The 72,089-nt window shown below is 42.1% G+C and overlaps 1 protein-coding gene across 2 annotated transcripts; it reads right to left on the reverse strand.

Annotated features, from left to right (window-relative positions):
* Nucleotides 1-4,500: 4,500 nt before the first annotated feature.
* On the reverse strand, nt 4,501-31,634 carry LOC3290921 (helix-loop-helix protein delilah). Of its 2 annotated transcripts, XM_061645522.1 has the most exons (3): nt 30,406-31,634; nt 16,032-16,075; nt 4,501-8,910 (listed from the first exon to the last, which is right to left on the reverse strand). In XM_061645522.1, exon 3 carries the CDS (start codon nt 8,862-8,864, stop codon nt 7,530-7,532), a length of 1,335 nt encoding a protein of 444 aa, XP_061501506.1. In that variant the 5' UTR covers nt 8,865-8,910; nt 16,032-16,075; nt 30,406-31,634; the 3' UTR covers nt 4,501-7,529. The 2 variants fall into 2 exon arrangements, with proteins under 2 accessions (XP_061501506.1, XP_061501505.1); XM_061645521.1 differs by lacking the exon at nt 16,032-16,075.
* Nucleotides 31,635-72,089: the final 40,455 nt, after the last annotated feature.

Raw genomic sequence — 72,089 nt, forward strand, 5'->3', positions numbered from 1 at the left:
TGTGTAAATTAGGTGATAAAATTGTCGTAAGCCACAATAAAACGTCAATGGTGTCAGCACCTTCTCACTTCGTGGTTGTGCGCTCTGTTGTGCATGTATTAAGTGTTTATTTTTATTTCACAACACGCCAGTTTGTTATAGCAATGAATGTTGATATTAAAGCTACAAATTTACTGTAGCATGATCGAGTTTCATGATAACCGAAGTTACAAAGATTATGAGAAAATAGTTACAATGTTATATTGTATCTCTTTAATTCTGATTATATGAATTGCTCTAAGAAGATGGACCGTTCGCCACTACGAAGAACTTTTAAAAATAGACTTGGAATTGTGCCTGTTACAAGAGGTTTTCAGTCTTAGTGAATCAATTTTGAATTTCTATGAAGTGTTAAATATTCAGTCCATTGAATGCTAAACGTTAAGAAAACAGTTTTTTATTAGGTGAACTTTTAATTCATAAATTCGCACTTGTTACACCACTAACATCATTTTTTTATTCTTGTCTAACATTTGCAACTGGCACGATGGCTCGTGTATCAAGTTCTGTAGGTGGCGCCTTCATTTGGACACTCCCCGACAACACCTTTAGTGTGTCCTTTTCGTGTGCGTCGAAATTTGCGACACGAGTTGCACTTCGAGATTCCCAGGGGTCAATCGTGCTTGTGCGAAGGCTCACGAATTTCTTGTCCAGCTGCCCATCATAACGACGCTACAACTGCGACAATGGTGCGGTATAAACGTTTTTGGGATGTTGAACGCCGAGTGCCTTACCATATCCCTTGGAGGTGTCTTCACTTCGTGCTAGACGTTCGTCTGCACCACCTACGTCGCTTGGGCACCATTAAACGGCTTTGGCACCAAGCGCGCTAACTGTCTGGCGGCTCCCGCTTCGACACGTCCACATATGGTAAATGGCCAATTCGGTTGGTAAAGCTAAAAACAAAATAAAACCAACCAACCAGTCACACCAAAACGAAAAAGCATAGTACTGGTCGCGGCTCTGGTTTATCTTTGGTGGCTCTCGGTTTCGTTCGTAGGAATTAATCATAGGCCGGGCGGTGTTGGTAATCGTTCTTTTATTTCACGTGAGTTCGCAGGCGGCACACAAAGGGGACACATAAAGTCGAGTAAGCTGTAGCTATGCACTTTGTCAAAGCCGCAAAGGGTGCTTCGAACGGCTCACGATCTCGCCGGCAAGCAAAAAGTGGGACCAAAAAGGAGCACACAAGTCTCAAAAAAGAGCAACCGCCCGCTGACCATTACTGGCAATCGTAATCGGTTTAATTGTAATATGAAATTCTATGCAAATATTCTTCGGCGACAGCTTTTTTGTACCGCTAGGGTCTGCTGTATTTTCGCTTTACTGCAAGGATACGATTTGTTGTATTTTTCTCTCTACAAAATAAAGACGGAACCATGTGGATAAGTTTGAATAGTTTTCTTTTTCTCATGTGTTTTGTGCACCCAATCACGAATTCGATTGATTATTCAATGCGAACAGCCTGGTGGGAGAATCGCCTAGCCCGGATCGCTTGCCAAGTACAAGGTGCAAACGAAAAATCTCGATCCATTTCCTTCCCTGAAGACATCGCGGTTAAAGTAAAATGCTCTTGCGGAATAGACAAATCGTGTTCAAACGATGGCGTTCTTACCTTTGCACCATGCCGAAGGTGTTTAATTCCCCTGGAACGACAATCGTACCGACACTTGGTCAGCTGGCTAGTTTCGATGGCTTATTAATTGAGTTGTTTTAGGTTTTGTCCGGGTGACATTTGAGTCCGAGGCCATGCTGTGGCAGATTGGCTACTGGCTCGTGAGAAGCGGTTCAAGTCGGGCGGGTGTCATGTGTCATTCGTTTGGCTGTATGTGGAGTTTGAAAACATTAATGCCTACCGCAAGTCTGTTCGGTCAGTGCGTAAAGCTGGTAGCTACCGATGAACTGTGAAATCTGGTATCCCGATCTTTGACGAGTGGGAGTTACTTACCACACTGTAATTAATTGATATTTGGCACCTTATTTCAGAAGCGCACAGTTTAAATAGTTTATTTCGTAAACATATTTCTTGAATGCTCCGCAGCATGGCGCACGGACGTCGAAAATCAGTTCGTAATGTGATTAGAAACTCATTTTCCCTCATCATAATAGGCAAGATGTTGATCAGGCGGGATTTTTGGATGATTTTTATGCTTGTTCGTTTTTCGTTTGTTCTCATTTCTATAATAGATCATCCGCGAGGTTTTGAGCTGCAGATTTATCGTTTAGTGTTTTAAGTAGTAAAAAATCTAAATATATTTTTTACCCCTTATAATGGGTTTTATCAATTTGTCAATTCAACTGCCACGACAATCCGACTCATTCATTTTCAGCATAATCCAGCGTCTGGTGAAAGATAAAATACATGATATTGGAAAGCTTATTGCATTACTAAAAGGTTTTGGTGCAGCAACTGTTCAACTTGCTTCGAAAATGGCCATGATTAAGTAAACTGGTTGAAAAATGTTTCTGAGGATATAGTGTAGAAAGAAAATGATCCATGATTTCGCATAAAGGAATATGTTACACAGTGTTTCTTGTAATTACGGCAACTATTACTGTGTTACTGTTAATTAGGAAAAAGTAATGCTGAAAAACATTTGAAATGTTTTGTGAAAAGCGTGTTTGAACTCAAACAATACTTTTGAACGAAATGAATGATCTCAAAAACAAAGATAAATTTTAACAATTGTCTCAACAGGACAATGTTCTTCATTTGCCAGACCAGAAAACGAAGCGTAAGCAAAACCAAGATTACGATCGTTTTGTAACCACGGAAGCGTTTTCTCTCTTTACGCATCCGTTGTTACATGCGTACCACATCGAAAACACAAGAAAAGAAGCAGTGAACCGTCTTAAGAGGAGCTACATAAATTGTTGCATTGTGTTCAACCATGTGAAACATCGCCAATGTTGATTGATCCTGAATCGTTTGATCGGTCGGCTTCGTCACTCTGGTAACCGCACGGAATCGGAGCTATTCTTCAGGGCACTCCCTTAATGTTGGGGCGCACAGGGCGCTCCATAATGCCGGTGCCCCAAACCATGATCGGGCTCGGCGGGCGGTGAACCGCATCCACAAGGGTGCGACCGGTGTGGCGAATTCTTGCCTCGACAATGGCACCGTCGTCATGATCGGCCAGCAGTAAGGTACGATTGGCTCTGCGTGCGGTTATTGAATTATTTATAACATTATGGGGAACGATGAACGCACTGGAATGGGTCGGAATTGGGTGAATCTCGACAATTGAGTGGCGGGGCAATGCGAGTGGTACGAGACGGGGAAACTGAATTATGCGCTGGGAAAATGCAACTTGAACGATCGAACAATAGGATAAGAAGCGATTCCATTCTAGCGTAAAGACATTTACCCAGAAGCAAGCAAACTATGCAGCCAGAACTGAACGAATTGTTGTTATCGAGGGTTTGTAAATCTTGAGAACATTTTAATTATCTTTCTTTGTAATGCACTCCAATATTGAGTAAAGTTAAGAAACTAAATTAAGTCCTTTGCGAAAACGCTACTATTCAAGGGTTGTTCATACAATTGTATAAAAAAATTCTTCAAATATGTCACATGACATACTTTGCAGGCCGGGAATAGTTCACACACGGCGATGGATCGGTGCCTTATTGGACAAAAATTCCTGCCTTTACCCATGGCAAGCACCGGGATCGGGTCGCCCGTTGAATGCCTTGCATTGGAATCGTTTCCTTCATCATCGCAGCAGCAGCCGACTCCAATTAGGGAAACCATGAAACAACATCGCACACCAAACATTCGCACGGTCAACTAGGCTGGGAAACGTTCCACGCGGAAAGGTGGACCAGGAGTGTTACTCACGGGAACGAGTTTTCCTGCGCAGAAACCTCATCAATATTCTGAGTGGGTCCGCCGTCGTTCGCTTACGGTTCACGCATATCTAGCTGCACCGGTTTCGGGATGGCTCGTGTGGTGATCGTTGATCGTTTTGAAGTATGTCCAAACAAAACAAACAAGCACGGGTGTGCGCTGCCGAGAGGTAGAGATTGAACCACCGTACGCGTGGAATGAGTATGTTTTCCCAACGACTGCTACCGGGTACCATCAAGCATTTGCCAGAATTCCAGTTTTTCCGCTCATGGGATGGTGTGAAGCTTTCTGTCGCATCAACAGAATTGTCTCGATCGTGTTCGTCTCGTGCAGAAATACGGCGGGAAGGCAAAGAGCCAATAGCAGGATGCTATTATCGATGACGACTCAAACAAGTTGCTGGGCTGCATTTGAACTGCATTGCCTAAAATATCATCAAGTTTTACCTTTGCTGCAATGCGTTGCGTTTGCTGCAGACAAGAAGCGTGAGAATCTTGCCATCGAGAAGAGAGTCTGAAATTTTTAAAACACCTAACAGTACTTACGTGTTTTTGGTTTTGCTTTTTGGTCAGTGTTTTCTTTCTATTGATCAGAACATGATTCGGTGTAAATGTTTTGTATAAAATTTGTGTCGTTTTTACTACTTTCAACATTTGTTTATGAGCTAGGTGTATTGGTACGACATAGATATACTTCATTATACAAACTAATTTTAGCTCATAGGCCACTCAATTTGAAATGTATCATTTGAAATCTGTATGAAACTGCTTTCTCAGCTTAGAGGCCAAAGCCGCTACAATAAGGATGTATGCTGGCCTACCTGTATTTTACTTACAAGCTAGTAAAACTAGACCTTTACACGCTCATTGTTATTATAAATACATATCATCGCACCGAAACAGATACAAAAGTGAGCGAAGGTAAGCGAGAAAATAGAGAGGCTATTGTTTAACCTACAGAAGAATGAATGATACATATTTTTAAGCACTAGCTTACATATTATAATATTTTTTACAATTTTTGTGTTATATTTTTGCCCTTTGTGGAATGTGTCTGTACGGAAATCTGTTAGATTACAAACAGTGGCGCTTATATTTGCTACTTACTGTTTAACATTACAATAATATTTTCAATAAGGAATAAAGATTTAGAGGATTTTTAAACAAGAAAGGACGCAAACATAATTCAAAATTGATTCCAGTAATTGATGAACCGAATCATGCGTGTTTATTTATTTTTGTAGTATTGGAAGATTTTATTATCATTTTAGATTTCAAACTGAATGCTTCTGGACTGTGTTTGTTCCTAGTGCCTTTAGTAAAGCACGAAGTTTAATACCCCGACACATAGGCAGGAAAGACGGGAAGACATAATATCTCCATTTTTAATGTAGAGATGCAGAGTGACCAGATAGTAAAAGTTTCCGCGACCACTTTCATTATTGCACAAAAAAGGGTCCCTTCTACAGTAATCGCTAGAATTTGAAATGCATGAGCAGACAATGTATGGCCCCACCGACAACGTCGATGACGATAAAATGAAGGAAAAAAAGAACCTCGAAAGAGACGGTTGGGTTGCGAAACGGATACCCCATGCTTATGAGGGAAGTCTGCTTGCGAAAGATGACCAAATCCGTGCAATCTTGGTGAAAGGTTGAAAATGGCAAATTTTGAGATTGGCTTTATGATAATGCAATTTTGCCGCCCGGTCGGCGCTACTTTGGCTACCGCGTTTGCCGCCTGGTGGATTGCGGATCGCGCGTTGGTTTGCCGCTGAAGTAGCTGACAAACTGCTAACCGTTCGTGGTAACAGGGTGCCCTCGTACTGGTGGAAAACAAATTCCACGGATCGGTTTGATTAAATGGATCACGATTGCTGTTTCATTAAATAAAAGGTACTCATATACACACACGCTGATACACATAAAAAATTATAATGGTAAACGAGATCAAAATCTCGCAAAAAAAAAAATACTCTGGCGTGGCAGGAGCTTGGTTTGTGCACAATGGCGGCTCTAATCGACACATCAAAGCAGAGCAGTGTGAAGGGTGGTGTGTTGCCCACTAGCACCATTTTATGCACCCCGAACCAGCCACCGCCAAGCAAACAGGTGCGCGTTTGGTCAGTGTTCCCCGGTTCCAGTTCGTTACGCTTCGGTAGAGACAGTTAGTAACGCCTACCCACGTGCTGCTACTACACCCGCAACGCAAACACACGCGTTGCAGCCCCGCGTGTGGATTTGGCATGTATTTTATGGCTTCTGTTATTAATCATCACAAAGCATTCGCACCGGAGGATTGTGTTCACTAACAAAAGCAACACCTACCGCAGAGCAAACTGCAATTGGCACGTTGCAGCTCCACATTCATTCGGCGATTCTGGGTGGGAGGCAGAAGTACGCCCGGTCGGCTGTGCTTAGAATTGTGGGGGTGGCTATCCCTCCCCCAGCTAGGGGAGCTGGAAGCGCTTGTGCAGGTGGGTACTGAACGAAAGGGCTCACTGTACGACTTCGTGCCTGGTCGATGCAGCACGTACCGTTGACGGCAAAACGCATGCGTCGTTTCACGTGTTATGCATTATGCAATAATACCTCGACAGCAATCGTCAAGGTGAATCTTGGGTAGTTGGTAGAGGGCTGCCGTGATCGGTTTAGGAGCTTTGCATAAACTTTAACGAAACAAATTGAAATGCTAGCTAGATCCAAAAATGGGGCGCTATAACGGGCTGGAAATGGAGTCATCGCGATAAACCATGACGTATCGTGTGTAACGTGTGGGATTAATGTGTGTGATTCATGGATTGTTGTTCTAGCTACGGTCTTGGTGCAATTGAACAATAAGAGAGCAGCTAAGGCATTAGGTGTGCGTGAAATTGTGATCCAATTACAATTGCAGTTTTGCAGTGACATTACTCAAAAAGGCCAATAGTTTGGTGGGAACAATGTAATCCATATTTCTTTTCAAGGGATATTTTTAGTTTTATAAGCAATCGGCTCAGCTTAGTAATTATGTGTATGTAGCCTATCAACCAGTCAACAAACAAATTTGTTTGTAGGTCTGAAAGTATTACGACTGATTTGAATCTTGAATTTGTAAATAAATATCCGCATAATTAAGCAGCTTAAAGGAGGAGAGGAGGCCGGAAGAGGGTCAAATAAAGGTTCTACAGGGAACGAAGAAGCCCCCTGCAGAGTCGTGCTAGTTTAAAAGCAGCTAAATAATATAAATGTCCCCTAAAGTGTTTAGGACGGTTTCTGGCACAAACGAAACGGGAGGTATTCAGGGAAAACAAATAATGGCAAAATTGTTTTTTTTTCTTTTGTTTTTACGGAAGTCACGGCAAACCTGCACCGGTTGTGACGGAAACGATTCGACTGGCGGCTAGTTATGATCGGTCTGTTCTCTTCGAAGCCGCCGATTGTTTTTAATCGTGCCATTGTCACTCGTTGGGTCCGGGCGACAGGCGGCTTTGCTTTGCTTAATTAATATGACACGGTGAGAATAAATTACTGGGACTTTCATTGACACTGGGCTGGCCTTAAAACTATTGCTCGCACGGTGCGAATAATCATATACACACACGGAAACATTGTCAAGCGTTTCCGTTTTGCCGGTCCGATCGTCTGACCTTTCAGCTCGGGTTATAGGTACAGCTCGAGGGCTGTCTGCTCGTTGAAGCCCGTGTGAAGTAGATCGTTGAAAGGGTTCAACGAGTCCAGATGACTTAGCGGGCTCAGGCAGGGTTCTGACAGCTGCAACGAGTCAGCGTCCGACTCTAGGAACAATCCAAACTCTAGCCCATCGTTCGGTACCACCGATTGGCTGTTGGTGCAGGCAAAGTTGTGCGATTTCAGTCCACCCGGTCCGGTAGCCGTGGTCAGCGGGCTAAGGCACGGCTCAGACAGGATGAGTGAGTCGTTGTCCGACTCCAGCACCGAGCACAGGTCAACATCCATACCAAGTGGGTCGGGTCGGGACGAGTCCGACAGTAAACTGGGCGCCGTAAGTTGAATGTTGTCATCGATCTTTTCAAGCGCCGATGAGTTTGCGATAGTTTTCCGCCCGTTAGTGCCTGCTGCAGCCCGTGACCTAGTGTTGTTGGGGGTGGAGGTGGTTTTCTTGGAGCGACTATTGCTGGACGTTGTCTTTTTGGCTGACGTCCGCTTCCGCGGGCTGCTAGTAGACGACGAAGAGGAGGTACCGGATTGTTGCGAGTGATTTTTGGAAGAAGCTGACAAAGGCTTTGCATCCACGGCCGGTCGCGCTGGCGATACGGCAGGAGACGACGACACGTAACCCCCTGGACCGCCCATCTGGTAGCCTCCTTCCAACAACAGCAAACCCTTCTGCATCACTTCCCGTTCGATCTCGTTGTGGTTCACCATATCCAGTTCGTTGTTGTTTTCGAGCGTACCTGGAGTACCGTGGATCATGTCACTCAATATCCGGATGTACTTCATCGCCAGCCGTAGCGTGGTGATCTTGGTAAGCTTTTCACTAGATGCCGCACTGCCGCTGCACTGGGGAGAACTGACGGGGGAACTGGTACCGCTTGTACCGGCCACGGCTACCGGCACGGCACGCCTGAGGTTTTCGAACGCGCTGTTGATTTCGCGCATACGACTACGTTCCCGTGCGTTCGCTGTTTTCCGGCGGTATTTGCTGAGGGGAGCTGCTTTGGGTTTCGGTTTTTCCTTTGGCGCTGCCTTCTCCTTGGTGGTGGTGGTGGTTTTCGTCGTCGTTTTGCTAATAGTTGCCGTCTCGAGCGTGGTGCGACGTGACTGTCGTTGACGGAGCGAATACTTTTCATCTTTCTTAATTTCGGACACGAGCGAACCGGTCCCGTCCCCCATCAGATGATGTCCGACGTAGCCGCTCTCGTTGTGGTTGTTGTTTGCATCGGCCATCGGCGCTTCCATCGATGGTTGCTGGTTGAAGGTGATCGCACTGATCGACTCTATATTGTTGTGGCGCATCTTGACCCATATGCTAGGTATCCTTAACACAATCTTGAACTAAAGTCTGCAAAAGAAAAAAGAAAACATCGAGTAAATAAACTGAAAAATATATTTAAGGAGCAACAATCATTAATGTTATCGTTCACAATAGAAATACCTCAGTGACGTTCTTAGAATATTCTCTGATTGCTAAAGCCAGGCAAAAGCATTGAGTCTATAGCACTTTATGTTATCTTCTGTCATCAGAGGCATGGCAAATAAAGTTCAAAACAACCTTCAGGGTAGCAGCAGGAATGTCCAAACCTCCTTTTTCATTCCAGCAATTCATATGAAAAAGGGCTCCATTGTGCGATGTATTCAAATTCCTTCTATTCCCCAATGACGCCAATGCCTATGGGCCCTTGCGTGACAAATGGGTTTCTCCCGTTCGAAACGGCAAAAATGTTCGATTCGAGCAACTTGTAAATCATCAGTAACAATTGACCGTCTCTTAATCCGGCAGCCATTGGAAGCTGCTTTTTTGCTGCTGCCTTTTCTCTAGGCTACAGACACTATCTCATGATGAATTATGAAGCCATGGAACAGGGAGGGAACGGAATGGCCCCAGCTGCTGTATTCGAATGCTTTCTTCCAGCAGACGGCATAATCGGTCCCTGATGGACTGGTTGTTTCGGGCTTAAACCCCTCGCCGCTGACACTTGACACTCGCCATATTGATATGATCGGCCACCTGAAAAATGCTTGCGGCAGGAACGGAAGATCCCGATGGTTCGCAAACAAAGTTCACCGGGGCCACAAAGATTAATGACTATTGACATCGGGAGGTCATCTACTATACATGGCTCCGCGACGGTGGGAAGACTTGTACAGTATCAGCTTTATCGTTTTGCATTCTGTGACTCAGTGCTGGTGGTGGTTGTTTGGATGGAAGATTGAGCAATGACTTATAATTACTCGATGAGATGAGATGTAATGTGAGCCGAATTGAGCATTAAGTTTCCAAGGAGCAGGTAGCAAAGAGTCATCCATTAACCTTCGAAATTTTTGGCACGCCATTGAAAGTTCCATCTTAGTACTTCACCCACATCAGACACTCTTACCAAAGATGTCTCAGGAGCTATATGTGATATGCTGGAGATGTGTACACATTTAAGAAAACCATTGGATTGCACAAATCATGTATTCAACAATAGAAAGTTAGTAAGACTTTTGTTCCAGTTGCATCTCGATGCTCCTACCGTATCTAACCGCAAGGGTTTTATTTTAGAAGCACACAATGCAGCACTACACAAATAAGCAATTTTTAGCTCTCATAATCGCAGTACAGTGTGGTTTGTGTGGTTACTTTTGCTTTGTTTCTTTGAAACAAAAAACCCATAAAGTGGCCCAACTGAGGACGGCAATGTCGGGGCACGTGATGACGCGTCAAATTAAGATCCGCTATAGTCGGCAGCCACAAGAGCAGACGAGACCCATCCAACCGTTTGTGGGTTGTTGCAGAGAGAAAAAAAAAACGCTCAACTAATAACTGGCCGGCCCATTTTTATGCATAAAGTAGGGACAGCAAAAGCGGGCAAAAAACTGAAGCTGAACACAAGCACTCTCTGTTGTGGTTTTTTCGTGTCTGTTGGGCCGTACTGTGACGCCCTCTACATGCGGATCACATTATTCTGCAAAGAGGTGGTCGATTCAAGCTGAAGTGGTAGTTGATAGGGTAAGGAGAGGACGCTAGCATGTTACATGAAGTTGTGACGCGTGTGGTAATAGATGAATGAAGTATCCGGAGAGAGGGTTCTGTTTGCATGGTGCGAAGGTGAACAATACAATGCATCTTATCCTTGGGTCGGAATCCGTAGTATGAAAGCAGGATTTGTTTTAAAGTGATTGCTTGAAGTGTTTCGCGACATTTTGCAAGCGTAAATCGCACCCTGAGTGGGTTGGTTTGTTTTAATGTGTTGATGTTACCTGATGTTACCAATATAATGTTTGCCAGGAAGAATATTGAAGATTATCTTCTCTTCTGTTTTTCGATTATCTTCGTTCAACTTTTATAACCTAAACATGTAGCTAAATTTTCCATTTCAAAAGAAAATGAATGTGCGTATAAATTTATGTGCTTAATCGATCTTGGTTTAGTAAAGACATATTGACAAATCTATCCTAACAGCCTATTTCACACCAACCATACACATACGCCGTTCAATTGGTGTACAGAGTCAACATCGACTTTGAAAAGACCATCAACCAATAGCTTCAAAACAAGTTGTCAACTTGCTGATCTTTGTAGTGCCTGTTGAAGGACTACTTTGAGCTGTAAGCCTGGGCAATTGATCAAACGAATACATTGGAAGGTTTACTACAAGCGCCAGAGCACTCCGATGCTCCGATATCGCAGCACATGTCAGTTGCCAAACAGCAGTTTCCAACACTAATCGCATCAAGATCGCAACGTTCACGGTAAAGGTTCTCACGACTAAGCGTTTGCCATGCGACGACTTGACATGTCCGTGCCTACTTTACCATCGATCAACCGCCGAAGATGAACAATCTACGGGCTACGTGATGTTTGACGGTAGGAGCCGAAGGCACTGTTCTAATCGCGAACCGTAATAAAAATGTAACTCCACTGCACAAAAATGGGAAGGTAGGTACGATCATTGTGGTTGCTGTTCGTACGATCTGCGGTTTGCCGAAGATGCTGAAAGGTACTGAGGTTGCAATCGATGAACGATGGCTAACGTTTGCAATGATTTCTGATGTCTTGTGGTTACACTGGTTGCACCATTAAATTCATTGCGGCGGTTGTTGCTGTTTGTGGCTAGCTAATCGTAGTAGGATGCTGCTACCGTTTTGGACAGTTTACACAACTTGCTGAATACATACATACACGCATGGTGCATGGTCATACGAAAATGTCGTTCCTCCCGGAATGGTCAACCAGGTTCGACACCGGAATTTCTTCACTCATACATGCCGTACCGTGTGACCTTAGCTGGAAGTAGCAGGTTTCCTGCTGGGTTGGTTCTTCCAACGGTGGCACAAACTTATCTCTTTGGGGCAATGACTCCGTGCCTTACTCGAGGCCTTCGAGGTGCTGTAAAAGGATGCCCGCAACGGGACTTGAACGGACGAAGACTTGCGGTGGAGTGGTAGGCGTTTGCGTTCTTGACTCAACACAACTTGCTTTCCCGCGTGGGTTATATTGAATTGCGATCGCCGATACTCGTGGACTAATCATTTTCTGACTCTTCCCGTAGCATTGCAACAGAATCCTGTGTCGATAGCGGCTACGGCGACAATCGGGCGAATCGCCAACCGGAATCTGGTGTCAATTTTTACTCGTCACCTACGGTGCGTTTGTTTTTACTGGATATTTTTGCAAGTGATCGATCGTTTGGACCGATCAAACGCAATCGATACTGTCATTTGACCGACTCGAACGTATCAATCAAATACACGTTAACCCTGTATCAATAGAGCGAACGTGAACGTGACAACGGCACGTAACGGTTTGTGTGTTGCTATTCTGTGCCATTCTTCTGCACGCGATCGGAATGCTGGGAATGTTTCACAGTTATGGCTCGAGCGTTTGATACACTTTTTTCTGCGATATATGCATAGTGTCCTTGGAGATTAGAAAGTATGCTTTTCCTTAGTGTGATTTTGATTTTCATTATCTGGAATTGATTGATGTGTACATGGCAAAGAATACGGTGAAACTTGTAAATGCTAGGAAAGTATATTCGTGGGATCGATTTGAAATTGTGGAATGAAGTGTCTTGACTCATCAAAATGGTTATAATATAATATGATTAAACTGTATCATCTAATATTGTTAATAAAACATCGTTACAACTTTTACCTTTCATATGACCTCCATACATAAAATATAATACATGAGCATTGTGTGCATATTTCTTAGGAATATTACACTGGACTTGCTTGGGAATCATTGTTCAATTTTTGTCTATGTCGCATTTTCGCCTTAAATTCGCGTTTGACTGTAGTAATATGTTCTTGAGACCGTCAGCTGCCAATAAACAATGCACGTAATATTGGCGTTGTTGGGGCTCGTGTGGAGATGGACAATTTTGTTTTCTTTCAAAAACTCGCTGCTTAAGTTGAACGTTTATAATGAAACTGCTCGTTACTGTTCGCACTGACACCCCGGACAAGTATCATGCATGTCACACAAGCTTGCAAACTTGACATCAAAGCATTCAGCCAATGTTTGGCGTTTGCCTGTCGCGCATTGCATTTCGGGGAAGGCTATTGTCGGTGCTAACCGACTTCTCAACCAAATGTGCGATTTCCATCTCCCAATGGAGGCGACAGAGGCAATAGTAGCTGCAGTCATAATACCGCAAGACAGTTCTACAGAAATCGATAAAATGTGATGCTGTCTTTAGACGGTTCTGCCAAAGCGATGACGATCGCTCCCGACGGATGTCATCCATGTTAACCGCACCCATGCGCGTCTGTAAACGCATAGCAGCATGCATACAAAGTGCGAAGGGCTGAGTGGGATTTGACGAACCGCGCCTTATTTCGCACCCTGATTGATCGCTGCACTAGCACCCGGTCACGGGAACGTGCCCACTCGGACTCGAGGCTGGTGCGAAGATTTTATGCTACGACTGCAATTCCTGGGAAACGCAAACAGAGGACACACTGTGGCCGTGACGATCGAGGATGACCAAGCGGGAGTTCCTGCGTAACCCACATTTCGGCGCTGCGGTTATATTATTATCCAGTGCTTGCATCAATGTCTGGAAGAGATTTAAGCATTTGCGGCACATTTTGAGGCACGTTCCTATCCAGCAGGTCAACATTCGCATTGGAGGTTGACCGCACGGCTCACATTGGCGGTGGCTGCGTACAGGCAAAATAAGCGAGGTTGAGCAAACCTTGTAGTCTGCCGGGCCAAGTCACGACCTCCCGCGTAGAAAAATATGTGAAAAGTCGTTGAGTGAATATCAATGAGCAAATAAAATAAATGAGTGGAGTTATGTTTATGCACTTTCTGTCCAATTTAATTAAAAGTAAATGTATGTGTTACGAAATGGTACATCCCGATTTGTTAATTATAATTATCTAAGAAAAGTGTGTTTTTTACGTTAAATATCATTCGAAAAATTACATGTTGACGTATGATAATGAACGATAAATCAATGAATTTTGTACAACTAAAACTCCATTTAAGTATGCTTTTGCTTTACAATTAAAATTATGAAAGTTCAATATCAGTTAAATTCAACGGCTCAAAGTAATTTAGTATTTCGCTTGTAGGATAAATTTCTGTAGCTATGCTTGTCATCGAAATATAAATGATCTGCTTCAATTCAATTCTACTGAAATATTTGATAATGATATATAGAGTCAATAGAACGAGAAAATAAATATCTTGTTTTGATGATAATTCAAGTAATGAGCCATTAACAACTGTTGTGTTTCTCTAAAAACAAATCTAAAGGAGATATACATTCAATATATCCTCTTGAAGGCGTGCCTCCATTTTCTCACTTCTAACTACAAGCTTATTAACAAAATGACACATGATTTATTGACATCATTTGGACAAGTAGACGGGCATTGCGCTTAAAGCCTGCGGGATAAGCGAGAAATCGGCGCAAGATTTTGAATTTACGCATTGGACATGCAGGCGCAGATACCGGAACGACGGTGTTCGCAGCGCAGAATGCAAGCCATGATTTAACGGCCATCGGGCATGGTGCAGCAATTGACCACGGTCAAAAGGATTGTTGATCGTACCTCCAACATGAGCACGTGCGTATCGTGTAATTGCAATTTTTGTTGTGTTTCTGATGCACCGGTGGGAGTCGCTTGGGGAGCAGCTCAACTTTCATCAGATTTTCCCTGTGGTACAGGGTCCGAGAATGCACCCATACGCTGAGAGATAAGTTTAGCGGGCTGTCGCTTTCGGAGAGCGCATACCGCCTTTGGAAAGAGCTGTCGAAGTGAAGCACTTTCAGCCGACCAAAAGGCACGACGCATTACGCGTCAGTTGATGAACGCTCTGCTCGGAATGCACCAGTGGCCCTTAAACCCTAGCTGTGCGATTTATGGAACCCTCTCACGTACGCCGCGCTGCCATCGACGACAATCGACGACATTTTCAGATCGTGTCAAGCTGATTGGAACGCGATGTATGGTAAAGATCATCTTTACTGCACGCGGTACGCCTTTGAGTGTTGTCGTTTCCGAAACGGTACACGCCAAAGAAGAATGTTCGATGGAAGATTATGAACGTGTGTCCGATTATGTTGCTGTACCGCTTTGTTTTAGAAATTATTATTTGGAAGTGCTTACAAGATTTTACTAAAACCACGAGGTGTTGTCAATCGTAAAGCCCTTCGTTAGCTATTTGTAAGCGTTTACAATCATGCAGGGTGTTACCAAGCCACACCTTACTTAGTGGCGCGTCTTGCTTATCGACCTAATGAAATCACCAAATTACACGCTCTTAATCAACTTCATGGTGTGTTTGAATTTTATGGGACGCAGCACAATTTTCCGAGATAAAGTGATTAAAGATCACCAAACAGCAGATCAACAGATTAAACACCCATTTGATACGGGCAAGCCGTCTCGAGCGCAACGACAAAGAGCTCGAGCGAAACACTTTCCCGGCCACTCCATTAGGGTGGTTAATGAAGAAATAAAATTTCAGCGTCAACAGACACGAAAGCAACTTCCTTGCGGTCTAATCTGTGACAAGGGTTACTTTCCCACAGTGACAGCTAAAATCTACAAACCCTCTTAGCAAGGTTGCAGCGATCGCAATCCTATTCAGTACCGGACAGCGACAACTACCGCTGAGATAATTTGGATTACGAGCTGGATTGGAAGATAAAGCTAGGGAAAACGAAGCCAACGATCGGGTGTACATAGCCAGTCGGTGTGCTTTGTGCGTCTGGACGTCTGATGCTTTGTGTGTGATATCATCTACCGACACTGGCACCTGTGTCTAATGCGGTTTGATTGAGATATCAGGGCGATGAGCCCAGGGGAACAGATTTTCAACCAGAGACCAATCATGAAGGATGGACAGCGCTGATATAATGTTTGGGTCATCGTGATGCACTGGATGGATAGACGGCAATGAATACTGTGTCTGTTATTGAGATATTTTCGCGTTAAGACGTTAGTGACAGTTGCTCTTACCGATGGCTGATTTTATCAACGAGCCTGTCAGCTGTAGGACATTACTGCAAGTACACAAGGAGAATTGTAATGTACATTTTATTTTTATGTTAATTCATTTTTTTCTTCAGAAGTAGCAAGGTTCAGAGGATTTTAGTTTATTTTAAAAGGGTTATCCAATTATCCAAAATACATAGCATCGCGATGCATCCCATTGCAGAGCGATAAGAAGTACATAAATGTTGTACTTCTTATGTTACACACGTAAAATACAAATTATCTGACTATCAACGCTGACCATCGTAAAAGGCAAAATGAAAGATGGGTCTACTCACGACAGCAAACAAACCCGTGCCCTACATCACAATTTGCGAGAACACCCAAGCTTTCCGTTTGAAATTGACAGAAAAGGTTTCTAAATTATTACTACACATCAGCAATTAAATTAATTAAACATTTGCAGCCAGTGCGTTGAACGCTAATGTGGTGATTCTAGCCACTCGGTGTTATTAATATTGATGAATCTTCTATTTGGAAGAAATTTTCTTCCCATCTTGTGTGGGTTATTTAGGATGGAGATGGGATGGATTAAGATCACCAATAAATCAATATGATTTTAATTAACCTCAAAGGGCGTTGATTAAAGTGGAAACCTTTCGGTGTCCAATTTGCGAATCACCCCACACTTTCACGGCCCCAGGAGCTACTTTGAACTGTTTCTTGTACACCTTTAAGTTTCGCTCTTGTTCGAGCGATGGTCTACTCATCCCGTGCCGAACCATTAACATCGCCTCTAAAATTGTGTGTTTGGTCTGTTTTCCCCACCATTACTGGCATCTCAAACTGATCGTTTTTTTATCCACCGTGCAGAAAAGTGCTAAAAAGGATGCCCTCCGGAGAATAAAAACTCTGCAAAGTGAACGGACTTTCTGAAGTGACCGGTCGGTTTTCTTCCTTTACAAAACCACGGTAGCAACTTTGTCCCAGTGTCTTGGTACGATTGTTTGGTGTGGTATGTGCGTATGTGTGTGTGTGTTTGCCGATGTTGGGTCGCTGAAAAGTTGTCGTCGCAGTTGTCATTCTAAATCAAAGCTGCAAATGCGTTTGCGCGAAAACTGTACGTCGCTTCTGGTGCGGCGTTTATCGTGCTAGCAAAGGAGTTGGGTTGTCAAGACGAACGAAAAAGGAGGAGAGAAAGAGTTAAAGTTTCGGTTTACGACATTTTTTTGTCTTGGTTCCCTTATTAGAGTAAAAGGACCATGCGACAGGTGAATTTTTCGGAAGGAAAGTAACAGCACAACGCACAAGGGGTCCGAACCGATCCATCGATCTTGGCCGCTCGGAGGCCATCTACAGCTCGGCAGCGAGTGGCAATTAAAGGCGAACAACATTTCGTTGATCGTTGTTGCCACTTGCTCGTCGGCTTTAGGTCTACTCACCCAGCCTCTACGTTTGCGGTATGCAGCGTGTTCGCTAGTGTAGCGCGATGGAGCTACTTTTTCTTCGACGTTCGTGCCAGGCGGTGGTTGATAAAAAGGCTTTTTTGCTTTTTTTTGTTGTACGACGGACCCATGACAGAGCAGTGTAAAACATGTGCTCGTTCATCAGCTTATCGTGGACCACTTGCAAGCATCATCCTCTCTCCCAGGATAGGAAGGTGTCGGCGCTAGGATCAACTTTTTTTGGGACAGTTTTTCTAACTACAACTAGCCGCGTGTCTACTCGCACTGTGTGCACTGCAGGGAGCAAAAATTGTATCAAATTTCAATGATCTTTTGCGACAGCAACCGTTAGCAATCATAGTAAACATGACAAACGTGATCAGTGACTGTCGAATTACTTTCACATAAATAGGAAATTAAAGCAGACATCGGGGCTGCTGGAACAATTTACACTACCTGGAAAACTGCTGCCGGTCTTATTACTCAACAACCATGGTCCTAAATTTGCTTTGGGAGCATTGGTCGCCTTAACAAGAGCACGATAAAGCAGCAGGAGACGAATATTTGGAACAAAATATATACGACGCCCGGGGCAATAGTTTCTATTGATGTCTTGCTTCATTACTGCTAACATCGGGCCAAGCGTTTGATGGTTGGTTTTCTATTATCGAGGCCATCCCTCGACTATGCTCAGTTATGCCTGCGAGCATGCCTGGTCTTGAGTTATAGTTATCTTGGAATCATTTATATCTTAATTATTTGGTATGATTCTTTTTGGCCGTTTCTGCACCATAAAACTTGATTTGCTCTCCATCATTGTTTAATTTTCCTAGGCACATTAAACACACGGTCGATGAGTGCAACCAAGGCCCTTCGAAATGGTTGGAAAAGGGATTGTTTCTTTACGAACCTGTTAAATGGATAATTATACGTCATTTAGCTGCAAGTGGATAGTCAATATCGATGAACCGGTTCCATAGTTTGTGGCATTATACCCAACCATGATACCATTACTATTCTACATGCATTACAACTATGCATTCATTTCTCACCAGTTTCCGTGATCTTTCTCCGTACCCTTAGGGTAATGAGCATGGACCATCTTTAGAGTCCCAAAGCTTCCAGCTGTTTTCAAATTCCTATTGGTAGATGATTTGGTTACATCGTAGTACGATGATTACTACCCTGCGGGTATCGTAATACTGGGGTATTCATTCATTAAAAAATCATCAATGAAATTAAATCATTTTCGTCCACTGTTGGGCTAGATTACCATAGCAGGTGATTGTGTCTGCAGAACTGATTTAATGCCGACCGATTTAAACACCCGAGGCGAGGATCAAAAGTGTGTGGTACGCAAATTGGTTTTGCCCTAGAGGAAAACTTTGTTTTGGATGTGATAATTCGTTTAGTGCATTGCTTATCCTATTGCTACATACTTATGCCAATCAACTGTTTGTGGTGAATTAGAGAATGTCACCTTTACTGTACTAGTTTAATTTTGCTGTACTGTATTTATTTTTAAAATTTACTCTGTGTTAAAATTCATTTTCAGTAAAATAAGAAATGAATCTATATCGATTCAGTTTGACATATTTTATGCAGAAATTGATTGAAGTGACAATTTTTATCTTTAAAGTAATAATTGTGCAGTCTGGCTTTCCACTATAGAATGTGGTCACTATTGGGTTAAATATCGCCATACGTAAAGTCTTCCTTTTATGTAAAATATTACATCTCACAACATCGCCTTGCTTCATAATTGTTCCAACACCTATATTGCTTGTTTTCATTATATCTATACTTTCCGCTGATAATCATTCCAATAAAATACTTTTTCTGACATTTCACTGATTGAGTTCAATTTGTGTCGTTAAATGTGTGTAATCTTATTCTAAAAGCTCACAAAAGCTCACCGCTTTACACTATGTTATTGTGCACAAATATTAGCGTACGTTAAAAAAAGGAATGCTTTCTCCAAACCAAATGTGGAAAGTGTTAATCGACCCACTCAATTTCTTTCGACGCCCACCGCACCCAGAAAATCTCAGTGGTCGCACCACCGCTCGGACAACAATTATTGCTATCACACTAAAAAGGCATTTGCTTTATTTTTTATTTTTTATTTTTTACTCTGGTAGTCCAAAAGTCGCCAGAATGGCATGATCTGCTTATATCGAAAGCATCGGCATCGGCAAAACGCGTTTTAATGTTGCTATACTGATTGTAATGAAGTATCATTACAAGATGTCGCGTTTCGTACATGGTCGTGGAAGTGTTGATTCGTTGGAGCTTCCGTAGGCCGTTTAATGTTTGTGGCTCGATTCCCATCGATGAAACGGGGCACTTAAATCAATTCCCCATTAGCATGTCGTTGCAAAAACAGCGAAGTTGAAGAACAGCACAGCGATGATACAAATAAAAGAAACAAATGCAACGCGTTGAAAGCGTACACGTACAAAATCGAAGTGAGTTTTCTTGCTTCCCTTGCTTCCGGAATGTTGTGTACCATGGTTGGCCCAATGGTCCAACGCGGCTGACATCATCCATCCCATGTGCAAATGCTGTAGAACAGAAGTCAACTTTAAGGGTAATATTCACACCTGGCCGTAAAAAATAACCTTTTTTCTGGAAGTGGACATTTATTTTCGCTGTTGGGAGAGAAACGAAAAAAACTCTACTTTTGGCGAAACTGTAGCGTTTTATGTAGTAGGCAAACGGTAAACATACCATTTTTGTTTTAATATTTGCTAACAATACACAAGGGACAAATATTGATGAACGACGAAACAGATAAACACGAAAATCAGTACGAAACGTAATGGGACACAGTTCGATAACCATGAGCGTGAAATTTTAAGAACAAATATTGCGGTCAGAAAATACTGATTAATGCAGTAAACGTGTCTCGGCTTATTATTGGATCCTGATGAGGTCTTGTTAAAAAGTGTACATATTTTTATTTTGCTTAAATATTGCTAACGTTTCGGTGAATTACTTTATTGTTGAATGTTCGATGTGAGTTTAGATAAAAACTCAAATGCTTTTTTAGGCACACTGCTTTATATTAAAGCTTTTATTTGTACCATGTGTGCTATTTTTTCTTCGATTGCTTTTTTTCACTAAATTATGCGTAGATCGTTAAGATAAATTCGATCTTAATTGCATTCCACACAGATGCAGATACAAATATTTGGCTGTCTCATTGTTTGATGATTTGCAAAGCCACCGTGCAGTCTAAAAGGTTTGCCCATGTGTGTATCGCTCAAATATGACATTTATCTTTCGTTTAGCAAGCAGACGGGCGAGCACGAGCCTCCCCCCAGGGGACAGCCACAATCGGACTCATTTAAATTCAATGTCGATGAGGTTCGATCCATTCGAGGCTGGTTCGCCCTGGAGCATCTAACATATTAGTGGCTCGTGGCACACGGTAAAGGGAACGCTTTTCCAAACATCGGCACCGAAATAGCCAACGCGCTGTTGATAGAGCCATCACAGTGGTCGCCATTTTTTCGACAGTGGAGCATGCCTACGGGGTCCTTGAGGTTTGATCCAAATTCGGTAATTAAGCTAAGTGAAATCGTTTAGTCAAAACAAACTGAAAAAGGGTTCGGAAATGGACTAAAGCACCACTTTTGCTTTGCAATGCAAATTTCACGTCACTTACCTGACAACCGAAATGGTCCCCATTGGTGTGAAGAAAACAAAGGAAAAAGAAGAGAAGCAAAGTATCATTTGAATTGACACATTTCTTCACTACGACTGGGCTCTATTTATCTCTTTCACTGTCTTTTATTTGTATCTCTCCAAAGATTAGGAAATTGAAAATTATGTGTTCAAATAGCGATTTGTCTCGAAATCGAAGCTTTTATTTAAATGAAACAACAAATGGACCGAGCGATAACAGAAGGATTTACACCAATAAACGGATTTGGACGGCAGATGTTTGTTTAAGAGGCTAGCCTTAAATCTTGCCATGAGAGCGTTCGTTCAGTAGCATAGGAAATGGAATTTAAATAATCGCACTTCTCGACGGAGCCCCAATATTGGGGATAGCAACTTCGCACCTCATGTGTGAGAGTAACGCTGATTATGTGACGGGGAGTAATTTATGTGAGAAAGATCCTTAAATCTTCAAATTATTCCAAAACCGATTCAATCTCGGAGGTATTGGTTGATATTTTGATATACACAGAAAGAGCTTTATGAATCGACACATACAAAACGAAAGGTGTGATAAAGGTGCGCTAAGGCACAAAAGCGATAACTTTTTCTACTGATATCTGAAGAACTGCATGCTTACTACCTTTAGAAGAACATGTGCGAAAGTATTACGTTGTTTAAGAATACGCCGTTTAGAAATAGATATAAGCTTCCTATTATCTATTTAAACTGCTTTGATCACTTTGAATATCTCAATCGTAGAACTCAAAAAAAAAACAGCTTAATCTGCCTGCCGACATCATTTGGTACATCATTACACATCAGAACGAACATGTTTTTAAGTGGTGTGTTTCATGACTTCCTAAAGGAACGAACTTTTTCAGATTTTTCGAAGCAGTAGACTAATACACCATTTTGATTCAAATTACGGACAATTTCAAACTCCGGAAATTTAGCATGGTTTTATTGAATTTCTTTACATCCATTTTCTGGCTATGGAATTTTGTTAATTCCATGATGTTCCAGAATCAATTAAAATGTAATTGACCCCTAGTAGGCCCTGATGTCTCGATAACTATTTTCTGTCGGTTAGTCTATCACCGGAGGCATTCTTAGCATTAATTTCGTATATAAGTTCTATTACAGTCGATGCCACCTAATTTTTCTAAAGCCATTGATTACAGCTGAAAATATTGACTCACAGTCAAACATTGATGCCTTAGAGACAAAAAATGATGCGCACTGTCAAAAATTGATGCCTTTGAGAAAAATTGTGATACGCTTTCAAAAATGTGTGCCTTCGAGACAAAAATAGGTGAGTTAGAGTCAAAATTTAGCGGCAACGACTGTATCGTAAATTTAAAGGAAACCAAATTCGAAGAGGAAACTGACACTCAGAATTAGGTGTTCGGGCCTTAATAGATGTGAAGATTATAGAAATTCATAATATTTCTAGTATAATTATTGAAAAACCTTATTTTGTTGTACAATATAAAATGTTTGCCTTAGTTAAGTGAGTTACGCTATAGGTATAACCAATAAAATTTAGATTAGTAAGAAAATATTTCATGTCAAACATGCTTGAAGTATCTGTAATTCGAAGCAATACGGTACATATACTATGTCTAGATTAGCGTGTACTATGTGCTAGATTAGCGAGCAGGCTTATTACGCTCCATGATCTCCGCTATGACATCAATAGCTTTCACCATTCAAACGACACTGCCACTTTCTTTAACCTTTGCCCCAAAGCCTTCCTGCCATTAGCGCATCAGCTTCTAATTAGATATAACTCGAGTTCGGCACCCGCCATCATTAGTCCGCTAAATGATGCCACGGCAGAAAATGGACCGTTTTATGAAAGCCCATAAAAGGAAGGCGATCGTTGCTCATCAGTCTCCAAAATGCTCCCCAAGCAACGGACTAACAGAAAAAAACTACTGCAGCCTACTCGTGTTTCGCGAAACTCAGCTTCGGTAGCAACAAAACTAATACGCGTGTGCGCTCTTTCATTAATCAAAACGATAGTAGACATTTCGGTTTTTACGGAGCGAAACGGGAGAAAGGTTTGAGGACACCTGAAACGGCCAATCAAACGCGCAGAAGCTGTGAACTAATTTTATGGCGTTGAACAATCTTTGGTGGCATACCCTGCGGTTAGCAATCCACGGTAACAGTTCGACACCCATTTGTCACACATTTTCCGCCCGATCACGGGTTCGGAACGGTTTGATTGGGGGTGATAATAATTTAATTGTCTGCGGTGACCGCATCGGCTACGAGTGGCGAGCATCCGTGGTCCGATTCCCTTCGATCGCGTCGAGCTTATTTCGATAATTGGTCCTAAAGAACGAGTGCCATGTTCACGAATCGATTGCTGGGCTCTCCGAGTCTGAGCTGGTAAAATTATTTAATTAGACGAATTAAAGCCTCAGTCTGGGAGGATTCATGTGATATTTCGCGGATTGTCGGAGGCAGTTCAAACGATACACTTTTCGAAGGAAGAGCCAATCGTTAGGCCCAGCGAGTAAACGAAACGGTGAGTGTCGTTCACTGGGATAGTGGCTGCCGTGGAGTGTCGTGGTTTTGATTGGGATTTTATTGCCTCTAATTGGAACACTCATTTTGGAAGCTTAATTTATTGCCTGAGCGGGGTAGCTTCTGCCAAACCAAAATTTAAGATCGTCTCAAGTCGGAGGCCAAACAAACATATCGGAGACGGGGCGAGTTTTACATCATGGTGGTTGTTGTTGTTGTTTTTTTGGTACGGAGAACTTTCTTGTGATTGAAACCATGCGTGCGTGCCAGGCGGCGGCCACAAACCACGCGTTTCTGCTGGATGCGATGAAACAGTGAACAGCGCGGGTGGATGTGCAATTTAGATTGTCTGTCTACTTTTATCAGATAAAATTTAAAGCCCACAGCGGGAAAGGGATCGAATTCGGGATCGTAAAAACATAAACAACATCGTGATGCCGGGTGTAAAATGCGAAATTACGTAGTGCGTTGAGGAGAAATCCTCGCGCCTGTGCTTTGCAGCCACTGCAGACGTATGCGAACCCGTTCGCGGAGGTTTGGGAAGGTATAAGCCTGCTGATAAGTGCTGTTTCGAAAGGACCCAAAGAGAGGGCATCGGTATCGAATTCGGTATGGGGTGATTTGGGAATATCGCTAGGAAAAGGGCACTCACTCGGGCAGGAAGGCTGCAGCCAACAGTTGCATTATTTTATCCGGTTTTGTATGCAGTTTTCGGTGCAAGCGAGAGGAATCCAAGCACTTGCTTACCAGGGGGAAGATAAATAAAAATGGCTTTCCGTTCGTGCCGTTGACAGACAGTTGTTTTTAGCGACGTGCGACTTAACTGTACCACACCGGAGCCAATAAAGCAAATGGGGTTCCGAAAAGGAAGAAATATTTATGGATTGTTTTAAGTGGTTTTATTGCACGTGCTCATTGGAGGCGATTAATACGATCATCGTGCACAGCGCTGCGCCGAAGGACGGCAAGTTAGTTCGTTTTTAATTTTATTAATTCTATCTTTAAATTCAACTTTTGTTTTTGCAGTACCTCGAATAGAAAATAAAAGCCAATCGGAAGCAATCGATCAATACGCCTAAATCCGGGATACAAATTGGAAGCTCCAAAATGCTTATTATCAATCTAAGGTACGAAAATTTCGCCTCATGCTCTAATCATTAATTCCCGCGATGCTCGATCGTCTGGGTTGCCTCCGGTTTTGTTCGTTCTGTGTATGGCAACAGCAACATTCCAATCAGGTTTCAAATACCGGACCTCTTTTGCACTGCTTGTGACTTGGGTTTTGCATGGTGCTGTAGCGGGAGAGAGGGAAAACACCTTACCATCGTACGAACGGCGACTGACTAGGCTGCTTACGCACTTTTTTTTCTAAACGAAAGGGCTTCAAGCATGCGTAACGGAATCTCGTGATTGTCGCCACGATGGAGAGAAGCGGATTGAGGGTTACACATTTTTTAACGACCAGTGAGCTATCCACCTCCTGTTGGCGGGATAGTGAACAAGTGAAGAAAAGGAGAGATATAAACAACACCCCAAGAAAAAAAGAATTTATTAATAGCGTTTATCTTCTCCCTTGCAAACCCACGGCCACGGTAGGCCGGAGGAGTTGCGTTATATTCCTTCCTCATTTCCGAGGCCAATGATTAATATTCACATGAAGATTAATGATCACGTCGCATGGCAAAACGGTCCAAAATCAGCGCCCGGCAGTCACCCAAACAATAACCCGCGCCCACAATTCTCCCGTACCTAAGGCCCACCACACCGCAAAGACAACATCCCGGACAGGATAAGCCTGAAGGTCTTTTGTTACGGTACGCTGTGCACTTTTGATGTGGCTCGTGTTGCACAAGTGACGGAGCCGAAGCCATTTCACCTGTTGCGCCATGGAATGGTTACTGCGGCGGTGTCGCTATCGTTACTACTACATCGCGCACGCACCGGCTATCTGCGTACTGGCGCCAAACACCGTTGAGTACGACCATGCAGTGTGTGGAATATGTGTGGGAGTTTTTTTTTGCCCGGGCGACGGTTTCGAGTGCCATCCTCTTGTGCTCATTGGGACAGCACATATCAATTGAGCTGTTGCAGTGTTTTGCATTCGAGTGGACCCTAACGAATACGAATACGGTAATAAAGAAAAAAAAGAAGGGACAGACCCACCGATTACCTTGAAATATTGACCAAGAAACGATTGTCACCCTTGTGTCCTGGTTCGTGCGGGGCAAACAAGTGACACTGCACGTTTTGCTGACTGTGACTCCCTGTCAGAGTTTTGGGGCCTTTCTTTATGCATCTTGCATACCACCAGCCAGCCGGAGGTAGCTGCAATTTTCCAGAGTAGATGTGTAAAAATAAACCACTTGACACGCAGCGATTGAAAAGAGGTCGGTCGGGCGTGCGCTGATGAATGGAAAAGAAGGGCGACAGGATTTTGGGAACCTGCTGGGATGAAAGAGCACGTGCAACCTACACACAGACGCACCGGTACTGAAGGGTGCCATTAAGTCCTACATGCTCTGAGTGGCGACAAAAATGATGAATTGGGCTTTTAAATTCAATCTTGTTTTTTATCTGGGAACGAATTTCTTACGGTGATAACCTCCGCAGCATTTTAGCATAAATCTCTTCTCAATGTTTAAAAAATGGATTTTTCCGTAACGTACTTATAATTATAGCGAGCGAAAGCAATGTTACAGCAGTCTCATAGCAGTCGTCATTTAGTGTCTATTGGGAATGTACTGGAGATAAAGATTTCTTAAAACCGGTCACGCTACCCACTCTCCGTAGCGCCGGCACTTCAATTCAGCGGATCGGATCAATCGTCCCACACGCTCGATCGAACCGGTGGTCGGTTGTGGCGCGCACTGATCGCCAAAAATTGTACGCTTATCAGCCCAATACTTCATGTTTTGCAGACGGTGCACACATAAATTTCCTTTCAATCGGAATGGCAGAGAAATGTTGCTTTATTATTGCCTTATTTTGTTGTCGCTGGCATTGGTTCAAACACTGCGTGCAAAATACAAAGTTATAATTCAGTCTGCATGTGGCAGTTTTGGCCTACGCTCGACCATGTCTTCTAAAGCTGTCATACTGGTTTTTTTTATTATTTATACTGCTTCGCAAAAAGGAAACGCAAAAAACGAAACTTGGGTTGTGAGACGACACATGGTGGCGAATCGATCAGTTGATCAGACGAGCTTCGGCTATTTGTGTTCGTTTATCCTATGCAATGCTTCATCAGCTTACCAATCCGAGAGTATATTTTTTCCCGGTTTTAAATTTTCAATACTATCCTGTTCAGTGACGGAAGATGAATGAATGGGCCTATTCCAGAAAATGGTCACAATGCCTCTTTCCTTATGGCAACCAGTGGTGGACGCTTATTTCGTCTGACCAGCCTTAAAATCGCGCGGAACTGGTCATCAAATTAGTTGGTCAATCGTTGACGCGCCAGTAGCCTCAGGGTAGGTGCGCCGACTGCTCCAAATGGATTCGCAGAGCCCGGGCTACGCCGAAATGTTGCTCCAAATGCTTGAGCATGAATGATGTAGTTCAAACTGACAACCTCATTACTGTCGCAGCGAAGGTGTAAATTAGCCCTACTTAAGGATCTCGTGCGGCGCGCGGCCTGCAGGCCCTATCGCGTTAAATTCGTAAACCGTCCGGGTCACATGCAGTCGAGTAGATGGTATTAGTATGTGTGTGTGTGTGTGTGTGTGTGTGTGTGTGTGTGTGTGTGTGTGTGTGTGTGTGTGTGTGTCTCTGATCATGCAAGCTGCGGGACAGGGTCGGTAATTTTCTGCCATTTCGAACCTCAACTCAACTTAATTACGACAAAAACTACCCCGACTACCTCTTGGAGGCCACTTGAGCCCCGTCTGACCTGTGCCCGAGTTCAGTGGGCAGCTGAAGGGCAGGAACAGCTAGAGACCGAAGGCGAGGGAGAGGAAAAAAACTGAAAAGAAGGCTGGTCACAAGTGTGAAAATCCACACTTGCCTGCGACGCGCCCGATTAACGCTGCCAACACGAACAGGTTCGTGGTGGTTTGTGCGTTCAAATCGCTCGATTGCTGTGGAGTTACACGCAGAAAGAAACATTGATCCGGATTCAGAATCGATCGAACTATCGACAATCACACCATCACTGTTTGGTCTGGTTTTCCACCGTCACCCTTTTCCTCGCTATTGCTCGTTTGATAATCAGCGTCCTAAAGGTGGAAACGCACATTGCTTGAGATCTCGCAGATCGTTAGCTGACAGCAGGCGTAACGGCGACAACGACAATCACATGCCCTAGAAGTCAATTAAACTCACTTCTAATTTTGTTTCACTTTGGTGAGCCCCCCGCTGATGCGAGAAGCATTTAGCAGAGTAGGTTTCGAAAAAAGGAAGCCATGGGGTGTGAGTAAATGTGGCTAAAAGTGTAATTCATCAAACTGCTGAGCAGATAAGCGTAAAAATTGGAAAAAAGTGTTAAAAGATGTGTTTTCAAACATTATTTTCGACTTTTGATGAAGTTCATGAAAAAAATAATTGATGGTAGGAAAATTTCCAAAAGCTAGTTAATGACCTGAACTAATTATCTGGGCGTATATGCTTTCTCAAAACTGTAATGCAACAAAACAATGTTCTCTTTTAGTGTTATAAAGTATCACTAGTCATCGCTACAACAAACCACACAGGAGTGGCTTCGTTGGCATACGGAGAAAAAAATGCATTCAATTAATGGTGCAACAATGTAGCTAATTAACACGCAACAAAAGCTGATCGGTCATCCGTGATGTGCATCATCGGGTTTCGACCCGTCTCAAAACCCTCCGGGCCTGATGACGACTTTAGTGTAGGCACTCCACAACTGCTATGATAAGAAGCTGCCCGGTCGAAGCTCAGCCTACGGGCACGGCCATGGATTGCCCTGAGCTTGTTCGGTGCGGGAAATAACTTCATCATCTTTGAGCTCTAAACCATTTTTACTGCCACATTCTTGAGCGCTACAAACCATACCGAGTACGGAAACGACAATGTATAGGGTTGGACGTAATAAACTGTTCGTCTTAGCATGCTCCAAACACTTCGTTCGTTCTTTGTGATACAGCAGTAGCATCAGCCCAATCCGCGCAAAATACAATACGCAAATTCCAAGAGAAGGAACGTTGCATTGGCTAGCGGTTTTGGCCCGAGCGGGGTTGTACGAAATCCCGAAAATTAAGTGAAATCAATAAACTCATATATTTTATTTTGCCACGGTACCCGTCGGCACGCTATCGCTGAATTAAAAAAAAAAAAAGCTGCAGCGCGATACGATGACACGGTAATATTGCTCGTCTCGCCGACCCGCTTCAGGAATGCATGCGAAATGCATGGAGCTGATGCTGGGTCGGGTTTTATCAAAGTTTAATTAACATTTCACGGTGGCTATGTGGTATGGGCAAGAGATCGAGACGGTAGTACAGGACGGTAGAGCGCTTTGTATCGGGCGGTTAAATGTATGTACTTCGTTCCGTGCCTGCGGGCGGTACCAGAGACGGTACCGCCGAAGGACATAGGCGATGATGGTTTTGGTAAAGTGAGTTCAATTTTAAAGTTTTCCATTCGCTGTGTGAGTGTGTGTAAGTGCGTGTTGGTTGAGTGTTTCCAAAAGCATATGAAAAATTTAATTCAATTACACTCCTGTTGAAACATACTGCCTCCGGCATTAAGACCAGGGAGTGTTTTTCATCGAAACATATACAAGCTATGATTGTATAATGTTTAAACATTTCTTTTTATTTTTGTTTTAATGTCATTTAAATTGGTTTCAATGCTAATATTTTGTGTAATCTGTACTTAAAAACTTATTTATTGTCTTTTGAATATAATTTCCATCGCCGAACTTTCATCGCCTCAATCAGCGGAGACATCAAAACAAATGAATTGATTTTATGGCGTATTGATGTACATTCAATCGGACTTTTAATGGGTCCATTTAATGTTACATTTAAGCAAATGCTGCACTGGGACTGCATGGTACGGCAGTTAATCGAACCCCAGATCGAGTGTTGTACCGAATTTATTGCTCGTTTTTCACGATCGCACTGATGCGTGATGGTAAAGCTAATGTAAACCGAAACGGCACGAGCTAACGGGCTCCGCCGCATAACATTCGACAACCGTACCGCTACTGGGAATGGTTTGTAACATTATTTGTCAACGGTGGCAATTTGCCTGCTACCGGTTGCCGAGATACAACCTAACGATAGCGAGGATGTACAACTGATCGCACCCAGATCACGTTCTATTAATTGCTTATTCACCACATCATTTGTTCGCGCCTCGCTGTGCAGGCTTGCCGGCAACAGCTTGCAATCCATGAGCTAGTGTGCACACGCCCGATTCGTTTAGAAACGTCGCGTAGTGACGAGTTTCGATTTTTATTTTGCCTCGTGCCTAATGTCACCTAGAAGCTTTCCTAGCTACGTCCCACGTTCGAAGCACGAAGCGCATTAGCTGTCAATGGCGTCAACTCACATTACGACATGGAAGCGTTGGTGGCATGATGGTAACGCAAAAAAAAAAAACATAGGACAGCGCAAACAAAATACACACCCACGATTGGTTTTGAACTGACATTTGCGTCGCCTCATGATTGTTTATCATAAGTTGTTTATTTTATTTGTATGAAAGGGGGTAGAGTTTGTAAAGTTTGTCAGCTAACATTAGAGAAGGAGGGTAGGCTTGGATTAAAATAAAAATAGGAAACCAACCTGCCATAAAAATAATGATAAATCAGATGAACCACCGATTGGTTGGTGAAATCTGCCCAGGATACGTTTTCGTTTTACAGTGGGTTTTTTACTGGCTGTGGTTATGCTTCTTTAAACTGAATCACTTTCACTTTCAGGCTTGTTACTTTAACAGCACCAAAATTGGCCTTGTATTTGGTTTGATCACACACTTCTGTGTCACTTGCACTTGATCTCGATGAGTGAAAGATGGTTAAAATGCCAGAATCATAACACTCTGTTATCGTAAAACACTTCCGCTAAATAATTGCATAATCAAATATGATCGCATGAATACCGAACGGCTAATAAGATGCGTACTGATGGAGTAACTTCAACGGCCGCCTAAACAACGAAACCGTCCTATCGTTCAAACTAGCAATCTCCGACCTCGGCAATGCCCACACATCCATATCTTCGGAGAGAAAGACGCGAGTTCATTGGGCCCTTGGTTGTTAGCAGGCGCCTGTCACACGCGGGACTCCAGAAATTTAATCAGTCGTCGGACTGGCTTGAGAGTTTTGTCAATGTGCGTACGTCTGCGAGCGTAGGACGACAGGTCGCACTTTTTGGATGATTTTTCTTCCTTCTCCTGCTCTGCTCTTCAGCCGACGCTCACATGCGTCTCGTAGCCGACGGCACAGCGGCAACAAAAACAAAACCCACTCGAAGTTTTTGTTGGTTTATTTTTTTTCTTCTTTTCTCTTTTTTTCACCTAAAGCCTCTATTTTACGGTTCACAGCTCACTCCATTCACCGGGTCACACTCACGCACGGAAGTTTTGCACCCCACGCACTGAAGGCAACAAAAACATTCAAAACAACTCCAGACACACGGCCCGCGACCAAACGCGCTCATCAAGAAGCGCAAACAGCGATCAACATCCTTTCGTGTGAGTGAAGATAGAAACAAGAAAACACCGTCAACCGAAAGCTCCAAATGCATGCGTGTACATGCGTATCCAGCACACGCCGCCTACGCCACGATGCGTTCGGTGCAGGGCTGCAAGGGCTGCCGTGCGAGGGCGCACCGTCCTTCTCGGGTGTATTTGATTGCCCTGCGCGGGCGCACACAGCGACGTGGGATGAATCCGTGCATCGAACGGAACGTACTGGCGAGGGCGCACTAACGCGTACGCGGATTGAGAGCCGACGGAACGCACGTGCTTGCGGCACGACGGATAAAAACGAACTGATCACAAGAGTCAATTCGAGCGGTTAGCTCGAGCCCGGCTGCTTCGGCATGGAAAGTGCTCGATGTGTATCACACAATGTGGTATGGTGGTTGCACGCCTACCACTTTACACTATGTATATATTTATATATACATATAATTTGCTCTCAATTTGCTAGTTGAGATTTCATCAAGGTGAGTAAGTTTAAGTTAACATAATTTAGTGTAAAATAAAATCAAATACAAAATATTATTCTATTCGAATGAATCTATACTGCCAGCGACGAGGATGTAGCTAAGCATGAGATACTTGATCGTTGCGATTGGTGTGCAACATCACTCAAAGAGATGAAATGTCGTTACGGTGGATGCTGCGTATCAACTTCTTTTGATGATGTACGTAAAGAAATTTCACTTTCATTCGAAGACTATTTCATGTAACTTGATCAGGTATAGAGGACAGTGCAAGACGAGAGTAGGTTTAGTACATGGAGTTTGTAATGTTCCTAACGCTAAAATTTCAAAAATCGTTACTTGATTCTTATTTACAAAAGGACTAGCAACGCAATTTATTATTTCTTTTAAAATAATAGTTGAAATAAATACAACGTGGTTAGATAATTATGAATAAATCACGAATTCTGATATTTTTTATAAAGAAAGAAAAAAAAGAAAAGAAGCGAATTCTGAATTTAAAAACAAAACAAATAAACTTGTAATCGGTTACTGTGCTATCACGTTGAGAATAGCGTCATGAGAGTTATCAAATGAATCCGTTAAGAAAATGTTGCATGCTCCCGCTAGAAATAACTCTCTGAGTTCCAATGCGACGGAAAACGTGATTCGCTCAAAAAGTATGTTGCATGAGAGGACGTAGTTTACATCTTTGCAGTAGAAAAGAAGCTAGCAGGGTTAACGGTAGAAAATATAATCATGTAATCATATGAGAAAGAAATCATGAACAGTCGATTGATTGATATTATTGAATCAAATGTACCAAATTTATACAAAATGGTTTATCAAATAAAAGTGCCAATATATATTTCAAGTACTTCATGTATTTGTTTCAGCTTGTAAGGCTTCGTTACTAGAGTTAATGGAAAAAATATATTTGTTTAAAAATCCAAGTTGTGCATCTAGTCTGATTAATAATTTATTGACAATCACAGGAAGATTGGGCATCACTTTCGTGAAATTGTCCATTTTACAATATATGCTAAATATCGTTGCAATTATTGAGACTATTCAAAAATTAACTTTCACTATTTTAAAACTATTTTCCTGCACAAAAACTGTATGGCATGTGAATAGCTGTTATTAAGACAAAATTGATTAATTTTAAATTAAGTTTTTTCTTAAGCATATCATATCATTTTGGATATTATTATTTTATTTTCATATTATTATTATATGACAATTATAATTTCTACATATACTAAATTATACGTCTTTCTTTTCTTCTTCTTTTGCCACAACAACCATTATGGGTCAAGGCTTTTCTGTATCACTAGGGGGCTTGACTTTCAGTGACTTATTGATTACCTATAGCAGAGTAGACAGTCCTGTGTCTGAACTTATTCATTTAATTACATTACTTCATTTAAAAAAAGTAAGTTTGCAAGTTATGCAAACTATTCTTGCATAAGATTTGAGTTCACTGACATGTCAACCTTAAAATAAATGTTATCTTACTGACAGATATATATATTTATGACATACTTATGGCAGTACTCTGTGTTCGGCGACGTGCCCTTCTATACCACGAATATATCGCGATTCTAAAGAAACTTAAAATGTTTCAAGAAACTAACGCAACTCATTTATCACCAAAACTCTAGATCGATTTGTCATCCAGCCTAAGCCTTCATCGTGGCATGAACACCACAAACAACACCTCCGCACACACATTGTTGAGTTCCAGCAGCTGAGTGTAAACCGTGTGTCCGGCCCGAAAGCAAAACTGTAACATTGCGTCATGAGCAGTTTTTAACTTGCGATCGATTCATCCGGAAACAGTTTAGCCTGCGCACTCCGTGGGGTATTGAAGAACAAAGTGTTGGCGTTGAGATTTGAATACTGAATCATGTTTCACGGAAACGGTAACATGACTCCCTGTGCTTGAGTCACTTCCAATGTGCAGTGGCTCGTCGTATTCAACGCACACACACACAAAAAACACAAAAAAGGAACAAAAAGGAAATAAAAGTACAACTTCCCTTCTGGCACGGGCTGTGCCCAATGGGGGTTGTTTTGTGTGCCCGTAGCTACCAACGTGTAAGCGCACGACAGGTAAATCGAGTGTATTCTTCCGTTAATGAGATTCGGAAATGAAGCACATTTCGTGACGGCAGTCTCACGAAATCATCGTCTGGCGCGATTCACCGAAGGCAAAGTGTTTGCGAAGAAGCACTACTCCTACGCTCAGTGTGATTTCGTGTGGTGAATGATGGCATGCGACCCGTGCTGGTAGCGCAAACAGCCCAACTGACACCTCCGACACAGTGAGCGTCATTTATCTAAAGGTTGGTTTGGGCCGTCCAGCCTCTGTTCGTTGGAGCTGAACATCATGAGCGGGATGTTATGTTTTGCTCTGTCAACTTTTGGCTTCGAACATGCAATCGAGTGTTTTGAAGGTTTAAGGTGGTTTTGTGTTTTTTCTTCTTCATTATTTGTTTGGTCTAGCCCGATGGCGTTAAAGTTTGGCGCCAAATCTGAGCTCATCAACCATTAGTGCTAGGCAGTGATGGTCGTAGGAGGCGGTGACGATTGAGAGCAGTTAGCATGGTTTGCGTGGGACAGCAGTTTCCCGGTGTCTTGGCTTGAATTCGTGTTGGTTATGTTTTTGCTAGCATCTTGAGAGCCTTTGGTCAGTGTAGGACAGTGTTTCCCCGATGACCGGTTTTGCCACAGGGCTGCTCGCCGGATCTGTCGAGCAAGCCTACACAAATTATGGCTAAATTAATTAAGACGATAGACGAATGACTAGTTGAGCGCCTTTCCGACAGCTAAGACCGCCAATGGACACAATGATGAGCGGCATAGATTGCAACACACTTGAACTGAACGGGTTAAATTGTAGAAAATGTGTATTTATTTCTTGTTTGTGGCTCGTTCTTTGTCTGTATAGCAGAAAGATAGTATTGCAAAGTGAGACTTTGTTTGCGATTTTCATTCGAATGCAGAAATGTGACAATCTATCTAACTCAAGTGTAGTGGTTATTGCTACATAAATGAAGGTAACCATAGACCAAAACGATTGAAAAGTATTTTATAAGTATTTTCTAAACATTAAATTCGTAATATAAACCCCATTCTGGCAATCTTTTGGGTTTTTTAGAAACATAGAAACAAAGAAACAAGAGACATATTTTTTTCAAATAATAAATCAATACTGTTTTACTATTTTTTAACTTTCTTATTACTCTTACTGCTATCAATCATGAGTTAAAACGCTTTGGTTATAGTTAATAAACCTTAACTTAACTGTATTCTTCTACCGAAAGCAAAATAGCAAACATATATTGCATTCACTTCCATTCATCCTCAGTTCAAATAAGTTTGTTTTTGCAGAATACCATCTCTTGTTTTGATTTACAATTCCTACACACATGTTTTCATGACGATAAAGCAAGCTACGCTGTGCAGTCTTACATTTCGCTTCCGGCTTAAATTTACGACATTTTAGCACTTAATCAAGCTGCAAACCCAAACAACGGACACTCTGGTTGTTATATTGAAGCACGCGCGAAAAGAAAGGAGTTCGTTTTTGCATCAAGCCTCCCACAAGAAGAATAAGGTTCCTGAGATAAATGTGTGGTCGGTATGCCTCTCCACCTTCCCCATCACAAACTGCACCAGCACGGCAAGGCCATTCGGTTATTTAAAAAAGCTCTCACATACTGGAACCGGAAAGGAGGTTTGAACCAGCGCACGCGTATCGACCTCCGTACCCGCAGTTAGTAACAAATCCCGTCGATTCGCGTGGCAGTGAGTGATCATTCGCTTGCAAAACGGTAACAACAGAAAATCTCACCCCATCCCGGTTGGATCGAAAACGGATGTGCGGAGGCGAAAAACACTCCATACAACACGTCGCGCTGTGCTGTTGTTACTGCGATCCGATATGTACGGCGCGAAAATTTCAACAAAAGACTTCATTTTAACGTGAAGCGACGAACCTGTTACAGGCGATGAATGGAAGCGCAAAAACACCTTTTTGCTTTCCCTGATCTGTGTTTAGTTTACTGGGTAGAGCTGATATGTACAAATAAAACGCCTGTACAGCATTGTTGACACGTGTCCTAACTCATATGCAACTTGTTGACGACACGCCAGAAGCCGTAGTGGAAAAGGTAATGAAGGTTTATAAATGAAACTCTATTTGCTAGGCCAGCCATCATTACGAGCGAAAGCGTCTAGTTGAGGGTAATCATGCAAGCTTGGTCAATAATCAGTGCAATTTATTTTGCAACTCCCATTCACAAAAGCACCGTGCACCACTCTAGGTCGGTCGTTGTGGTCTGTTCTGGTGTACCGCATTAGCATACATGTTGGGTAGGCAACATGCGGCCGGAATATAACGCTACGGGTACGATACGTACGATGAGTGCATTTCATTCATAAATTTCATCAACATTCAGGACAGAAAAGGTGTTCATTCATAATCTAGAGAAAGAAATACTATCAAGGGCATATTGTTGGGTAACGTTGTTCTTTGTTCACACAGCTTTTAATTTTAATCCACATAGTCAGCTTTTTAAATTTGCCGTTAAAGATATAAAGCAAATGTTTATGTATAATGATTTTTGTTGAATGTAGCATGGACATAGTTCAACGTTGTTTTAATTTTGTTTTGGTTACTTGAAGTTGTTTCATGAGTTGCAGCCCATAACAATTGAGCAAAAAGAAATGTATGGGTGGTTATGCGTTTAACACGTTTTTTTACATATACATAAGAAATGATTTATAAAGCAATATTCACCATTCGTGCCGTGAAACAACTCTAACCATATGCCTGAGGTTACTTCAACCCTCATTACTTCATCGAGATCAGCTGGTCCCATTCCGACACCCACCTGGGCGCAAAATTCATTCATAAACTTCACGAAATATAACGTAGGTGTGAGTTGTGTATCCGTTCGGAATGATTTTGTAGTGCTTGTAGCTTTTTTCTTCCCTCAATTTAGTAATTCTTCCGTTCCTTCACCGGTGATCCACTGCGTTCCGCTCCCGCGAACACTAACCAGCGCAGAATCGTGTTTAATCGTCTAACGATGAAACAGCGTAGCACCGGCATCGAGGCAAACACTTTGCTTAATGAATGAATACCAGACCTACCTTCCGCCGTGGTGCTCCCTCACTATTCACCCACGAGCGTTGACATCGGCTTCGATGAATCGAAACACAGCGCTTTACAAATTGTGGGGGCGAAACGACATCATGGAACCATTACACCGGTTGCCAGGCGGGCGACCTTAGTTAAACGTGGAACGTCTTAGCTGTGGTCAGCGAGCCGACGTCACGGAGACGGCGATGATGATTATGTCACACAAAATCCTCGATCGGAAGGCGTTGGTGGATATCCGATTTTAGCTCCATAAGAATGATGACTGTCCGAGGTGGGTGGGTGCTTTTTTATGCGTATGTAAATGTTTCCTATATCAGAAGAAAAATAACAGTCGAAAATAAAATAAACCCAAGGAAAAATTACATTCAAATCATAACTGTGACACATTGTGCAGAGGTTGCAGTGTAAGTAAAAGAATGTTGACTACACCAAAATAAGCTTTCAAGTGGTTTCATGAAGGCCTACACTCATATCAAACCAGCACCCGTCTGTTCAATAGATTTGCTGTACGTCCTTCAAGGCAACCTTTAAAAATGCGAACATTTGAACGAGTTGCCTGTGGAGGTGTGAATTAAAATTTCAAATCGCAACATATGAGCTACAGTGCTGGCACACGAAACAAACTGGCTACGCCCCTGCAGCAAGTGAGAGTGTTATTTATACGATCTTGATATCTGCGCCTGTGCTGATGCTGGTGCAGATTGAGTACGATTTGATTTGACACGATATCAAAATGAAATGCAAATTTTATCTACAATTCTAACATTGCTGTTTTGCGTTTTGATTGTGGGTTTTTCGTATGATGGAGTGTAGAAAGAATGGATCAACTTGTTTTTTTGCGTCGAGATATCGTTGTTTTTGTTATCTAGCATGAACGTCTTGTCCGTATTGCTTAAGAGGTACCGTTTTCTTAGCTAACAAAAAACTTCCTTTAACATAAAACATGCTATACTTGTTTTATTTATTCACTCATATAGTCCCAGCCTTCATTTGCTAAACGCAGGAAGTATCACATTTTATAATTTTTTTCAATGGCAACAGTTGATTTTGGTTGGAATGTCTGCACCCTCATTAGGTTATTCCATTCTTCCGGAGCCTACAGCATTTTAATCGATTCGTATATCTCACAATAACTACATTGTTCTTGATCACTCAAGTGGGGTACACTTTGTATCCTTCAAATGACTTCGAAACAATAAAGCGCCGTTTCCCGGTAGCCATTCTATTATGGTTAGGAAGGTGCGGTTTGATTGCCCTGAAAACTCCTACAAGCCCTTTCAATTTGATGGAAACGCAAATGCAGGTCATGGGATAGCAGTGGATGCTGAGTGCAATAATATGTTCGTCTTGTGCTACATTCCTCGTCCGGTGGTCAAATTGGATTGCAATATCTTGCTAGTAAGAAATGTTCTGAATTCAGCATTGCCGGTTGGTGTTGCACATTCGTGTGCGGTATTTTTGCCCGGGCAGTCGAATGGGTCGTTCGATAAAATGTTCAAGCTGGCCGCAATCGGCGAATATGATGGACAACAGCTCGTGCGAGCATATGAGCTTGGAACAGTAGAAACACATAAAACACCGTCAATTGGAAATGTCCGATCTTAGCAGACCGATAGCATGTAGGAGCTCGTTCAAAGCGAAGGCTTTAGTCTGGCCAGCGTCAGTCTCGTGAGCTTATAATAATTATGCTATCTCCCTCCCGTTTGTAGGTCCAAGTCGTGTTATATCGCTCAACTCTCATGGCTGGCGCGAGTAGTCTGTAGTCCTTCCTCCCCTGGTGCTTATTACTGTCAATCAAAGCCGCCGACACCTCTGATGTATGCTAACGGCTCCAACTCATACTTACTGCAAAAAATATATATCTACCGTGCTGTCAGTACAGAAAGCGGCATTGCAGTTTTCGTAACGTTGCTGAACGGTCTCACCTACGGTCGAGCGGGTGACATTATCCGTTGCGGTGTCAAGTGGTTTGGGTGGGTGCGTTCGGAATGATTCTATCAACTGAGAGTTTATATACTTTAAAAACGTTTTAAAACAAGACTAGCAATGTTTGTTAAAAAATCATGTTGTCTTTTATTAATATGACTTGCTTTATCTGCTTGTCATTCAAGGCTCTGTAGTACAGACAATAATTGAAGAATAATATTGATGTTTCGAGTCACGCGCAACTTCCAAAATGACCATCCTAATTCACCGTCCCAGTGCACGAATATCTTAAATTTCGTTTCCATTCGGTAAACACCAGCCTGCGTGTGTTTTCTGTCGAAAATGCATGTGTAGCTATAAATAGTTGGAATCATAACCGTTTCACATTTTCAGTCACGAGAGCATAATCACTGTCTCGAGCCGTTGCATTCTCCCGATATCAAACGTCTTTCCTCGCGAAGTGGGGGAAGTCGGAAAAGAGCCGCAAACGCAAGAGGAAATGCGCCTGGCGATGGCAGGAAGAGACCAACACTCAAAGCCGGATCATCCTAAGTGATTTCCGCTGTCACGTCGTTCGAGGTGCGATCAGCTAACGCCTTCGCCTTTCTGCCAACTCGGTATTGCATTCGGGCTTGCGACTTTATACCTCATGCAACCGAGCCCTCGTTCTGGAAATCCCATAATTTCCAGTTGACAAGGGTGTCTTGTTAAGGGGCAAAAACAAGAAAAGAGACGGAAAATGCGGTGAAGCAACACTCACTTTTGGACAAAACATTCGTTCGCACAGACGGTGAGCTTTCCTGTACGGGCGAGCGCCAAGCCGTTCCGTGCGTTTTGGCGTTGGTTGAACTGTGTACAGCATAACGCCTTCTTGCCGAAGACAAATGCCCATATGCCACGCGGCAAACTCGGCCGGGCGGTGCACTGAACTAGAGGGGATCAAGTTTTTGATAAAAAGAAGCTTGGAAGAGCTCATGTGACATGATATCGTACCAATATTTTTACGGTGCCGCCATCAAAGCTAACATATCGGTCGTTTGCCATTTCTCATCCTGGCCGAAGCTTATGTGAGCACAACCTCCCTTTTGGTTGTGTACTTTACGCAATTGGATCGTTATTCAAATAGAGCAGTGGCGAGCCGTTCACAAATGAGGGGTTGGTGAAAAAAAGAATTCTTAAGCCTGTTCGAATGTAGTGCCATCGAGAGTGCATTTTACAGCGAAAAATAGTCCATAAACACGTATGATTCAGTGTCTTTGGCGCTTTCTTTCGCGGATCGGACGACAACCTAGCTGTGCGTTATGAAAGGTGATGCTCTCGTGGTGCTAACTTCTTCGCGATATGATGTGGGAGTCCGGCACGCCACGCGACATCAGCTTCTTTGCCAACAGGTAGGCGAGAGCGTTGAAGATGCGCTTTCTCATGACGACTGCTTCAAGGGCAGATACGCGCGTACCTTCAGCGGTTGAATTCTGCTGTTCTTATGGGGTCCATCTAACAGGGATAAATGTTTCTTTACGCAATAATTATTTGCATGACGTTGTTTTTGCACTATTTCAATGTTATTTCAGTGAACATGTTTCACCGTTAGTAACATAAGGAAATAGTTTTTGCGGTGTGAAACTGTTGTATTTTCTCCATTGTTTAAGTTTTTGTAGAAGATTTGTTCATCCTATCCCATGCCTCTAACTTTGCTGAACCCCACGTCTTCTCGGTGCTAACGATGCTCGACTTCCCACCTATACGCATCTATCATGCCTCGTCAGACGAGTAAGCACTAAACGGTGGTGTACCGGTCGGGACGATCGACCGGCCCGGATTAAAGCAGCCACCTCATTCCACCTATAAACCACCCATGGATTGTACGTTGGAGGTAGATCCGAGAGCCACAGTAACACCCTCGGCTAACCCATGGCTCATCCTCCTCCACACGGAGCGGCGCACTCATCCAAGCGATGGGTCATTCAGTAAAAAGAGTGGGAAGGGTGACCGGCGGGGTATAAAATGCAGCGCCTTCAAGTCGAGAGGACTGAAAACGCTTCCTAAAAGATGCTCTTAAGCGTGTAAAATATGACCGACTGTGGAGCAGCAGTAGTGGAAAGTACCATACCATTATTATGGCTGCGGCACAAGCAACAATTTCATGTTTCAACTACAGTACCACCTTCAGAAGGTGACTCACGTCCATGGCTGGATTGCCCCGGGTGCACGAGGTCAGCAGCGTGTCAGGGCGTTTTTTCTCGACTTATTCCCACCGGTTAGGTAAAGCTTGTGGTGGATTTGAAATGAAACGAAAATTGGTTCTTCGTTGCGAGAATTAAGTGAGTGCATAATGTATGTGTGTTTTTGCTATGGGAGATGTCCTTTCCGTGCTGTGTCATATTTTTATTTTCAAATTGACAAAGTATTTCAAACCAAATGAAGATGTTCAAATTTTTAAATCAAACGCCGCTTTAACAGAACATTTTTCGATTGTATTAAATACCCATCTCATCGAACCATGCTATCATCCATCGATTAACCCGCACCTAACCCCGTTAACCCTCAGACGGTTGTTTTTGTGTCGACTACTTCAGTCCCAGTGGAACTTACTGCTGCTTGTCGGCAGGCAGGCGAAAATTGAAGACCTCAGTCAAAGTAAATTGCCATACTTTATGGTCGTGCAATTGCATTAAAAGCAAACTCCCGCCAACACCTTCGCGATCGCCAACCCGATCGTAACCTCTTGGACGGGAACAACCCCGGGTGCTCCTCTTCTACGCTGTCTTGCGCTGCCCACTCAACTTAGCGCGATGCGATACTCAGTTTTAATTGATCATAATAAAAATGGTTTTATGGATATGACCGCAGCAATTTGTACCGGTTCTAATGCTCCCAGCCGCCTGGTCACCCTATCGATCCGCACGTAACATTGAAGATGTCGGCGGATTGCACTCTTCTGAACAGAGGAAATCTCACGCCCTCATAACACCATCATCGGTTCGATTTGATTGGCATCGAATGGAGGTCCTTCCGTGGTAAAAAAAACAACTTACCTTCTGTTCCGTCGGTCAATCATGTACTCGTTGACATATGGCATCCTTTGTCGTTTTTTACTGCTAGAGTTTTCAGCTACAGTTGAGTAAGATGTTTTGCCCATCAACATATACTACTACGGGTGATAAATATTTAAAAATTATGATGGTCATTGTTCCTGCATCCGGAATTCTACGTGTTTGTGGCCTTTTATCAACAGTTCGGACGATAGTGGGTAAGCAACGGAATGATACGAATGATCAATGTTATGATCATTTAACCGCAAGGTGAACTTTATTTTTAAGTTGCCAATTTACTGAAAAGTTGAATGTGCAATAGTCAAATCATATCACCAGAAAATGTAATGTAATAAAAAGTCTTCATACCATTTTTATAAATATATTTCATATTGCATACGAAAGCATACACAGTTTCACGCTTCATAGCGCATTAATTATGGAGGCAAAACAATCGGACAAATCATGCGCTTTCGTAAAAATCATACACTCTATAATCCGGTCCATGGTTGTCTGGCCACTTCAACTATCGGCTTCCAGCAAACCCACAAACCGCCTCATCTTGATTCGTATTTTTATGAGTAATATACAGGCCGGTGTACATAACCATCTCGGTAGTGATCAGTGCCAACTACCCCGTTCCCTCTGTCTTGTGCTGTTGTCTTGTTCCCGTAATCGAACCACCACCGAATACGAGCGGTAATTATGATGTGTGCCATTTCGCATGTCAGCTTTATTATTGTACCACTTTGAATTTTGATTAATAGAGTACCGTGAATGATCGTCAGTCCGGTGCGTGTGTATGTGTGAGCGTGTGTGTGTGTATGGAAGTTGAAGCATCCTTCGATCGATTACGCTTCTGGTGAACGCATGCTCATCAGGGCGAGAAACGGAACAGGGCGGCAAAGAAGTGGTTAAAAAGGTGTAGATTTTACTTTTGTTTTACACATGCGCGGTATTGGTGAGATGGTCATTATTGAAGAATTAAACTTTAACATTTACAATCCGCGTTGACTTTTACCTCCACAGCATAAATGTAACTAAGGACATAATTATTGTTTCGAGCTGTGCTACTGCTTGATTTTTACGATTTTTAGTTCGCCTTTCAACATCTTCATCACAATTATCTTTTCTGAAATTGCATGCAATGTGTTGTAAAGTTGTAAATTCGGTTCATTCGCAGCTCAGTAATAATTGGTGAACACAAATGAAAACATACAACTCCCAACTACTTCACATCTCATCAGCTTTACTGTGGGATTTGCGGCAAATGCTAAAAAGGATGTTTGCTTTGGTCTCTCGCTCCAATGTGCGTACGAGCGTGTGTGCGAACCCTTATGTACACACTACGCATAATGCAAACGCACTCAAACGGCAACCTACCAGGCTGGTACTTTAAGAAAGCCGTTATCATTGAGGTGTCGGATGGTTTTTGTTATTAATTGAAGCTGCCATTATTTGGCGGGTTTCGGTTTCCACTTTGATTCGGATGCCGCACTTTAGCCGAAGGCTTAAATCGGTAAAGAAACCAGTGAAGGAAAGTGTGAGTGAGAGAGAAAGAGAGAGATAAAGAGATAGAATGAGAGAAAGAGAGAAAGACATAGTGAGTACGAGAGAACACATACACAGGTTTTGATTGCGTGTAGATTACAGTGAATGGTGGACGAGAAAAAGCAACAAAAATATGTCTTCCCCCACAGCAACAGCGCCGATATCTTATATTCTCAATCCTTTTAGCTACTAGCACGACAGGCACAGTCCAGCCTCCTCGCAGACTGCAGCACTGCAGCATCCAACCACCGGTGCTTCGGTTTTATTAAAAGTTCATCCTGTCAATCCCGCCCGAAAGGGTTGTTAATGGAATCGGCAACAAAACAGACCCCGCCACGACATGCGGGGGAATCAGGACTTATGCATCGTGAAGTGAGAGTTTACGGACAACAAGAAGGAAAAATGCTCTGCACAATAAATGGACACACGTTTGATATATCCATGTGTGTGTGTGTGTAAGAGTGTGTATGTATATAACAGGGTCACCCGGATGCTCGGGGGGATGGATTCCATTCCTACCCATGCGCTCTTGTAACGATAATGTAACGACGCGTTTTTCGTTCCGGTCGTAATCGAACTGGTTTCCGTAATATTGTCAGCTCGTTGATTTATCGCAGTCCTCGCGGATGAGGAAAAAGATGGACAAGGCAGATGGGAGGGTATCTTCCTTTTTGTGATTATCTCACCGTTCAAGTGCATGATGGGTTGGTTGGAAACGGTTGATCAACCCGCACTTTGTTGGAAGGCGAGTGTGAACGTTCGAGGAGGGGCTGCCCGGAAGGGATGTTAACAAGCCGAAACGCATTATCGATTTGAATACTTGTATTATATTCAATCAGGATTCTCTTCCAGTCCGATCGGATCATCGCCAATGCTCTTTCCATAAATTATGGGACGGAGAGAAATGTTTTTGACCGCTTCCCAATTAGCATTGGCAATCGAGAGTTTCTTTATTACTTTCTAGGCAGCTGAATTGGAAACACTTGTTTACGATGTGCAATTTTGGTCATTATGTTGTTTTCGAGTTTGAAATTATGAATTTATGTACGCAGTCATCACAGTAACATCGCAGTCACGTTACTCTCACAAAGGATGAGACACATAGTTGCATAGTAGAGAGGGAGAGGTTCAAACCTTTGTTACACATACACTTAATTTTGGTATTAACTTATTTTAAAACATTGGTTATCTATTACAAAAATGACGAGTTTATTTCAGGTGGTATCACTAACTATCACTATCACTATCGCTCACTATCACTTTCAGGTGGTATCAGGTGGTAACACTAACAGGGACGCAAAAATCAGCTTCATGTAACGCAGTATTTTTTTTATTTATGCACTTTCTTTGTTTCAATATTTTGTAAAATAATCTATGATATGATTCGAATCAATCTTTCCAAAAAGTTATCAATCTTAAAACAATCTTAAAAGAACTGTTTTATATCGCTGTCACAGATCGTCTGGAATTATTATTCATCGTATTTTTGCCTTGCACGTCTTCAGGCATTTCCAACGCCAAACATGTTCCCAAACAATAATATTAATTGACTTATCAAGCCAGCTGCTTGAATCCTGTCGTTTGCCTTTGAATTTCAAAAAGCATCTGAAACCTTTTTTTGTATTTGGCTTAGGTGTTAAAATAAATAGATATTTAAAATCAAACAGTTTCCATGGCAGCGTACTGTTCGCGCTCAATCCTGCACAAGCTTGGTTCCCGATACGTACTAATTCACGCAGGCGGCTCGCATAAAAGCGAAAAAGTGTGTAGAAGCGGCTGAAATTGACAGTGAAATATAGTAACGGTGAGGGAACTCAATGATTCGACTAACGGATTGATTGACGAGGCGAAACAAATGGGGTCCGCTTAAGAGCTCATAATTTATTCGCGCTTGACGCGCTTTAAGCGTTTGGACACTTTCTTGCGGGATGATCCACTTGAATGTCATCCGTCTGGGAATTGGGGGTTATAATCGTCCAACAGAGGCCATTTCTGGGCTCGATAGGATAGAAATTCAAACTGATATTTTTGAACAGAACACAGCTCATTGGATCAGGTTACGGTGACCATTAAATGTTGATGAGACGTCATGCCCGAGCAGTTCTCAAAAAGGTGTAATAAATTTGCTGTTTAAACTACATAAGATTTGTCCTGTTTGTCAATGGAAAGGTAAAATAGGGGAACATTGTGTTGGCGATATAAAATGTCAGCAAAAGTTCCATCCGCTCTCGCCTGTTCAGCCTGCCAACAAGTAGCAAAATAATCCTTACAAATCGAATTCATCTTTTGCCACTTCTCCAAAGGCTTTTTCAACTTGCTGATGATACCTACTACCGGTCGCAGCTTGATTGCCCCAAGGGCAATTACGCTAAATGCCAGTAATCCAGTAATGTACCATCTTCCTGATATTGTAAATCGTTGCTACCACTAAAGGATGCGCTTTCATTTGCTGCTGGCCAAACCGAGTGTTAAACACCGCCACCAATGGATCAAACTACGTGCGTTACTTATCATCATCGAAAACCTATCCCCGCCTCTTAAATGTGACGTTTCGACTGTGACATGACAGCCGCGCTTCGCACTTTTAAGCTGCTTAACGGTGCCGATTTATCGCACCATAACAACGGGTGTGCAAAAAGCGAAATGCCGCCCTTGCTGTTGTGCAGTAAATGGGCAACAGAAGCTGTCACAGCCAGTCCCATTGCTCGTGCGAAGTTCGGTTCAAGGGGATGGAACGCAGTGAAAACAACAGCTTCTTCATAACAGCAACGGCTGATTATCAAACAGCGAGGAATTGAAATTAAGAGAACGATCCTCTACCTTGAGGACACACTGTAAGGATGGAAAAAATAACGAAAACAAATCTATGGCATAAAAAAGTCACAAACATCGAAGGAGCCTTAAACCTGCGTCGCTTCGCTCACGGCTGGAGCACATCATCAATCTTACACTTTCCAGGGATGCGCCACAATGATCGATTCGAAAGAAGCTTCTGCTGTAAATGGATAAAAAGGTAAAGGAATGAGTATTGTGATCGTTATGAATTCAAAATTCCATGAAATATAAAGAATAGGGAAAATAAATAGCAACAAGAGTAAAACAGATGTCTGGATTATTTTAAAAATTCTACTGTACTGCATAACGATACTTTAATTATCAAGAAAGACGCGGTATAAAGTAAGTGGCACAGCTCATAGGTGGAACATTATGCGTTATCGCTTAAATAAAGGATGCTTTCAGCTACCAAATGAAATAACGATTGGGCCTACTGCTCGTCACCGAACGGTAGGGACGGACCGATTGTCCAGTGCTTTATGGGCCCCCATGAGTGATGGATGTTAATTTCATCAATTTCTTCGCTCATATTTTTATGGGTTTGGCATTTTGCGAATCGCGTAAGTAATGGTCACTTTACTCCGACGGGCAACAAAGGGATAGAGAAAGAGAGAGAGAGAGAGAGAGAGAGAGAGAGAGAGAGAGAGAGAGAGAGAGAGAAGTTGGGAATGAGTGAGAAAAAAAAACTGAAATCTTCCTTTAAGTGGCTGAATATAGGTAATGGTGCAGCTAAGACTTCTCACACCCCTATTGTACTTATTCACAGTTGCTGCACTTTCGGACAGGTCGAGATTCCGACAGCAGAAGATGCACCGAAATATAAAGATTGTTGGTTGACTTCATTTAGTTGTCCTCTGCGCATTGCCTCTGTATCGTACACGAGCTAATTTATTTACCAGCCATTAGTGGAGAGGAAAAGCATCACGAGATGACGGCAACGTCTGGAAGATCACGTACGCATCAGATCGGTGAATGTTTCCGTTCGCTCGGTTTTTGGGTAAGTGACAGAAAGGGTCATACGGGCCACCATTCGGATAAGGTGCGGTTAGGCCGGTACTGATCTTTGAATGCGTCGTAAAGTTCAGCTGGGTGCGGGCAGAGCTTTTGCTGCCAGAATCCAATTTATTTCATGATTAAGTCATAATCATTAATTTTAATGTTTACCATCTTCAAACCGCGGGTGAGACATAAGTACGATTTTTTCAGGTAAACTTTCTACTGTTAGTCATGTAAAGTAGTAAACATTTATATCGTGTAGATGCCAGACAATATATCTTTTTACTGCTTTGTTTCAATAATATTATGATATTTCTTACAAATGTCACCTGTACATTCAAATCGTGCGAAGATTTGTGTTGTTGTTCATTTATTTTTTTAACGAAAGCATTATTTTATAAAAAGATTAAAACTTGGACTCAATAATCATTTTATTTCAAGTTTCAAATCTAGAATATGAGAACTTTTACTCATGTGAATGGTAAAATTTGCCATTTGCCAGAGATACATATTTTTTGTTATTTTGAAGAGGACCATGCCTTATCTTTATATGCCAGCAATATGGAAATGATATTCTACATCCATTTCAAAGCATTATTGTTTACTATGCTTCAACATGTGACGCTCTCCACACAATAAGTAAACTTTTTTATTGCTTCACATTTGAGTGGGTTGCCAAAAAGATAGGAGACACTCGAGATCGATAATATCTCTGGAATCGTTTGAAGCAAACACTTAATAAAATTAATAAATTTAGTCTCAAACAAGAACATTAAACACCCGGTGATCACATTCCGAAACCAGCGTGTTGCGTTTTACGATCCAAATCAAAATCAATCCTACGCGTGATTCCGTGCGTTTCGCTAGATATATTAGAGTCAAACTAGGGAAATAATAGAGCTAGAAAAGTAGAAACAAAACGATCGATTGATCGAGCGCAAGATCCTTTCTTGTTTGCAGTGTGCGATGTGAGGAAAGCGATCCGACCATAAAGCAAAGAGAACACACCGCCCCGGTCAGATTTATCGAAAGGAAACTTCCAAAAGTGCCTTCTTCGGTGGCAAGCCATCCATAAAAAAGCTTAATTTATGTAGTTCGTGTTCGTCCAGTACTGCTGTGGCAGGAAAAAAACGGTCGAAAATAAGCGGACTCAATCAGATTGAAACGCTAAAGACAACAATCCTTTGCATGGGATATGCACCCCTGTACCTGCCTCGCTGACCCTTTTTCCCTCCATTGCTCCCGAACAGGACCCGGGCATGTGTTATGTGACAATTTACATTTTCTGCTCATAACGTGAAGAAGCGACCGGACGTGTTTGGTAATTTATTGATTCGGTTGACCAGGTTGACGATTATTGCCCAACCTGTGTGCCGGTGTAGTTGTCCTGGATTTTACCCCTGTAGTGTTTCAACCCTGAACGGGTTACTCTATGTTCCGGGAGCCTTCGATGCGGGTCGGTTCAGCCACCGAGTGCTGCCCAAGAATGAGACAGCAATTCATAAAGTCAAGAAAATATTTGTTCACATTTTTCACACACTGGCACGCACGGCGGGACCGGTTGGGCGTAAGGTTAACTCACAAGATGGTGTTTTGCAGGTACGGGTCACTAAATTAAGACATTTCGGGAGCGCTAATTTATGTGACAGTGATAATCGGAAGGGACGAAAGTGGCTCGTACGGGATTGGAGAGGGAACTTTTTTTCTTCTTCTGGAAAACAGTTGCTGCCACCCAACTGTTCGAAATTATTTTATGATGCGTCTGTTTGCACATTTTTCTTCCGTTGACTGACTCGTAGAGACAGTTTTGATGACCACATGAATTTGGACACCAACGTTGGGTTTTTGGGTACAGATACGAATGCGTGGGCACTTGTGAAACCGGGCCAAGGCAGGATCTTTACCGATGCCTTTAGAGCCGATTGTGTTACAGACGCACGCAAATCTGATCCTTTTTTAAACCACATGCTGCGTCGGAGTTAATCGACTCTTAAAATAAGGCATTTGGGTGCTACCATAAAGCGGAAAGAGTTACGGTACTGACTGTATCCAAAAACACATCCTCCTGTGTGGTTGTATTTTACGAAAAACAATTTCAATGCCACGCGAGCTGGCAGCTTTTGAGCACATTAAATGGCGCTGGTGTTTGCTGCGGGCAGATTTGCATCATATTTAATGGCATGATAGGTTGATTTTGAGTACATGCAATGGCCTCTTTAAATCGGCACAGAAATATATCAATATATTTCTGGGAAGGATGGTTGAACAATCTGTATTTAGCACAGACAAGTTTTTTTTTTATCATAAATCATTTAGAATAAATAGTTAATAAACAGATTTTACATTGCAATTAACATATTTTATCTTGTTATATTTCCTCAAAAAGAATTTTGTTAGTTTGATTATTTTTATTTCGATTACCAATTTATACCTGTTTTAACCCTTGCTAAAGCTTGAATCAATTTAATTGTTTCCATTCGATTTGTCGTAATCTCAGTGAAAAAAAAAAACAAGAATCTGTGTGGTTGTTGCCACGCGACCTGGCACTAACTTACCGCTTCGAGCAAGTTCATACTAATGTGTCTGCTTTTACCGTGATTGTTTTTGTCATGACTTGCAGCATCGCACCACCTGGAAAGCGCTTGAACGGTAAAAATCAAATAAAATTCCACTGTCACATGATCTCACAACATCATGGTCAACAATTAAAATAAATCTCGCGTAAGATTTTATTCCCCCACCGCTCCACAGTTAAAATCACTCGTAAAATGAGAAAAGATAAAAAAAAACAACTTCAATGCTGCAATTTTATCGACAACAAAATGGTGAAATATCAAATATCACTCGAACGTTCGTTGACTGAACTTGTGGCTTGCTTTCTTATGTAGGAATTGTTTAATTTACTTCATATTTTCTGTAAGAATATCTAAAAGCATGCTTTCTCCTTTTCATTTACAAAGCACTTTCCAGATCACGATACTAATGGGCTTTCTCGCACCTCGCACGATCCACCTTCAAAATACGATAGCACTTGACGAGTCTCTAAATAAGGGCAGTGTTTATGGCCTGCGCGCGAGCAGAAGCCGGTCGCACGCGACCAATCTTGTTTTCGGTTTGGTCGCAACCAATTCGGCCGATTTTGGTGAGTTAATAATGGCTCCGGAAGGCACCGGTGGCAAGGTAATAGAATTTCATCGCACCATAACTTTGCATCGGACCTAAGGTGCTTGAACAGTAAACGTGGTTGCTTTTTGGAATGTGTTTGTTTGGGAATCACCAACGCTTCTTTCCCTTACAATAGGTTAATGGAATGGTGTCTTAAGAGTACAACTAATTTCCATTTAATTCCAGGTTAGCTGATGGTTCCACCAAGAATGGAAATGCTTTCCAAAATCGAAACCTTTTAACCGGCATTGTAAAATTTCACACCTCACCACGTGGCGGTGGGTTTCAATGGGTGCAGCACAAGGAGCCGTTGCTTACAAACGGAGATTGAGAAAAGATATCTCGAGTGTAATGGAGCAATCAATAGAAAGTGTGCTAGCAACAAGCTGTTCAATGAATCTCCGCAATTTAACTTTGTTTTTAATACAATAAGATGAACTTAATATAAAAAGCTTATTTTATCATTAGCTTATTTTATTATAAAATACAGACATACATCCATGAAACGTATTCCATAGCCATCATATTACTTATTTCATTGAATATTTCGTGCAGCACAAACGAATTCGTAATTTTTCCTTCGGTCAAATTATGATGTACAATGATAAATGTTCCATCCTTACAGGCCACAGAAACCACTGTGCCTGTGCCAGTACGCATGAAACAGTTCATGGTCGTTGCTGGACCGATATGACCGAACAGAAGGTGACTGAAATTCGTTTTTCTCATTGCCATCGGTTGCATCGGCTCACAAAAAAAAACGGAACGATCGATTGCGACTGAGAGATTGATCACGGGCATCATAATGTTCGGCATTTTCGGTTCGTCCTCTCAGGTATGATGCCAATCAGTACTTGCAGGAAATGATATTACTCCTGGCTCGTGAATCAGGTCGCTCTCAGATATGAAATGGTTGATAAATTTTCAATAATTTAATTCACACGCTGTTCCCGAAACCCTCAAAGAGCTGATTTCCGCCTTTTGTGCGGCAAGATGTGCTTATTTGGGGAGGAACTCTACGAAATAATTCATATAATGCGTGAAACCCATTACGGCGGAGGTCATGCCGTGGCGTTGATTGAACAGGGGATTCTGGGGAGGTAAGTTCAGTAAGGTGGATTTCTACCCAGAGGGCTCATCAATCTCGTTCGTAGTGGCGTCGTGCAGATGTACTGTTTTATGGACATATTTTCGGTACATGCAATATGAAGTTCACATGGTAATATTTAACAATACCATGCCAAGATTTATGAACCAGTTAAATTCATCGTGCAGCAGCATCACAATGGAGCGACGCATACGAGTCGATCGATACAATTGAAGAACATGAAAGCTTATGATTTGGTTTAATATGTTACATGTACATTACTTCATGATTTATTGTGAGTTATGTATATGTAATGACTCATTTAAGAAAAATATTTCTTACCTATTACATAAATTGATAACCTTAGATAATAATTCAATTTCTTGTCCAAACCGCTATGATTTTTGTCGACGAAATACGACGACACGTATATCGAGTCGTCGTATATCTTCTTCTTCTAATTATTATTCTTATTATTATTCTGCTTCTTCTTCTTATTGGCGTAACGACTTACGTGGTCTTGCCGGTTTATACAGGCTATCGAGACTTATTTTACTAGATAGTCAGTCCATGCTGCAATGAGACAGTTAATATGAGGCATGAACCTACAACGGGCATATTGTTAAGCTGTGTGAACGTACGACTGTACTGCGAGATCGCCCCTGTCTTAGAGAAGCTATCAGGATCTTAGAGAGGTTTGAATTACACAAGATTTCATCAGTTTATCAATTGGTTTCCTTTTTATTGACTCTTATAGCAATATCATGTAAATTGAGATATGTGCAATGAAAATATCTGTTCAGCTTTTTATCAGCAATATTTTTACCTGATTATTGTGAACACAATTGATTTAAAAGAAACTTTTTATGGCTAGATATTATCATAAACAGCATATGCAGATTTTTATCATCATGCATAATGTGAAGAGCAACAAAAAAATACACAATCGATTCACGAGAAAGTGGCATAAGGACGAGACCAAGATTTCTCGTACAGCCATGTTACTGACCATACGCAACACAAACTCGATAAGCAACAAAACTCGAACAAGAATCGTTGTTGACCATGCTCACCGATGCTGCCATGAAATCTTGATCGATCGGTTCACTAACAAATAATCAGGAGAAAAAAAACAACATCGCTCACATCGATGCTTTTGCGATATTCTCGATTATCTCCACGCGACAATCATGCAATCCTCGAGGGCGCTTGACTTTTCTGATAGAGTTCCGAACCGGCGGAACGAAGTGTGGACAAACGAGGACAACAAACAAAAAATAAACTCCACCATCTCCCTTGCGTTCCATGGAAGGTCATCGAAACCATCAAGCGCACATACACAAATGGGTGATCGTTGCAAAATCAAGAAAAAAAAAAAGAGTTATGCTGCCAAAAGTGTCTGAGAAGACCGGGAGACAAAAAAAGGTGTATAACCCTTCCCGTTACCGTTTCTTACTGCCTCTCGCCTTTAACAGCTTGGTTGAGTAAGGTTAAAAAAATGATTTGAAAATATTCCTGTCTTCCACTCTGCGTCCTGTAGAACCGCCGCGATCATCAACGGCGCTGTTTGCGGTACTTGTTGTGCAGAAATGCGAAGGAATTTACCTCGCGACCCACACAACGAAACCATTCACCCCTTCAGATACCACCGCACCAAGGCTCGCGAGGACTGGAATTAGGTAAACGTGTATCCTTATAAGGCAAACCCGTGGCCGGTTAAACGCGAAAGCAATCGAGCGAACAAAGTGAAGAAAAAAACAAACACACACACATACACACACACACAAAACATCAACATCCGTTCAACACATGAAAGAAAACGGCCGAGGAAACTAGTCGCGCACACACACAACCAATCCGCTGAGGGATCGCGAGCTTGAGAGATTCCGTTGCCGAGATATCCGAATAATGCAAAGGCCAGGTGGGAAGGCAAAACACCCCTACTAGACAAGACAGGTGGCTGCTACTAGGATAATGCTGTTAATGCCAGCTGTTTTTTTTTTAGATCGCACCACCAAACCTGACGGATAATAATCGGCTAACGGGAGAAAAAAAAATACTTGCACTTTTATCAGGAAAAGCAAACGGAAAAATAACGCAGTGACTTAATTCGAGTAAGAAAAAAGGAGCTTGCTCAACAAATTATATCATAAAGCAGAAGCGTTATCCTTTTGTTTATTGAGCACATTTATCTTTCCTGTTATTAACTTGCTATGTTACGTAATGTGATATAATTTAGAGCCTACTAAGTGGTCCATTGGATAGATAGATCGGCTTAACGATGTTCGCACGGGTTTAATTCTAATCGCACCTTATAGCAAAGATTCTGTTGTATGGAGTTTAATTTGTGTATTAAGCTATTCATTGCCAGGAACATATAGGATGATTTGTTGCAAATCCCCAAACTATTGCACACTGCGTATAAATTGCTTTTTGTCCAAATATTTATTAATTTTTTTCAAATTTAGCTAGTATTTTTCCTTCAATATTAAGCTTTTCTGTCGCACATTTCACTTTTTTATCGAGTGGTCTCGATTTATTAGACACAAATAGAAATATTTGGAGTGATTTTGATCAAAACAACTATTTTTAATATTTAAAAAAAAACACTATTTTTTAAACAACTATGACTAAACGCATATGACATGAATATTCTTGATTTATCCATCACAAACATATGAATTACGTTGGATGTTCCCTTAAGTGTGCAACGATTGGCAAATTGGCAATGTCGTCACGTCTAGAAAAAGAAGAAGAAAATGAAATCAAGCGTTCATGGACACAAAAAGATTCAGATGTTTTCATTTTACGCAATGTCTTCAACCATAAACCATTCCCTGACAAGACCGGCAGATAGATATTGCTTCCACACAATCTCCCTACCAATGCTTGCCTACAAACAGTACAACGTTCAAGTGGTAAGGAAAAGTTCTTTATACACACCATCTACATCGTTCATCGATCGCCGTCAATGGCAGACAGAATGAATTTGTTTTTACAGGCGAAATACAATATTTACGATCACATACCGTTTCCAGCGTAAAATACTGCAATCGTTAACAGATCACGTCCATAAATATGATTTATTTCCCTGCCCGACATGCACGGGAAAAATGGTTTGCTGAGTGATCGCGGTTCGATATTTGATATTGGTGTACAGGTTGCTTAAGATTTTGTACATTAAAAGAAGAAACCTCTACTGCGAATGGCTCATAACAGTCGAGCGCCATTGGTGATGTTCCATTTTACTGTTTTAATCCATTGCCGATTCCGCGGCAAGTCTATAAAAATAACGGCAATGGCAAACGCCATTGACCACGGTAGATGTGTCTGCAAATTTATTGCGTGGCAGCGATGTCCGTTTTATTTATTTTACGGAACGGTGGAATTTCCCAGGCCACCGTCGGTGGCGGTTTGCGCAACACTGAACAACCCAGGCGCCACCAAAACGCTTGTGCAATCCAGCTGAAACAAACACATCCATCCGGCGGGTTCGGGTGATTAAGTATGAAAGGATATACTGGATGCGCATACTTTGTGCTAAATATAAAACCGGTGACATGAAGTCAATGCACCACTGGTCAACCGTGCGGTTTTAACCTTTGAACGGTGGTTATATTGAATGGATTGGTCGTTTGATTTATATTACAACTCACTTCGAGTTGCTACGAACTGACACTAATAGTGAAAAGCTATTGCCATCATTGGTGATTGATGACCAGTTGTAACTGTGCGTGTGTCGTGTTATATGTGTGTATCTTCGATGTAGTAAGTGTTATGTTTTCAAACAATGTAGGAAAGTAATTAAGAAAATGCCTTTCATTCTTATTAAATTTGATATGCGTTAAATATGCAATAAAATAAATTCCCGAATTGTAATGCAGTAGGCGCGATGTTTGTTTCTCTAGTCCTCACCAAAACATAATGTGATACATTGAAATATAAGAATTTATTCAATGTTTTAAATAACTATGCATACGAAAAATATACAAACAAATGTTAAGCTCAAACAAGCATAACGAAACAATTATTTGCGGCCTTTTTCAATTGATTTACGCATGAATGAGCATCGATAATCTTGGCTTTCACGCCACATACCACCACCATCATTCAAAGAGTTATACCGAATACGGATCAAAACCACGGGACGATCCCCAACCCGAAGGCTCTGACGGGATGATGGTTCAATGCTACAGATCAACTTCAATTTGCCATTCTTGAGCCGACGGACGAGCGTGGCTCCACGCCGGTTCGATTGATTCGATCCAGCGATTTGACTGATCAATCGATCCTTGGAGGGATCTGGTTAGGGGTAAATCGGGCGGTGGGCATGTACTTGCATTGATATTTCAATTTTGTAATTTCATCCTGCACCCAAACTTATACTGACCCCATCCCAGGGTACACAAGACGATAAGATTGATTGAGTGATTTATCGTTGTTTTCGGCACTTTGAACTTTTCACCCAGCGTCGACAGTATGGACGTTCAACGCAATGTGCAAAGATATTTTACATGGGATGTATTTGGTAAAGGCTGCCATATATTGGGTCGCCTGTCGATTTTGAAATCCTTGTTAATGTATGAAAAATCGTTTTAAGCAATCAATGGACATGGTTACAATGCTAAAGATAGCTGCATGTGTTATTGGTTATTGGTTGGAAGCGTGTAACTTCCCTTAAGATCTTTGAAATTAATTGTATTGATAAGATTACGGATAAGTTGTCTGTATGTTATTTGGAAATATCGAAACATGTTTTAAAACAACTAAGAGTTTTCATCTTATAATGTGCTTGAAGTAGAGATACAGGCGACGAACCCTCTAGCATTTTTCGCTCAACAGCTTGAACTGTGGGAAAATTTCTACCCTTACCTAAGTGAGCCGTTAAGAAACAATGATTGCCGACCGATTGTAGTTTGTCTATGTGGCTTTCCGTGGGCATGTGTTTGCTACTAATGAGACATTAACATGCAGAAAACCACATGGATCCATTGGCATGGGCACGTACTCTTTTATGGCTACAATTGCTTGCCACAATCGCTGTAGAAAACATGTCCCGGAGCACAATTTCTTACCAGTTCTTCTTTCCCTGCTCGTCATGGTAATTTATAACGTTTAATTGCCATCATAAAGGTTTCGCTAGAACCGTAAACTATTCCCTGTCGTTTGACGAAAATCAAAACACTGTTTGTTTACTCACCCTGAACACTCTAATTGCACCTGTACCATAGGTGGAGGTAAGGTGAAACAAGTGAGAGAGCAATGATTCATGATCACGAGAAAAGCGTCTTCTGCAATTGCCACCTTCTGAATGAACGGTGAGGGCAGGTTTTCTCGTCGCGTAACATTCGTGACCTCCTGAGGAATGGCTCAATAAAAGCAAGAGCAACAAGTTCAGGGAAAAGAGCACTGTGTACAAAACAAATATTCTTCAGTATCGGTAGCCCGAAGCCAGTACAGTAGTGTGGTGCACGCGTGATACTGCGTTAATGAGCACGGTGTCTGACGGAGGTCCTGACAAACTCAGAATCTCTCTGAACAATGCGTCCAGTTCGTGCTCGAATCGATTTGACCGTAATCACTACGTTGATCGCGATCGTTTCCATCTTGGCAGCAATTAGGGTTTTGGGAGTAGCGATGATGTCTTAATTTAATGCAACCGTACGCCAGCATCGGTTGGAGTGTTATTTCTGTGAGGTGGCCGTCAGTGAATAAAAAAACAACTGTACCATACTTCTACCATACCAGAGGAAGGAAGCAATCCATCCATCTGTCATGAATTACAATTGCTTCATTCAATTGAGTAAACAACCGATAAAAGGCCACTCATTACAGCACTAATGATAACTAATGGCATGGTTTTGAACGGTACAAGCATTTTTTTAGCACAATCGCTTCACTTGGAAAGTCAAAAACGTCGGAGTTGGACCCCGGCCGATACTACGGAAAGCTATGTAAATAGTGGAACGAATTCGGCAAATCGGTCGACAGTCGAAACATTCTCAAACAATAATTTGGAAACTAAATAAGACTTTGCAGACTAGCTAGGGAAATGAAAACTGCAGTTGGTATAGGGAGTGGCACAATAACAGGTCATGAGTGAAATAAACGGAGTGTTTTATTGCTTGAGGAGCTGCTTTATAATTAATCGTCAGTTCGTCCTTGAGGCTATTGAGCAGGGCATGACATGTATTAAAAAGTTACGATAAAGTAAGTTTATGAGTACGATTTGAAAATGCTGAACTTTGTTTTCGTTACATCACTACCACTATGAATATTTGTTTTCTCTATATAAAATTAAGCTTTGTCCAATGATGAAAGTCTGTTTACAAGATATAAATAATAAATATATAATAATAATAATAAATATAAATATAATATATATCTACATATTATATATATATATATATATATATACAACTTTTCATTCCCTTTATTACTTATATAAATAAATATATAACTGAAAACAAAATACATGATTTTGTTACATGAATTGAATTCGCTTTTGATATATCAACTCAAATGAATGTACAATCTTTACAACGCACTAAACGGTAGATCAATATCAGTACAAGAAATGTGTGCACCTTGCACATGTTCGGTTGTCAATTGCTTGCTCGCTCTTTAACTTTCGATAGCTTGTGTTGGACGTGTAGAATGAATACCGGACGGTTGGACAAAAACTGCAGTAGTTATCTGGTTTACTTACGTTGCTCAGCAACAAATGCGATACTTGAGCGAATAAAACTGAAACATTTTCCTGAATGCATAGCTGCCTTCCAGCCTACCGTTAAGGAACAGTGGAAACAGGGTAGAAGCAGTTAAGATAAAATAGCGAATTAATATTTACCGATTCGCAGATTATGACTTAATTAGTCCGGTTTGTGGACGTCGCTTGGGTACTGCTGGTGTGCACGATTTCGGTTGACTCGTGGCTCTCGTGCCGGAATCACGTCAAGTGTATAGCAGAGCCGCCAAAACACGTCAGTTTACGGTGAATTTTTCCTTTACTAGCGTGCGGGTAGCACCATACAGACAGGAGTATCAAATATTGTCGACAATTACGGCCCATATGTCCTGAGCTTTGGTCATTAAGCACAGCGTTGCCCGATTAAACGAGACAAATGCGCCACAGCTTTGACCGGCGTTGTTACTCGGTCTGGAAAAAGCGGGGCACAATAAAGCTCGTAATTTTGCTTGAGCTTCTTTGTGTTCGTACGCACATGATCCCTGTGCGCACATGATGCGGCAAACAATTTGAGCAATACGATTAAGATGGATTTAAAGTTGATGTCTTTATTACAACAGTGTGACTGGCCAGAGCTCACTTATAGGTAGCAGGCTTGTTTACCAGCTTGGAAACTATCATATGAGGTTTTATTCAACGAAAGGGAGGGGGAAGGGAGGAAGGAATCAGAGAACCTTCACGAAAGTTTGTCTGCTCTGGGAATGTTGAGCGTAATTGACTTCCGAAACTAATCGGCCGGCGAAGGATAATGCTGAATGGAATATTTAACTAATTAAGCACCTCACTTTTCACCCACAATGTCACACTTTTTTCTTTGATCTTGCTTGGAGAGACTTTACTCTCGGATATGTTGTACGCGGGATCTCGCTAAATATCATTTATTTACAAGTCCGCTATGACGGTAGGGGAAAGGAGTTTCTACCAAGTCCCACATTCGATATTTTAAGGTTAAGCACAGGAAATGAGATCTTTTCTTTGGTAATGCGCTGAGCAGACCCGCCAGACCATATCAATTAGTGACAGGATTTTATATACAGTTTTGTGCTCCCGTAGCAATGCAAAGATATAGAAATGGATCTCAACTTATTGAGGTTGTAGATAACTGACAAGCGTCATGGCTTGTACCATGTACCAACATTTCACCCAACGCTGGACCACCATTAGGCGCGCTTTTACCGACAAAGACTTTTCATGTTTAGGATGGCGCTCGCTCCGTCGTCGTAGGTGGAATGCATTAGACGTTGAAATGCTGGAAACTGAATTTATTACTCATTTTCCTATGTTTTGATGCCTACGTTCCGTTTCGATCGAGCACAGCAGAAAGATGCACAAGCCTTTCAACAGCATCGTTTCTTCGCCGAAGATGAGATTAACGTGTGCAAGCTTACACTCGCTGCCCACGCGTGAATTTGAGTGTAAAGGCACCAACATCATATGGATATAGGAGGATATAAAAAAGACATGATTAAAGCATCATCCACCTTGTATACTGTCAGAGATAGGGCTACAAATAAAAGTATTTGGTCAAAATAAAACAAAAAAAAAAATAAAACCTTATAAAGAGAACACTCCCGGATCGAAAGTAAATCTTTAAGCACACGATAAAAACGTTCCTGGGATAGAGAACTAGTACTGTTTTCATTTCGGTGCATCACCTTAAAGTTCAAAGAATAATTCACACTTCATCACAGGAGACCACCAAACACGAAACGATAACTTGAGGCTGACATGGCCTCAGAACCGTAAGATCTTGACCCGAAATTGGACTATACCATTAAATCTCTCCGTAAACGGAATATGTTTACTCTCGACACGACCATGTATGATCTGCGACCTGTGAGACGAGCTGTAATATTTGGTAGCTCACATACAACCGAGTCTAATTGCTGTCTGCTAACTCATTAAGTATAACACTCCATACTTGGAGTGCAATGATGGTAAAAATTTAACAATTCCTAAAATTCCACAGTCAAAAATCAATTCTCTGGTTGGCTGCAAGCGACAAACACTCGCTGGCCATCGTCTACGTCGTCGTGAATGGTCGTCATCTGCGCATTAGGACACTCACGTTCTCGACATGCCTTCGAACCTGCAATTTTGTTCACACCTTCACACCGCAACTGTGTGTGCGACAAATTGACGCCATCGTTTGCCTATCGGTCCCGTTCATTGGAGAGACGCGCCTCAACAGCTAGTAATACCAGGGGCGCCATCACAATCGCTCATCGCGCATCAAGTGATGCAAATCCGTTCCATGCTTCCGTTGCCTGCCCACCCTTCTCAGCAATAGAAAGGAAATGTTTGGTCTGGGCACCTAAAGACCTGCAGATCTGGTCGTCCGTCGTGCTGACCTAGGTGGTGGGTCGTTTTTGGACCAAATTTAGAAGTTGCAGCCTTCGGGCTCTTGGCGCCACCGCATGGCACTTTAGCATTGCGCAATATGTATATGTGTGTTTTTTACGGATTGGAATAAACTCACCCAACTGGTCAGCTGTGGAAATGATGATTGGTTTTACGTTACTAGAATAGCTAGTGTTGGCCTTTATCTTGGCAAAATAATCTTGTCCACCATAAAAATGTAAATAAGGCTATTGTTTGCAGCATTGAAATGGTCCTTACGGTGCTTTGGTTCGAGCAACATGGGTTTCCTCTTGTACATATTGTTCTGTCTTGTGCCATTTTGATCCATTAAACAGCAAGCAATGCTCCATAAAGATACATTTCTCGGACAAGTCTGGACTAAATCCCATTTATGGGTCGTGTGAAACCTTGCAGATTTAGTGATTCGTAGAACAAAATTTATAGCTCCTCTCAAGTTACATCTACATTTTAAATGCAGTGAGCGCAGAGTTCGATAGTGTAAAAGAAAATAAAGCATCGCCGATTCAAAAGTCCCGGCTAATTGTTCCATGGCACGCGAATCTTTAGCATTACTCTCCTGACCTACATCACGTGCGTTTGTTTGGTCACGTTATGCCGCGTCAGCAAAACGGTTACTACAATTAAACCCAATTCGCACCAGTTCGGGTTTCCTGTGATATTCCTAGCATATTCTGACCTCCACTCGTCTGCGGCGGACAGACATGCGCTCTAGAGCAGAGAGCAACACATGGAAGCAAAGCGTGAAGCTTAAGCGTGCCAAGTATGGATGCGTTCATGTCACGCACCCGCAGATTAAAGGCGCAGCAGCAGTCCCGCCAAAAGGTCACTTCAATTACGCGAAGCATTTAATTTGTGTAATAAGATTTATGCATTGCATAATTATGCACTCAAAGCTAAATGGACATTTAAATGGAATACTAGGAGAAGGTTTGCAGTTTGCAGAGATGACGATTTATTGTAATGACTCATGTTAATATTATTTTTATTTTAGTGACTTTGTGATTCTGCAAACTTCAATTGCTTGATGAATTTTGTAGAGTGCATCAAAGTTTTCTATTATCAGATCAGAACAAGAGAATATGACTTTTTATCTTAATCTTGTAGTATGAGGACTATAGTCGATTACATACTAGAAAATGAATATTGCTTTCTTTATTTATAAATTGACCACAATTATGCAGGATGGTTCGATTAAACATGATCAGTATCGATACGGGCTACCGATACATGACCGAAGCGACCGGATATATCAACCGTTAGCTAGGCCCGCATTGCGAACTAAACGCAGTCTGTTATCTGATCACTTAGTAATGCATCCAAGGGTAATCATCTATAATGGGTAAGGCGAAATGAAGCCAAGGTGTTGTGACAAGCACTTTCTTACGATGTGTTGACGATGTACTCCTTGGGGTTACGGCGAGTGGTCCCTAGCTCTCCAGTGGTCAGTCTTAGCTTTACCTACTCAAATCACCATTCAACCCGATGCTAGGAAAAGTGACTGTAATTATAAGTTTATTAATTTACAGCTCCTTACACTTGGAGGAGTGGATTGCACGAAACCAAGGGTAAAAGAATAGCACTGCTAATGATTTGAACTTTCGAGGGTTTATAGACGACCGACTAGTAAGAGGATGACGCTGATGAGTCGGACGTTAAACAACGTTGGAAATTGAAAGAAAGAACCCAATCACTTGATAGCATGTGCTTAAACTAAAACGAAAAAGAAACCCCCGTTCGAAACTTAAATGAAGCTGTTGGGGAGAAATGTAGCGCAGAGAAAAAATGATTGCTAGGTAATTCATGTTTATTACCACCGATCAGCTGCCTTCATACGCGGTGGCTAATCGCCTTCGATGGCACGATCGGCCAGCGTCTCTTGCCTCGGCCATTCGTTCACAATTCGCATGCACCACCATTTCACTCGCTCCATTGTGCGGATTAATGAGTCTTGTTAAGCAGACCGCCCTCTAACGTTCCTTCAGCCATCGGCGATCGTTCGCAAGCGATTGGCTGGCATGATGGCAAAGAATGGAGGGCAATTTTGCTCCGCGATGATGCGCGGATAGGATTACTTCAATCGATGGATCGACCTTTCCATTACGGAGCTGTTTATGAGCTATGATTTTGACACCTTCTGAACGATCAATAGGAGTAGAGCATTCGCGTATGAACGAAACGTTCATTAGATCTCTATTATGAGTGCGATAATAGTGCACAAAAGTGTATGGGAACCTGGGTATGATGGAATATATTTTATCATCATCATCAAGCAAAATATAGGTTTTATTCAAGTCAAAAATTTATACTTCTGTGAGTTCTGTTTCTTACTTGATTCGTAGAATTAATGAGGATTTTTGCAATTAAACTAGTATGATTGTATTCTTACATGCTGTGTCCTTCTATTTCGCGTAGCGCCCTACGTGGACATATCGGCCTTTACAGGAGTTCGAGAATTATATAGTACCACACAGCAGGTTAGTCAGTCCTTGCTGCGGGGCTTGAATATGCGGCTTGAACCCATGACGGGCATGTTATTAAGTTTTACTAATTGACGACTGTACTACGGAACAGCTCCGTATCAAGCAAACCTGCTTAAAAAAATAAAAAAATAAATTCCACAAATAAGATCGTAAATATAACAAAACTTCAAAAAACTTAATCTCAGGCTATGTTAGTTGACTCAAAAGGCTCAAGCTTACAACACTAATTCTAAAACTCATTACATAACCTTAACATGTGCTTCCATCGAAACACCCTCGGTGGGCATCATCGCACTGTTTCATTATAAATAATTTATGAAAAGTCTCATTAAAGGCGCCTTAAGTAGGAGCGGTTTCTTTTAAAGTGACTTCAATTTGCCGCCTGTTGCATCACGTTGACGGATTGAGACTCCACTGCGGTGGAGTTTTTTCTACCTTTAAAAACAGCTGCACTGTGTGTTTTGCGCAAAGCATACGCGCTAACTGACCACAAGGGTAGCTCGATTATGTTTTGCTTGTCGAAATTGTGGTCAATAAAATCATTCATCTTTTGCATCCTCGAATAGCAAAGCAATAACAGTGCTAAAAAGCAAAAAAATGCTCAAGCAAGTGAAAGAAAAACGAATACTTCCTCTGCACGAAAAGCATTCTGGGTAATCGAAATAATTGGGCTCGTTGAAATTGATTTTTCCATCGCTAATTGATCGGCGGTTATCTTCTTTCGCCGAGTCTGCCCACTCGATCCGTTTGCAACATCCTTTCGGCTGCTACCCAGGAGCCGACCTTTCCACCCCTCCTCAACGCAGCAGAGGCAACGCTCCATTCGTCCAATCTCCCACGATCCGTAGGGTCGAGACGTTCGAGGTAATTAACCGGTAACGATGTTTTTTCGTCCTCCAGATCGATGCAGCGCCACCATACGCGTTCGATCCAATTTTCGAATGCAGGAAAACGGTCGTTTTCACACGCTATGGGTCTGTATGTTCGTTGGGTCCGAACACTGTGGTAATTAAGACTACACAATTTTGTCCTACACGAATCTTGTCGCTTACAGGTTTCGGTTGGATAAACCAACGAAGGGTCGGTAGCGGAGGTGGGTGGGTTGAGCTGATTTCTTCAACATCAAATCGAATACCAATTTATATGCGGCTGTTTTTATTCTTTTTTCGGTAGTTGTTGATGGAGTGACAAGGTAATTAATTACTAATTATATCGTTTTTTACTTCTCTTCAACAAATCTAGGTATCAAAACCGGGTTAACACACCGGGTCCTTAACAGCTCGGTACGATTTACAGAGGTTTCAAATATACTGATTTCATTCAGTACTAGAATTTGTATTATAACGTTGCGTTTGAGTTATTTTATTATTTTGAAGGATTTTAAATCAGATGTTCATAAAACATCTTTTTAAATGCAATTTTGTTATGTAATGCTTTTATACAGCAATATTTTATGTGTACATTTCCTGAATTTCTACTCCTGAATTGCTTTCACTACTTTCAGAGCACTTCTTGATTGTTTTAAAATTAAGTTCGAAAATGATAGCTGTTTACTGTTTATCATGGTTTCCACTACCACAGTAAACATAACCTTCAAAAACGGAAAGTTATCCTTGGTAAATATCAGACGACACAGCTCACGTATCCTTTAACATGTACTTTATGCTTCACGATTTATGTGATATATTTTAAGGTTGTGTGTTTCTTATTAGCAACTGGACAGTTTGAACCTTCCATTAGGCTATTCAGTAAAAACTATCCAAACCTTCTTCATTCAAACAGATTTCTTCTTCTTTTTCCACTGTGGCGCAAGATACAACGCGCACGACGCCGTTGCTTGAAGCGCCAAGCATGAAACAAAAAATAGAAAGGACGACTTTCGCTTTTGCGTACGCCCAAATGACAAGGTGCATTGCGCCATAAAGGCAGTGCGCGTCACAATTCGATCGGTGCAGCGTTACCAAGCATCGTCATTACCCGTCACCAGATCAGGAGGATCTTCGGCCCAATTCCTTTTTACTTTTTCACTTGTCTGAGGTTGTCCAACAAACCCCACCTTCATTGAGCATCGCAACAGCCTTTCGCATCCCAAGGACTGTTAATGGGTCTGGTGGGCTACAAAACAGATCGAGAGCCAATATCCCAATTTCGACCATTCGCTAAGACTGTTTTTACGCTTTTTCCTGGATCGCATTAAAAATACGCGTGTCCCGATTCGACAGATTCTTACAGCCGAGAGTCATGAACATGCTAAGGAGTATTCCGAGACTATTGGTAACGAGATATCCAATTTGATTAAATATCAATCAAGTGAAAGACTTTATAAGTCATTAAATTGATTAGCCAACTGACGTAGGCCACTTGCGCTACTTTAGTTTGTGTGATTCGAAGATCTCGCTTTGAAGATGTAAAGGCAACAGGTTCGAGTTTTGAATCCCGAAAGGGTGCATCAAAAATTACGATGCTAAATTAACGGTTATTGCAGGCGACAGGTTGATAATGAGAAATGCTTGACTAGATTGACGAATTGGACCCGTCATTTATCGTTAATGCTATGGACATGTTATGTAGGGGTCTGTAAACGCAGAAGTTTCGACAACACCATCACGTAATATGTTTGTTTTACTAACTCGAAACATTTAAGGATCAGATTAAATGGGAGAAATTTTTAAATACGGAGTATTTTTAACTATTTAAAATCATTGGAGATACTTTAATTTTTTTGTTTGCTTTTGCCATCTTGAACAACAAAGCACATTTTCTAGTATAATAATAATGTTACATATTGCATTTCAACTTATAAATAATATACCAATATAAAATGATGCCCTTTTGTTAAATATAGGGCACAATTTCAAGTTTCATAAAAATCGGCACAATTTACCGAAGCAATACATTTGGGTTTCTTTCCTGGAATATTGCAGGCATGTTTCGACATCCTGTAGAATCTTTCGGATCGCAACAATGCCACCGGATAAATTCCTGATCTACACATTCGCCGAAATTGCAGCCCGCAATCACGGGTACAACTGGAACAAGTGCTAAATATTTTCGCCCCCGGTGGTATGATTACCTTCGTGACGCTGGAATTATTGCCATTCACCGACAGTGAAGTCTACACAATCTGACATTGCTTTCGTAAGTTCGAAAGAGCCGGATGGGCAAAACCGTATCCAGATTTAATTGAAGTGTGATTATGGAACCATACACAATCAATCATTCTTATTTTCTTTTTCAAGTAATTGTTAGTCTCAACAGTCTGTATGATTTTATGTGTGATATATATTTCCAAAAGTGCAAACCGAATTACAAACATTTCAGACGCTCCCATTTTATTGTAGTGTCCAACGAGAAAGTATTATGAACATTTTCAATGATGACAACACGTAGACCACATTAAGGCAGATTACTGAGATAAAAAGTTCATATTAACTGTCAAATGAATCAGTTATCAGGGTCAATAGTGTAAGCAGACAATTCTAGAATGGGTTTAGAAATTTGTTGACTCAGTTTAGACTCAGAGTTCATAAACGGTACGATGATTCAATTAACAAAAACAAAATCAAGAGCATGAGAATTTTTACTGTCATATTCTTCTTAATGTCGCGCATCAACAGATGTAGAGGCGTGTATCTGCAAAAATGATAAAATTGTGAATAATTATTTAAAAACGCATCGTACATAGATTTCACCATTTATCTCCTGCATTAAATTTTTAGGCAAATGTGTGTGCTCAAGTTCTACTCAATCCTACGCTGTGTATCTCTTTATCGTTTGTCCACCGCATGGTCGAAAGTTTTTTTTTAACCGGTACCTCTTTTTGCCGTACCAAGAATGGGCAGTGGGCAGTTCAAACAGCCTTGAGTTACCTTGCCAACGCCGCGATGGGTGTAGAACTAGTCACCAGCACACTGCCCTTCCATACCGACCTTTTATCCTTTTTCCCTTCTCTCTACAAAAGCAAACAGCAACCGTAACGTATTCACCTGTTCGTAGTAAACAAGCAGAAATCTCTCAAACCCTTTCAGAGACAGCGTCACAAACTGACAACGCCGCGAACAAGTGGCGCGGTAGGCAATCGAAACTGGTGCAATCGCCCAACACCGGTCCATTACCAGATGAAATCGAAAAGAGAGAGAAAGGAAGAGAGAGAGAGAGAGAGAAAGAGAGAGAATTAATTATAAGAGATAGAGAGAGTAAGAGAGAATGCTCTAATGCCGGTCAAATCGGAACATGACAAAATCCGACCCGCTCGGACAGCCATGGACAGTCGCCGTTTGCTTTCGCTGCCACTTTTCAAATCCTTCAACGACGACCAGTGCGCGAGTGCACACTCTCGGATCTTGGTGACGTGTGGCGGGGATTCAAATCTGTAAAAGGAAACCAGTTAAATTGACTTTAATTAAGGCGAATTTTCCAATCCGGACAAACGTAAGTGCTGGGGTAGCGCGGAGTTGGAATGTTTCGGAGGCCAGCCCCATCGGCCTCCCCGACCCGTCCCAAAAGCCCTCTCAAAACGTGGCGAAGCGTTACATTATCGGTGGTAGTTATTTTACCTTATTTTGGATTGGGAGCGCAAATTTATGGGAAAATTAATACACTATCAGGCATTTCGGTACCGCCCCAGCTTGCGCCGCACTTGACAAGATATGACAAAAAGAGTGGAGAAGAGGTGGCAGTGGGTATTTGCTGCTGCAAGTGTGCCGATTCCCACCGTTAGAGTTGGCATGAGATAAACGTACAACAGGCACACACAGCTCAAAGCGGCTCAAACACCGTCCTGCAGGGTCGCACTTGTGCGTAACACCGTCAAACCCATACAGAGGAACGCGGAGTGTATCACGTACCAGTATCAATCATAACTTTGGAGGCCAAGCCTCCAAAAGTAGTGGATGATAAATGATGCGTCTCTTGTTGTTCTGATCGTGGATCTGAAGCTGCAATGAACTCCCATGGAAGCCCTCAGCGGCTTTGTATCGCTGCGGGAAGTCATCATCATGCGGGGTGATCCGCTACTGGAACCAATCGGAATCGGAATTGAGATCGATTGACACCATCGATACTGGTGCAATCAGTGGGCATGCAGCTTTGCGGTCCAGGTCTACCAGGTAGCCTTATTTCCCCCGTGGTGGGTCGTGTGAAAATGGTCACCGACCAGCTGACGTGACAGCAGCGGAGCAAACATCTCATACAAACATTCCGTCCAGGGTTATCGTCGCTTTGCCGTATTGACAGATTGTCGCGGCAGTTGTCAATATGGTTGGAAGGTTTTTACTCTTTCTGCTGCTGATGAGTAACTGCTGCAGATTTTTTAAATGATAATTCCTAGCCTTCAGTAATCCACCTAGCAGTAGAAAAGTACAATTAATTAGGAATAAGCTACACAACAAATACACATTGAAACAGTATCCGCACGAAAAAAATGCATTTACCTTACTTAGTTAAATTGCCTTTACTTAAACGAATAACTAAAGCAGCTATAGTCAGCCGGTCTTATGGTACAGTCGTCAACTCGTACGACTTAATAACATGCCCGTCATGGGTTCAATGCCCGAATGGACCGTGCCGCCATACGTAGGACTGACTATCCTGCTATGAGGGGTAATCCAAAAGTCATTGTAAGCCATACTCACCAGTAGCACTGGCAGGACTTGACCGACAACGGTTGTTGAGCCAAAGGAATAAGAAGAAGAAAGCAGCTATAGTTATTGATAAACTTTTCATAAATAAAAAAGGTTCCTAAACACATGATTTGCAGTAATATTCCCAATCAATACTATTCCTCTATGTGAACCCACACCTCACATTTGCCTCTTTGCCAAACCGTCACAGAAGCACCACTTCTAGACATCACAAAAACCTTTCGTTTGTGATGTCTAGCTAAAAGAGATTTTTGTCACGGATGCCACCAGAGCCGTCCATACGCTTACAACGATACCGCAAACCTTCCCGCACCTATGTGCCAGTGACAAGCGCACAACAAATCAGACCTGTTCCTTCCCCGGTGTGCCACTGCCCGAACCACGATAGTGCGATAGCTGCAGCACCGTACCGACCGACAGCCAACGATGAACGGTGTAGGAAAATAAAGAAATTCAATTAGCATACGACAAGGCATGAACGGACGGACAAGCACACACAGACGTCAATTCATCGCTGGAAATTAACACTTCAAAGAGGCGTCGATGAGCACCTTCAGTTGCTTCGTTTCCCTGTCCGTTATCCGGGCAGCTTTAGAAACTGTGGCAATGGGTCCTAAACGTCCTCCAGTACATCTGCGCACCCGTTTACATCCATCAAGCGATGGCGATAGAATCGAGTGGCATCGTAACTGCCGTAACAAGACAAAAAATACAAGGGAAAGAAACTAGGAGAAGCTTAAGCAAGCGGTAACTGGTTGAATCGGAGACTATGATAAATCAAACGAAGAATGTAGAAACGATTGACACGATACGACGCGATCCATGCTGGACAAATATGTGGCGGAAGCAAGTGATCAGTTCAACGGACGGCGAAGATTTTCAAGCGTCATTTTGAACTAACTTAGCTTCAGTTATTATGTTCTGTCAAAAAATGGTACGGCAACCAAAGCAAGCTATGAAAATGGCAAGTGATTTGCCTTTAGTTTTACAACACAATGTTTAACTAAGTCAAAGAGAGTTACAATTTATCTTTGCATTTAATAGTTACTTAAAATGTATTAAATGTTTTGAAATAATCAAAAATAAAATCAAATTCGATTGACAATCGATTTAACAAATGAAAGATAAGTAACCTATAACGTGAAAAAAATTGTTTTATTTTTCTAATGATCGCAAGATTGTAGTTATAGCAAGCAAGCAATATGCTACACGGGAAATAAATCTCCAATGGAAATCAAGCGGGTACTTCTAGATTAACGATTGTTAAAGATTGATGCGGACATAACATTCAGATCGGAAGCATGACCACACTTTGTTGCATTTATTGTCCATACACGATATCGTTACGACAATTAATTAGCTTCATGTTTATCAAACTCGATAGCCGTTTAAACTGTTTCTAATTATTTCACACCCTCAAGCATGCTCGTGCCGCCACGGGTTTTGCTAAACACAATCTTCATCCCCAGTACCAATTAGTATTGCGCTCATGTCGAGATTGGTACGCATCCGAGGGTTCTGTAAAAACTTCAGCCACGCGAAGGAAAACGATATTGTTGATGAAATACGACCACTCTGGTGTGTCGCATCGGGGTGGAGTCGTAACCAGCTGTTGGTGAATGGAGTGCATCGTGTGTAGTAGTTTTATTTCAACCAGGTCCATAACACAGTAGCTTAATCAGAGCTTCCTTCACCTTCACACAGCTTATCTAAAGCTAACTAGTCACCTTCGCCTTTATAAACTATGTGTTTAGTGAAAAAATGTGTCCCATCTCTTAAATTCCCTGGAGGCGACTTTTTCCGCCATACTGCTACTATTTACTATTGGACTTATGGTGGTAGTGCTTTCTATAGAAACCGGGCTGGTGCAATGTTTGCAAACTCCTTGCTCACTTTGCCACGCAACGCCCGCTCCCTGGAGACTCGCTCGGCCAAACTGGAGCAAAACAACAAAACGGGGCAGTCCACCGATCGCTTTTAATTGAATATTTTATTGCAACGCTATAATTAGAGTTTTCAATTTACCTCTCTCTCCAGCGCTCCAAACGATTCCGGACTACCCGCTCATTGGTTGATGAATAAACAATCGTATTTTACTACCTGCCTGCCGCCGTTGCTGTTGCTTTTCGCCGATACCCAGCAGCATTTACGGTTTTGGGACAAGCTTGCGACGGCTCGCGCAGTGCAACCAGACGCGCACACTCCCAGGCCCCCCGAGGGAGCACAACTATATTTCGTGGTCTGTGGAGGCCGATGCGTGCCTGGACACCGGGACACTCCCAGGGGGCATTGCAAGATCTCGCCTAGTGCTGCCACGACTGTTCGAACTCCATGAGTAATTACGGAAGTTTCAACGGGTGGCCCCACAAATGGACACGATGTCTACCCTTTCCAACGGTACCAGCGATGCAGCCGGGGCAGTTGGTGGAAAATTGTTTCAAAAGCGGGAGCTTTAATTGAATTTAAATCACCGCAAACCAGTGCAAAGTCTCAGCCGCTTGAATGAAAAAACGGACTCGATTCACCCGTCGGTATGTGCGTCACATACGATTGCGTTTTGAACGAATTAGTGCCAACTGCAGAATGCGACGGATTGGGTGATAAATATTGTAAAAGCTTTGCAAAAGATAGCTAGAAAAAGCAAACAACAACAAAATTTACCACAAACATTTTAACCCAAATTGTTGGCAACTCAAATAAAATCCACATTCACTCGGTATTTGACGCCGACTATAAAACAGCTCCCCGAAATCAGTTTATGATGTCAGTAAAGACGAACACGTTTTCGGACCAATCTCACACGTTTGGCGACATTTACATAAACTTGGTGGCCGTGCAGCCGCCAGATGATCAGCGCAGCGAGTTCGTTTCTACTAATTAGCCATTTATGTGCCAACGGCTTGTGCTGACAGATAACATGACATTTGACTGAAGCCGTTAGTTGTCACGTTTCGGGAGGAAAGATATGCTTAGATGATACGTCTTGTTTTTCGCCTGGTCACCCGCTGCAACTATCAACTGTCGAAAGTGATACTTTTAAAGATTCGTCTTCGGTTCATTACATCGTTTTAATTTGATTGCTATCAGACAGCATGAGCAAACAGTGAAAGGCAACCGGCAATGTAGTGTGTATTTTAATGAGTAGGGCATTACTGCATCGGATGATGTTTTAAGTTCCAGAAATTCGTATTTTTGCCACCCAAACCCCTACTTGAGATGCTTTCGAAAATCGTTCATTGTTAAACTATCATTAAGCTTGGATTGTTTTATCATCAATTTAGGAACAAAATTGCCGAGCTTCT

Source organism: Anopheles gambiae, chromosome 2 (assembly GCF_943734735.2).
Source record: "Anopheles gambiae chromosome 2, idAnoGambNW_F1_1, whole genome shotgun sequence".
Taxonomy (NCBI): Eukaryota; Metazoa; Arthropoda; class Insecta; order Diptera; family Culicidae; genus Anopheles; species Anopheles gambiae.

Coding starts and splice junctions, on each gene's coding strand:
- LOC3290921 (XM_061645521.1), bottom strand. CDS start 8,864: ATGCGCCACAACAATATAGAGTCGATCAGTGCGATCACCTTCAACCAG.